Raw genomic sequence first — 72,089 nt, 5'->3', positions numbered from 1 at the left:
CTCTAATTTTAGCACGACAAGATAAAAAGAGAAGATGCATGTAAAATGGATGTTAGATTAGCTTATAAAAAACACATGTAAACTGTCACATGATCAGCAGACTAGCACATAGTGTCATGTATTATTGATCTCGCTTATTGATCTCTCTCATGAGTGGATTCTGTCACAGGCACATTGACAGTTTTCACAAGTGATGTATGCAAAAATAGCCTGTAACACCATAAGCTTGCTTTCCAACATCAAATATACAATCTGTATATATCTGTAGTGTGAGAGGATTTGAAAAACAAAACAAGACAAAAAGCAATAACACTCTCGTCTCCTCAGAGAATCATGAATTATTTACACCCCCCTTGTCAACTAACTGTGGAAAAATACAATAACAGCCAAGGAATATTACTCAGTTGAGTGATACGAGGTAGAGATCATGTACTTTAACTTAGAATATTAAAAACATTTTAAAACACAAGACAATTCAACGCAATAGTGCAATACTTCTTTAATGATACATTGTGCTACTGTTTTTTTTTTGTTTGTTTTTTTGTTTTGTTTTTTACAGAGAATCAAAATTCACTTTATCTTTCTGATGAATTATTAAAATTCTTATATATATACATATATATATATATATATATATATAACACAGATATATTTGTAGCAATAGCCAAAAATACATATTCATTCTTGCTGAATAAAAGTATTGATTTATATAAAATGTATAATAATTATATAATATTTTGTCTAAATTATTGATTTTTCTTTTACGCCAAAAATTATTAGGATATTAAGTAAAGATCATGTTCCATGAAGATATTCGGTAAATTTCCAACCGTAATTATATCAAAACTTAATTTTTGATTAGTAATATGCGTTGCTAAGAACTTCATCTGGACAACTTTAAAGGCAATTTTCTCAATATTTTGAAATTTTTGCACCCTCAGATTCCAGATTCTCAAATATTTGTATTTCGACCAAATATTGTCCTAACCTAACAAAACCATACATCAATATAAAGCTTATTTATTATAAAACTAAATAAAAAAAAATTGATCTTTAGGACCGGTTTTGTTGTCCAGGATCATATATATATACACTGACCAAAATTACAAATGCAGTATTTTTGTTTTTGCCCCCATTTTTCATGAGCTGAACTCAAAGATCTAAGACTTTTTCTATGTACACAAAAGGCCTATTTCTCTCACTTCTCCTTTGCCGAGATAATCCATCCACTTCACAGGTGTGGCATATCAAGATGCTGATTAGACATGATTATTGCACAGGTGTGTCTTAGGCTGGCCAAGTTTTGAGGGAGCATGCAGTTGGTATGCTGACTGCAGGAATGTCCAACCAGAGCTGTTGCCCATGAATTGAATGTTCATTTCTCTACCATAAGTTATCTCCAAAGGCGTTTCAGAGAATTTGGCAGTACATCCAACCGGCCTCACAACCGCAGACAACATGTAACCACACCAGCCCAGGACCACCACATCCAGCATCTTCACCTCCAAGATCGTCTGAGACCAGCCACCTGGACAGCTGCTGCAACAATCGGTTTGCATAACCAAAGAATTTCTTCACAGACTGTCAGAAATCGTCTCAGGAAAGCTCATCTGCATGCTCATCGTCCTCATTGGGGTCTCGAACTGACTGCAGTTCGTCGTAACCGACTTGAGTGGGCAAATGCTCACATTCAGTGGCGTCTGGCACTTTGGAGAGGTGTTCTCTTCACGGATGAATCCCGGTTTTCTCTGTAAAGGGCAGATGGCAGACAGTGTGTATGGCTTCGTGTGGGTGAGTGGTTTGCTGATGTCAACGTTATGGATCGAGTGGCCCATGGTGGCGGTGGGGTTATGGTATGGGCAGGAGTATGTTATGGACAACGAACACAGATGCATTTTATTGATGGCATTTTAAATGCACAGAGATACCGTGATGAGATCCTGAGGCCCATTGTTGTGCCTTTCATCCACAACCATCACCTCATGCTGCAGCATGATAATGCATGGCCCCATGTTGCAAGGATCTGTACACAATTCCTGGAAGCTGAAAACATCCCAGTTCTTGCATGGCCAGCATACTCACCGGACATGTCACCCATTGAGCATGTTTGGGATGCTCTGGATCAGCGTATATGACAGCGTGTTCCAGTACCTGCCAATATCCAGAAGCTTTGCACAGCCATTGAAGAGGAGTGGACCAACATTCCACAGCCCACAATCAACAACCTGATCAACTCAATCAAGAAGATCAAGAAGTGCTCACTAACACAGATTTAGACAGATCTGTGAACAATATTTGAGAGAAATAGGCCTTTTGTGTACATAGAAAAAGTCTTAAATCTTTGAGTTCAGCTCAATAAAAATGGGGGCAAAAACAAAAGTGTTGCGTTTATAATTTTGGTCAGTGTACAATGCTTTTGAAAGAAGTATCTTATTTTAACCAAGGCTACGTTTATTTTATTAAAATATATATGTTTTAAAATTATTTAAAATAAATGCATTTTCTATTTTAATACATTTTAAAATATAATATATTCCTGTGAGGTCAAAGCTGAATTTTCATTAGCTGTTAAACTTGTCTTCAGTGTCCCACGATCGTTCATAAAGCATTTTAATATACTGATTTGTTGGTCAAGAAACATTTATATTATTAATGTTAAAAACAGTTGTGTTGCTTAATATTATTTGTGGAAACCATGATACATTTTTACATTCAGGATTTATTAATAAATAGAAAATTCAGTAAAATGGCATTTATTTGATTTTTTTATGTTAAAGTCTATGCACCCTAGCTGAATAAAAGCATTAATTTATATAAAAATGTACACAATAATGTATAATAACGATATAATATTTTGTCTAAATAAATAACACTAAAATTTAAATTCTTCTTAAATGCTATTTAGGTATCAACATTAGAATGCATGACAAATGTGTTTTTTTTTTATGTAAATTAGCTATAAAAAAATCTATATTGTGCAATTATGTAAGTATCCAATATCAAAAAATGCAATAAGATGATATATGCAATAATAAGATGTGTAGCTAAAGGTCTGGCAAATGGCACAGAGATTTTTTTTTAGAAAAAACAAACAAACAAACAAAGATAATACAGACAGAAAAATTTGACAAGATTCAAGGACTAACAAGATTTTGTATCAGCCTTTCAAACAAGATGTATCAAAGGTGCAGGGGCTGAATCCTTGAGATAAGGACCTCAGGAAAAAAAAATAAAATAAGGAAGGCTTTGAAACTTCAAACATCAAACACAGCAAAACCTATACAACACATCTAAAGAGGTGGTATACATGCACTGTAAAGGTATGAAGTGCCACCCAAAAAAAAGCCACAATAGCACAGAATTACTTATAATGCACACTTCTGAATTGGATATGCCTGAATAACTAGAAGAATGAATGGTGGAAGCCATTTACTCTTCACCGTTTGCATCTTTAGCGAAGAGGCTGGAGCACAGAGGCCGTAGCTCTTGGTCAGATGCACACAGATGTGTCAGAGAGGCAGTGAGAAAAGCAGAAGAGAAAATGCATCTAATATCGCAAGGATGACAGCAGGAGAGAGGAGAGAACGGTCGAAATTGCATCTCCAAATGATCAAGGCACTCTCGATTTGCACTTTAAAATGAGTAGCTGTAAATGACACGGACTTAAAGATGGATGAAAGCAAATGAAGAAAGCAAAAACAGGCTTGAGTGGCTCTTTTCCTTCTGTTCCTCCTGATTCACTTTGATTTTGATAAACAAGCCCTACCAATGTGTATAGCTGGAACAGTACAGCGTGTGCACTTTTGCTGTAGGGCTCTCTATTTTAGCTCTAGTTTGATCATATCTGCAGGAGAGCAGAACACCATCAGGTCTTTAGGTGGAATTCTGAAAGGGTCTGACAGCATCGCGCCACCGTGTAACCCTGAATCTTATTACAACACGGTTCAGCCTTGCAAGGACATGAAGGTGTCAGTGTACAGAAAGAACTTGACAGTATCATAGTGTGTTTGTGTTGTTGAACTCCACTGTAAACAGGCTTGAGAGACACTTCACCCAATAATATTTCCATTCAATAGTGAATTGATGACATAAGGTGAAGCGAAAAGATTCATTAGAGTTAATTAGAATATAACACGATATCCTTTTGTTTGATCACACTGAGTGGAAGCATTTATATGCAGCTGTTTTGTTGGTTCCACAGTCATTTTGTCTGCCTTCATTAAAATGGGAAACTGTGAGCCATGAAATTACTGAATGAATTATTGTCATTTGTGTTAATATTTGTGTAATATCAATATGCAAAACAGGATGCAGGAGATAAGTTATTATGATTGTGGTGCCGCTGTTTTCAATTTTAATTGATTTTTCTTTGCGTGAGTGGACGTCATTAGTGCCAGCTTTTATTCTTAGATCTTTCTCCCACACACTGAGGACAGTGTTTGTGAGACATGGAGCACAGACTCTGAGATTAATTAAATTTAGACTAATTGCACAAATATTAGGCTTGTCAAATAGTTAAGTCGGAATCAAAATATATTTCAGTTTGTATTGTAGCCCTACGTGTCACACTAAGAGTGAGAAATTACCATGTTGTCAGTGTAACTTAGTTTGATCATGTTTTCATTCAAGCACATTGCTCTATAATATAAGCAAACACTGCCCTCTTGTGGGCAATAGGGTAATGTTAATGCTATCTATCTGTCTGTCTGTGACAGCAAAAATTCAAAAATCCCCCCCCCCAAAAAAAAAAAAAACACTATAGTCTCTAAAATACCTGAGGGAAGCTGTGTTTAAGTTCCCATTCATTTCAACTGCAGTTGTTCGGTTGGCGCAGGACTTCCTGGATGGACGTGAGATCAAGGCTGCCATCTTTGCTTAATAGATAAAGTTTTGGGAAGACTAGTCAGGAAACACTGCTTAATAAGACTACTTATATTGTACCGATATCACTCACTCGTTCACTTATTTGCTATTTCTTACAGAGTAAACAGCATTTATATTTATATGTGTGTGTGTGTGTGTGTGTGTGTGTGTGTGCTACATAGTGGGGACCAAATGTCCCCACAAGGATAGTAAAACCTGGGGCCTGCGGTCCCCACAATGTTAAAAAATTGTGAAAAATAGTAAATTATGTTGATCTGAAAGTGTAACGATACAAACATGTTTTCTGTGAGGGCTAGGTTTAGGGTTAGGGTTGGGTTAGGGGATAGACAATATCGTTTGGTCAGTATAAAATCTATAGAAGTCTATGGAAAGTCCCCACAATTCACAAAAACAAACATGTGTGTGTGTGTGTATATATATATATATATATATATAATGTATATGTTTTTTCAGCATTGAGGTTTTATGGACAGTATGTTGATACAATAAACACTTGTTCTGTTTTGTTGTTTCATGTGTAATATCTTTTTTCAGAATATTAAAATATATCAAAACTACTTCAGTCAACACATATGAACATGTATGTATTTATTTATTTTCTTACAGAGCTGGGTAGAACTGATTACACATAATTATGTAATCAGATTTCAAAAATGAAGTACTTGTAATTAGATTAAATTACATTTTAAATGACTCGTAATCAGACTACGGTGATTTTTTTATGGATACCATGACTACATATTATTTACACAACAGAAATAAATTATAATTTATTGATTCTCCCTAATTCCTCCTTTTCATCTTTTAAGTGTTTGTTTCTAAAATAGCCTACTGCTCATATACAGTCAGAAAGTCTTCCAGTTTTGTGGACATTCACACAAAAGTAACTCTTCAGGTGGTGACACAGCGTTTGACCACTGGATTTACAGAAATCATTTCAGGTCAATATTGCATCAACTAGTCATGAACACGTTGATTTTTATTTGAATTATCACTCTGTTGGTTAACCATGTATTTCTATGTTTATATGTCAATATGAGATTATCCTATTTAAATCAATATGATAAACGAAATAAACGTCATAAGTAATCTAAAAGTAATCTAAAAGTAGTCTGATTATATTACCTAAAATGTGCAATGTAATGGATTACCTTACTAACTACAATTTTTGTCATGTAATTTGGAATCAGTAACAGGTTACAATGTGTAAGTAATTCCCAGCTCTGCTTACTTACTTCCAAGCTGTGCCGTTCTTCTTATGGGGCACGTAACATTTGACCATAGAGCAGTTGTTACTTTATTAATAACACTGAACTGATTATTAAATTTACTCATTTAGCAGATGCTTTTATCCAAAGCAACTTATAAATGATGACAGAAGAAGCAATTAAAACCAACAAAAGCGCAATCATATGTAAGTGCAGTGACAAGTCTCGGTTATCCTAAAGCCCAAAGTATATTTCACTTTTTACGCATACGCGGGGGACAGTATACAGTGCGTGTGACGTGAATTTCATCCTCAGAATAGTACGTGCACCACCCAATTTTTGTAAAGCCCAAAGTATAATTCACAAGAGCTTGTCAATGTGAGCGTTTGTTGTTTTAATCACCACTATTTTGTTGTTGTTCTGTCTCTTTAGTTTAGTTTTTTACTGTAAAACAATGCCTCAGGGCAGTGTTGCCACCTTGTGGAACAAGTGATTACTGCAAAATAACTTAAACGCGCATATGCGACCTGCACATACAAAATACGAACAGTTACAAAAATGCTGCCCCTACAGTATGCTCATACTATTCTGATGACGAAATTCGCATTGTGCTGTTCCTCGTGTACGCGTAAAAGTAAAGGATACTTTTGGCTTAACCACGCAAACTTTGTACACATGCACATTGAGGTTATTTTACAGTAATCAGTTGTTCCATAAGGTGGCAACTTGTCCCGGGGCGTTGTTTCACAGTAAAAAATGAAACTAAAGAGACGGAAGAGCAAAATAGCGGAGACTGCAACAACAACAGATGCTCACACTGAGAAGTGCTTGTGAGCGAGAGGATATTAGACAGCTCAGCTTCGGTTTAAAAGCGTTTAAAAATATTTGTCTTCAGTCTTAACAGGAAAAAGCAGACACTGGGCATGGATGAAGCTTTCTAGAGCGCGTGTTTCGACTACCTGCATTTGCACACAACATCAAATGGAGTATATGTTGAAAGGCTACATGTACACATACAAAAAACTAAGTATACTCGTGCTAAGTATAGCACGTTTTTTTTATAATAATAAGTAAAAAGAAACAAGTAATTAGAACAGAAAAAGTATAGAAAATGTCAGTGTTAGAGGGTCAATTCTACTGTTAAGAGGTTATTTTTTATAATAAATAAAAAGAAAAATAGAATAGAAAAGGAATAGAGAATGCTAGTGTTAGAAAGTCAATTTTTAATATTATTTACATCTAATAATATTAGCCTTTCAGTGGCCCACCAAAAATATTCAGTATGAACTGTAGGATACCGAAATACAATGATTTTATGGTGTAGTTACAGACTCTACCAGCAGGGTAAAAAGGGGTGCTCAAGAGCAATAAATTGACTTACAGTAACTTAAAAAACAAAAAGACGCACCAAAATGGATGCTCAAATCGTGCAGGCTCATTAACGTCACTAAAGGTAAGCAGTATTGACTATTCTTGTATTATAAGCGAAAATATTAAAATTGTCTTAATATTTTACCTCACACTTAGTTAAAATGTCCACGGGTAAGTTGCATTATTGTTTAGGTGAGTCAATTGATGTGAGGATAGTATCTCATTAACCTGGTTAGATCAATATAAATGAGCTCTCCATAAAATACATATGCCATGAAAAACTGCTATAGTTAACATAAATATTAAGTAAATTCCCTCACTTTCCCTAACAGACTTAGCAAGAATCTAGTACTACTGTTATTAAATACAACAAATGCCTGTCAGTTTGCATGTATACGTTTGGGTGTGTACATACAACTGCAAGAGCAACCCTGCGCCTTTGTAACTGTGTGTACTGTATGTTTGAAAGAGTGGATGTGTATGAATATGAAAGTTCAAGCCTTAAATGTTCAAAGGAGGGGCTTCTATGAAGGGCTTTTTGGAAGGTCAGCATCACTGTGAAGCACCAGTCACTCTTTTTGGCCTACAGCGTACTTTCTTTGCTTTTTCTTAAAAAAAAATTCCAGCGAGCTGGAGGCAGAAATTTTAATATGTTTATCTCAAAGGACCCCATCACGCACTTATGAGCTTGGCATATTCCTGCACTATCCTGTCTGCCTATACTGCTTGAAAATAAGCATATGTGAGAGCCTACGGCACAGCTGCTTTGACCTCTATTAAATGGCATTTCCCTGCAAGCAAACATGCTGGAATTTAAATATGTTAATTTCAATAGATCTTTCACCAGCTGCAGCATGGGATTTCAATCCACACTGGTAGCATATTTTGGCTTAAATTGCAAAAAAAAAAAAAAAAGAAGAATAATAATAATAAATTGTAATTTGTGACCCTGGACCACAAAACCAGTCATAAGTAGCACGGGAATATTTGTAGCAATAGCCCAAAATACATTGTATGGGTCAAAATGATCTATTTTCCTTTTATACCCAAAATCATTAGAATAGTAAGGAAAGATCATGTTCCATGAAGATATTTTGCAAATTTACTACCTTAAATAGTTGTATCTCGGCCAACTATTGTCCTATCCTCGACCATACCTTGATGAAAAGCTTATTTATTCAACTTTCAGATGATGTATAAATCTCAGTTTTCAAAAATGGACCCTTATGACTGGTTTTGTGGTCCAGGGTCACATTTATTATAAACCACAGTGAAGTAAAATAATAAAAAAGCATAGTCTTTTTTATATTAAGTGGCAGTGGCATAACAAAAATGGAAATAAAATAAAATAAAAACTAAATAGTACCTGTACAAAATGTCAATAATCATTTTTAAATCAGCAAAATTAAGGCTGTGAAATATCCACACTACATATTTTCCAATATCCAAGACGTTGTGAAGACAGCTACATAGTGTAAGGCTTATTTTCGTATAAAGCTGTTATCAAAATAAGAAAATAAGGCTGGTAAAGAGTATGAATCCATGCTTTACACCACTAGATGGCAGTCTTTAACTTTACATTGGATCTTTCTGCTGTTTTTACACAAGATTGCAACAGAATAGCATTTTACTTCAGTTGAGCATTATAAGCTACTTAAAGAGATTTTTTATTTTATTATGTTTTTGTGCAGTGGCAAGTGAATTTTAAGTCAAAGTTCATTTCTGATCTTGCAGTGGAAGATTCCAACACAGATTCATCTATTTGTTTGTTATTGTTGAACAATTTCAACTCTATAAAGACAAATAATCTATGAAACAGGCAACATAATTAGACTGCTGTAAGTTTGAAAGCTGTTGGTGTCTTTTCACCCACCTGTTTTGGTGACTGTTGATTCTGTCTGTAGCAATTTCAGTCAATCCGTTTGAGAAAGAGTAAATAAACCCCACAAATGAGACCATTTTAGTTGTGACGTACTGAAAGCAGCAATACTTAAATTTGTTTGTGTGTGTGTGTGTGTGTGTGTGTGTGTGTTATATCTAACGTTTTATTTACTACAAAAAAAGCTTAAAGTAACATCCGTTCACTTTTCTGTAGAATTTTCTTTTCTGATATATCCTTGCTTTAGATTGAGTCTAACTCACTTTCTTGTGATATTTAAACTAGAAAAGTGATGAACGCAATGCCTTTTGTGTAAAGCACGCATTGACAGCACAGATACAAAGTCAGCGTTTTTTGATGGAGGTAGGAACACAGTGTTTGCTTCCCCTCCTGCAAAGCAGAATTCTCTTTGTGGACACATTATGGGGGTTTGGACCTCTGCATCTGTGGTTTTGGGAAGTTTGTGGTTCAACAGTCACACGTGTTCATGTTCTGTGAGCATTAGGTTGATTTGCACTCCTGTGGTTTTAAAAAAATATATATGTTATTACTGACATTTATTCTGTTCTTATAAATGTAAATTTTTCTCATTTGGGTCTTTTGGGGCTGGTTTACAGTTTTGAATAGAAATATGAATTTGCGCATGTAGGGATCAGGCCTTTTGAGTGGAGATTTCTCAGTGGAATGTATAATTAGACAGAGGCCTGTGAAGGGAGAGAGGTAGGCATCTCTCCAGCCCTTAGGCTACCAGCTTCAAAACATTCAGAACTCCATCCAATACGTGGTAGCTGGTACATTCCACATTTATTTGGGTATCTGAGTTCGATTTTTTGGAAGATAAGCATATTAAAGGAATAGTTCACCCAAAAATAAAAAGTTGCTGAAAATGTACTCGTCCCCAGAACATTCAAGATGAGTTTGTTTCTTCATTGGAACAGATTTCGAGAAATTTAGCCAACCTGATCTCATGACAAAAATGTACCTGTGGAAACTTTTTCGCAAGATGCTAAATACATACCGTCTTGTACGTTTTGTGACATGTTTGATGTGAAATGTCCACTGAATGGCGCTAAAAGAGTGTTCAGGTTTTTTTCCCGGAACAGGTAAATGTACATACGGTACGTTTTATGTGACGTTTTGTACACAATGCTGTTTTAATGTGAGTCATGTTTTTCACAGGATTCGTACCCAAGAATTCCACATCCTAAGTCCAGTTCCATGCCGGCTAAGCTGCCGAGCAAGCTTGTTACGTCTGTAAAGTGAAACATATGGAGCTGTAATCATAACTGTGTATGAAAACGATTACAAGTGCTCATTGTTTTACCACCTGTAGTGTTCATTTCTGTTGGAAACTGCAGTGATATGTACTTATTGGTACGTATTCCGTGTCTTGAGAAAAAGATGTTTTCGTCTTGAGATCATATAGAATTTAGCATTTTATCACTTGCGTACCAATGGATCCATTGCAGTGAATGGGTGCCGTCAGAATTCAAACACTTCGTAAAAACATAACAATAATCCATACGATTCCAGTCTATCAGTTTACATCTTGTGAAGCAAAAAGCTGTTTTAACTTTAAATTAGGGCCCTGTGAAATCCATTTAATTTTTTTCCAAATTCATTTTTTTCCATTTTTTCCATTTAAACTTTGAATTGAAATGAAGAAACTTACACAATTTAACAGCAATTTTTGAAAAGTTCAACAAAAAATTAAATTTTAAATATATTTTTTGGTACTTTTTTCTAAAATTCAGTTTTCTTTTTACATAGTTCTGTGATTTCCATTAATTTTCTAGATTCCATTGTAATGGTTTTATTACATTTTTAATAATCAAAAGCATCTCTAAATAATTACGTTTATAAAAAAAAAATTATTTAAATATTTACTTATATTTGCTTACGCAAATATTCTTGTATCAGTAGTAGTACTATCATTACATAAATACGTCTGGAATACGTCTGCTACGTCTGGAAAGCGAAACATATGAAGCTCTAATCATAAATGTGTATGAAAACGATTACAAGTGCTCATTGTTTTACCACCTCTTGTGTTCATTTCTGTTGGAAACTGCAGTGATATGTACTTATTGGTACATATTTCGCATCTTGAGAAAAAGATGTTTTCGTCTTGAGATCAGATAGAATTTAGCATTTTATCACTTGCTTACCAATGGATCCATTGCAGTGAATGGGTGCCGTCAGAATTCGAACAGATGGTAAAAACATAACATTAATCCACAAGTAATCCACACGATTCCAGTCTATCAGTTTACATCTTGTGAATCTAAAAGCTGCTTTAACTTTAAATTAGGGCCCTGTGAAATCCGTTTTGTTTTTTCCATTTAAATTTAGAATTGAAATTAAGAAACTTACACAATTTCACAGCAAAATTCAACAATAATTTAAATGTTAAATATGTTTTTTTGTACTTTTTTCTAAAATTCAGTTCTGTGATTTCCATTAAATTTCTGGATTCTATTGTAATGGTTTTATTACATTTTTAATAATCAAAAGCATCTCTAATTAATTACGTTTATAAAAAATATATATTTAAATATTTACTTATATTTACTTACGTAAATAGTCTTGTATCAGTAGTAGTACTATCATTACATTAAGTAATATATTTCTGTCACAGTTTCTTCAAGTTAAACAGAACTTTTATTTTGACAGGCTGCTGTGAAGACGTGAAGAGTACGTTTCTGTTTGTATATGGCGATAAAATGCTTTCGAAATGAGTCTCTACTTTAAACCGCAAACCATAATAACACTTCCTTCAGTGAAAAACATTCATCCCTGTTGTCCTCTCACATCAAAACCAGCACCAACGTATTTGTTTAGAAATGTTTTGGACTGTTTATGCTTACAAATGGTGCTTGATCTTTGCAAATTTCTCTTCTGATTCGGACAAGATGTTTTTTTTTTTAATGTCTTAATGATGGATTTGTTTATGAAAAACATGCAGATTTCACTTCACAAGACATTAACTGATAGACTGGAGTTGTGTGGATTACTTGTGGATTATTGTGATGTTTTTCTCAACTATTTGGACTCTCATTCTGATGGCACCCATTCACTGAAGAGGATCTACTGGTGAGCAAGTGATGCAGTGCTAAATTTTTCTAAATCTAATCCATACTGAATTGCCTGAGGTTGAATATATATATATATTTTGATCAACTACTCCATTAGTAAAACATAGTAGTTAGCAACAATATCAAAGTTACAGCAATTTGAGAGTAGCTTAATGGCACCATATATTTGATTAGATGCATAATTTAAGATATAACTATGACCTGTCTATGCTCTCTGATGCTTTGCAGAGTACAAAGAGCCGTAAGTGTGTTTTAGATTGCTTAATATCTCTGTAAAAAGCACGACTTCAAAGAATGTTTGACTTGGCTGGCTCACACCCTTCCGTATAAACTTAAATCTCACAGTTCGTGCCTGATGCAAATCTGACGCATACAGCTGGAGCAGATGAATAAAACGTACTAATGAATTGACATTTGAGACTCATGATATGATAATACACACTGGAGACCTGTGGCTGTTGCTAAGCCAGTCTGCCAAATCTGAACCAAAAGAAGCGCCGCTTCGGTTTAATCTGCCTCATTCATTTTCAGTGGACGTCTCAATAAAGCACTAATGCTCAAAGTGTGGCTTGTGGAGAAACCTCTTACGGGAAAAAAGGAGCTATTCTTTTGCGTTGCCCTTGACAAGCGAACAATAGAAGCGGTATTGTGGAGAGAAGGTCAGGTTGTGTAGCAGGTAGTGTCTGTGGCAGGTAACTTGGGCGAAGCATGGGGCTTTTGTCTGCGTCTGGCTCTCTGTCTGGACTCCCACGGCACTCGGTATACCCCCCTACCCCTCTACAGCAGTGACCGGATTCAGCCTATTAGAATGCAGCTCTCATTCGCTGCCTCAGCTCACGGGTGGAGAGAGGCAGCTATGGAAGAGAGTTGAATGATTTTAGCTGGGAGAGTGCCATGCAGAACCCAGTTTTTCCAGTGTTTCTGTCTTTTTCCATGATCTGAAGTTGGTAAAGCAGATGGGGTGATATTCTATTGGTCAAAGAATATGTGTTTTACAATGAATAAAGTAATGAAAAATATTGCTTTTATATATTGATTTATATTTAATTTATAATGGTTTATCGTATGTGTGTTAAAATATTTATTAATTAAATGTTATTTTACATTTTGCACAATGTTTACAAAATAATAGAAAAAAAAACGTAAACGAAAAAAAGTAAAAAAAAAATTAGTAATCCAAAATATAGGCCAATCAGGACAGGCTGATGCTGATATCTAAAGATCAGGCCAATATAATGAATAACAACATACAACAACATTTTATTTAAAAATATTTATTTATTATTAAATAAGTGTCTATATATATATATTTTTTTTTTTAACAATTTTCAAAAATCATGTTTTTTCAATTAATTTCAATCAAACTGCAGTTTACTTTAAGTAAAAACTAAAAAAAATGCACCTACCTAACACAATAAAACAATAAAAACATAATAAACATGATTTTTTGAAAATTAAAAGAAAAACAGTTTTTGCAAATAAACTTTTCATGTACATATATTTATATGCATGTATATTTGAATATATAAATAAATAATATTACTAAGATATTTATTGTTTTTTAGTCAGAATATAATTTGACTATTTTACACAAAATACTTTATAAGGTTTTATAATATGAAGATTAAATAATTTCAATTAATAAAATAATAATAATAAAATAATATATCTAATATATTTTACACATTATTTACCAAATTCAGTGAAATTTTTTTTTTTATTAAATTAAATAATTACATTATTTCTGTCAGCCAATCAGGCACAAGGCAATGCAGTTAAATGCTTAAAACAGCCAAATGTCAGCTGATAAACCAGTCTGAGCAAAATATATAGCATATTTTATACCCATCATATCCTTCTCCTGAAACAGCAAGGACAAGTTTGACCTGTTAAAATCTCCTGTAGTATCACTTACGGAAAATTAACCATGGTTTTATTATAGTAAAAATGTAATAACCATGTTTTTTTGGCAGATTGATTACCATTTGTATAACTACAGTTTTACTACAAATACCGTGGTTAAACTGGTTAGTGTAGCAAAACCGTGGTTCATTTAACTATGGTAGCCATGGCTTTTTGGTTTTATTTGTAGTATAACCATAGCTAATTTTCACAAGAGATGTCCTATATAGAAAACTCTCACTATGTTTCTTTGAAAAAAAAAAAAAAACAAGCAGGAGAACAAAGTTATTCACCTTTTATTCCTTTATTGAACAAAGTCTAGTCAAAAGCATTTTGAAAGTACTAAAAGAGTGCATTTCTTTTGTATTCTGTGTGTGTGAGAGCGAAGCAGAGCGAGAGAAAGAGACAGAGAGAGTTTCAACAGTTTTATAATGCATCTAATAGAGTGTGTCTGGTTGTACTTGGCAGTCGCTGTGGCAGCCCAGGAACTCATTGACCTCTCAGCTCATCTGCGTGGAGATGTGCTAAGTCTGAGGAGCTTCGCTTAAACACCGCCGGCTGCCTGCAAATGAAACACACGGCACAGTTTCAGCAACAATCGCTCATATACATCATTTAAAATGACTCTGCGGTATTTCAATTCGAGCCGAAACCACACATTTACCATCTTATTAGAGGGTTTTAGAGATTGGCGCTCGACTCATCTGTGGTAAACCTACATATCGGCCATAAATAACGGCTACATTTCCATATGAGGCACAATATGCACAGTTTTTGCGAACAGAGAAAACGACGGTAAACATTCCATGAAAATACCCCTACAATTATAGTGAAGTTAAAGCTCGGTATATGAGGTTTTCCTGCATCGGAGGATTATTTAGTCTGTTTCAAGAAAACATGTCAGCAAAATGTGACCTGGTGGCTGAGAAAGTGCAGACAAACTTAATCATAGGATATCATGTATTCAAATCAAATAGTGTCCGCGCACGTCGTGTGTCTGCTCAGTAGCTCACGGCGGGCTGGCCGACGTGAGGGTTGCCAGACTGCTGAGAGAACGTGACCTTGGTGGTGCCGATACAAATAACGCCACAGTGCACCTCGTTGTCGCTTGCGGACTGAAATATGGGTGCACGGGGATTGGGTTGTCATGGCAACACAGACAAAGCAATGCAGTAGAGGGCGCCAGGGAGACCCGAACAGGGTTGAAGAGGGACAATGGGAGATTTGGAGCCAGAATATCATTTGCATCAGTTACAGACTGGATCCAAATGACGACACTAAAGTGAATCTCACAGGCGCTAATGGCTGTCTGGCAGCGCGTGGTTAAAATTAGGCAAAAAAGATCATAAAATATTGATTTGCCCTGCAACAGCACATTTTCAAGAGGTTATTACTGTTGTGCAAGAAATTGAAGTGAGAAAATGAAATGAAAATGTTGTCATCTATATGCAGCGTATTGAAATGGAGGGTGAAAGCGATGGCGGCGCCGCTCGCAGAGATGGAGTGAGTTTTCAGGTGACTGTCTGGACGCCTGCCGCAGTGTCTGAAAAACCCAGACATCAGCCAACTCTGATCACCCCCCAAGTGTGTGCTTGCAAATACGTGTGTGTGTGATAGAAAAGATGGATAGAAAGAGCTGCCACCAAAGCAACTGTCGTGTCCTCACTTGACTCTCATTTAGCAAATGGAGACAATAGCTTCGACCTCAAGCATCTTTCTTGCAATATCTGTCAAGATGTTCAGTCACTTTGAGGCCTTCCTTGACCTCCATGGGAGTACATATTTAATGCATCACTTAAATTGGGTAGAAATCGTGCCAGCGCTGCACTATAGAAATTACCGCAATTCATGACTCATGCTGTTACTGCTCTTGGTGGTAAATCACTGTAAAAGTCCACAATCAAAGATTTTATTCAATTTGTAATTCCAAATAAATCAGATTGTGATTTTCCAAGAAAAAAGCCCATCATGCCTCATGATTTACTGCCAATTTCTGCCACAATTTAATTTGTGATTTTCACAGTACATAGAAAAGAGCCTACTATACAGTTTCATAAATCACTCACCATCGTATTACCAATATCCAGCAAGCTGTAAACCATCAAGTTAGATGTTTTCCATTTTGAAACCCTCACTATCCCTCTGAATAGAAACCCAGAAGTACACAACTCCAAAGTTAAAAGAATAGTTCACCCAAAAATGAAAATTCTTTAAATAGTTACTCACCCTCATTTCGTTCCAAACCTGTAAGACCTTTGTTCGTCTTCAGAGCACAAAATAAGATATTTCTGATGAAATTTGAGCTTAGACAGCATCACAACTGACACGTTCAAGGCCCAGAAAAGTAGCAAGTGTCCATGAGACATCAGTGGCTCAACCGTAATGGAAAGAAAACAAAAAGAACAACTTTATTTAACGATTTCTTCTCTTCCGGGTCAGTCTCTGCCGAGTTCTATGACGCAAAGTCGTTATTTTGGTTTTCTTTGCACACAAGTAGTCTTCTCGTAGCTTCGTTACATTACGGTTGAACCACTGACGTCACATCGACTATTTTATCAATGTCCTTACTACCTTTCTGGGCCTTGAATGTATCAGTTTTGTTGCTGTCTATACAGAGTCAGAAAGCTCTCGGATTTCATTAAATACATCTTAATTTGTGTCCCGAAGATGAATGAAGGTTGTACAGGTTTGGAACAACATTTTTGGGTGAACTAACTCTTTAAGTCATCTTTCCAATGTCTTATTTGACTGACGCACAGCGAATGGTTTTTAGTGGGCATGCGCATGTGGCTGAGACTAGTGGCTTCGGGCTTACTGTGCCATGCCTGACTGTTTAGTATTCATGGTGGATGACTATCTCGCTACTGTTGCTGAGGGCTCTGTGGAGCAAGCACCTATTAGCTGGAAAACTGCCACGGCTTGGAGAGAAGTTTAATAAATATATAAAAGCCATACAGTGCGTAATTGGATGGTTAGCGTCAGAGGACAATCAATTTTGTTGAGGTTGCATTTTTTAGGCGGTCCTCTTTTCTTCTCAAACCGCGGATTTAAAAATAATGACAAAGATGGAGCAAGAGTCAATCTGAGTGATGTAATCGAATATAATGCTTAGTGTGTATATATTTCTTTTTCTTATTAATAGTAAAATCTTTCTCAGCCAGTGGCTTTATAATTACACATCCGCCATAAATGTAGGCTAATGCAAATGGAAAAGCAGGTACTGGGATAGAGAATTATTAATATGAATTCAATATGAAGCAGGCAGGCAAGCATACCGAACTGTCTGCAGAATTATGCTATTAATCCATAAATGGTTTGAAGACTCGCTTACAGCTGTCATAAACCCAGCAATGACATCTCGAAGCAAAGCAATTATCCTCAGACCTGGAGTCTGATTGGAAACTCTATCGACGAGTAAAATATTTGAGTGACGGTAATAAATCCCGCCTGCTTCTTAGATAAAAAAATACATTCCTAATCCTCCTTCATTGTTCACAGACATTACATGGACAGTAATGGAATATACTGACCTTTTCCACCTTTTATTTCCATTGTACATCTTGCCTCAGTGATAATTCCATAATAAAGGAGCCAATCTGCTTTTAATTAATCTGCCAGAGAACTTCTTCGAAAAATTATTGAAAGCAGAATTTGCCCTCCCTACACTCTCGACAATCTCTGTCTCTGCCAATATACTGTAATAGTAACCATATGCCCAGCAGGAAGCAAACCAAATGCATTACCTACATATTAAATTCCCAGTAAATTCTCCTTTTGATACGCCTTTTAATGCATTAGCTGTGCTTGTGAAACAGCCACAAGATACATCTCGGTTTACCGAAACTACATGTAAGGAACATGTACATTAGGCTGTATTTAATTAGACTTTTACTATAGTATTGTAATACATTTATGCCCCTGTCTGAGAACTTGTTAGATGGAAAACCACCTAATCAGACACCTTAGCTGCCAGATGTGTGGTATTTTCTCAGTTTACAAACCGGTTGTGCCTCAAGGTGATTGAAGTGTGTGAAATGTTACATTAAGTTATATCACGTCAAGTTTAGAGCTTAAAATACAGAAATAGCCTGTGGGATATTCACACTTGTATACACACACTTAAACCCTGGGTTAATGTAATCCCACATTAACTTGTTTTACGTTTCACACTGTGCTTACTTTACTCTTGACCAGTTGTTTATTTTTCAGTTGTTGTTTGCAAAATCATAAAATAAACAACAATAATTTGTGACAAGGGCAGCACGTGAACCTGTGGAACTTGTGTTCGTCTGTGGAAATGCCACATAAACTGCTAGAAAATGTTGTTAAAATATATAAAATACAAGAATATACATATTTTCTCCTCAGAAGCTAAAAGTCAACACAGTGTGTTAAAGTTTCTGCAACTGTTTAAAGTTCATGAATATTTAATGAGGTAAGCAGTGAAGCAATTTATGATAGTTTGTGTGACAATAAATAAACAATTAGAGGGTTAGCATCACAAAATCCCAGTTAACCCTGATATAACCCGGGGTTAACAGCCGTGCCAACTCTCTTTCACACACAGAAGTGTGAAACACTTCACCCAGGGTTAAAAGTGGTGTTACCTGGGATTTAAAGGCTTGCCCAGGGATAAGTGCATTGTGAAAAGCCCATATATATAACACAATATGATTAGTATGTGCTAAGTAGACAAACAGACTGTTGCGCAAGCTTGTTTGACTTTGTGAGAGAACATTTTTTTGCAGAGGTGCTAAAGCCCTCCACCTGTCTCCCAAGCTCCTGACCCGTGATTTTAAAAAGCAGAACTCACGAGTTAGGGTCTCAGGGAACAGGAGGAGGGCAGCCATAACCAGCTAAGCCTATCTATTTCTTTCATCACAGCTGAACTCAGCAGCTCCTACACTGCCAAAAGTTTGTGTCTGGCAGCATCACTGCGAAAAAAAAAAAACATTAGGAGGGAAAATTTCCCCTGCCATTATTAATCGCACAAGCAAGTAAAATACAAAGACGTTTGCGCTAATACGCTCGAGATCGAGGACAAAATAACAATAGGATGACGGGGCGGAAAAGAAGAATGTAACGGCAAAGAGCTGTATGACAACTTGTGAGACTTGTTTCCTCTTTTTCGAATTGGACTTTCGATAGACAAATGCCCTCTGCTCTGCAGTCTTTGTGTGTGGAGAGGAAACACATCCCCTCCCCACCTCCATCTCAGAGCCAGACGGTCAGTCCTTCCTCTTTGTTGTCTTCCATAAGTCATGACAGACTTGCAATCCCGCAGACACCCAGCAGAGACTCAAGGTGCCTCGTCCACATCACAGGTAGGACAAAGCGACCTTGCGTCGCAGTTACATACATCAGACAACAGAAAAATCCCCAGCGAAAGTCCACGACGCTTTCAAATAGGACACTCAAACCCGATTGCGATTACGGGCACGCACCAAACCGCCTCAAGACAAAGCTGTCAGTCGGTTATATGGAGGTGCGACTAGTTGGCAACTACATACAGATGTGGCAAACATCCGAACGGCGAACCCCACCCCCTCTTTTACCTCTGCCGCCACTATTCGGTACGCTTAATGAAATCTCTCCCATCTGTGGTGGCAATTCAGTCGCTCGCCCCAGCCAAAACATGAGTGATGTTATTCCCCTCACCTCTCCCGGCTCCTCCCCCATTATCCTCCCGCCCCCCACACCTCTGGCCCCTGTCCTCCCCCTGGGGGGAATGGACTGAGGTGATGCTCCCGGGAATGAGTAGATTATTATCGACGTTCACAATTTACCTCTGGCTTTCGGAGCAAACGAGACGCCATGGCTGCCAGCATCCTTCTCTGAAGAAGAGAAAAAATCAGATTTGGAGGTGAAGAAGAGAGAAGCCGGGTGCTGAATCAGACGCAGACTGGTCTTAGGAGGGGGCGGGGGGCGGACTGGAAGGCGCAGGTTATTCCCGCCCCGGCGTTCGCTGCCATTGGCTTGTGGGAGGCATCCATCACCCTGTCCCGCAGTGGCAGGAGGCTGCGGCGCATGAGTGAGGCGACCGCTTCTCTTCAGGCACAAGGCAAATGGCCGGTGGCAGAAAAGTGAAGCTGAAGATCCAAAGACCTCACGAACTCGATATCTTCCCGACAGCCGACCGCGTCCCAGCTCCGGGGACGCTAACCTTAATTGACCGAGGCGAGCAATAAACCTATTCTGCGGTCATATTCTTTGAGAAATTAACTATTAAGCAATCATTTACACCACTGCTGATAGTCTATTCCTAATGACTGATTCATCATTAAGTATGTCTAACATTATAGCGCAAACATTGAAAATGGCAGTTAGGGTGCATGTAATGATATAATGACTTGCAGAGCAGCCTATCCTGTGGTTCAGTTCATTCCCCGATTCATTAACACTCCTGCCCTATGCAGGCATCCTCAGAGGAGCGCAGTGCTCTGAATGTCAGAATATAATCTCCACTGCACCACAAGGAGTGCAGCCATTTCTACAGCAACACATAATTCAAGTCCAAGTCCACTTGGACTCCAGACTGCAGACGCTGGAGACTCTACAGGGCCAAGGGACTTTTAAAGCAAATGAAATCAATGCGGGCCCTAAACTAGTGCCTGTAATCAATCAACTCTATTACAGCCTTTGCCTCGGTGTCTGGACACTGCTGACCCCCACTTTCACCTTTGGACATTAAGGATGCAGTGAATACATTTCCAGCCCCACAAAGCTTGTTAGTCCTTTGCGGCTCTGCAGTGGCCCTTCATTATAGGGACATACAAAACCATTAAATTAATGTACTCTTTAAACACTGTGCAATATCAGGATTAGTTCACTTCCAGAATTTTCTAAAAATTTTACTCACCCCAGTGTCATTCAAAATGGTGAAGTCTTTCTTTCTTCAGTCGAAAAGAAATTAAACAGAAAAATTCCAGGATCTTTCTCCATTTAGTGGATTTTAATGGGAGCCCAAATTGCAGGTCCAAACTGCAGTTTCAATGCAGCTTCAAAAGGCTCCACACGATATTCTTCCAGTCGAAGAATAAGGGTCTTATCTAGCAAAAGATTGGTCATTTTCTAAAATAATTATGTACTTCTTAACCACAAATGGTTGTTGGTGATGTGCATGCATGACTTAATGTATAACGTAGTCATGTTGAAAAGGTTAAGCGAGGTTAGTTCTTCCTCTGTGTACTCCCGTTCGAAAAGGTAGTGTAGGGCAAAAAATCTAATTTTCTTCTCTAACTTCAAAATCATCCAACACTGTTGTTTTTTGTACAGAACATTTGACTTTCTTTGCACGTTCACTTTGTAAACACTGGGTTGGTACTTCCCTCTATATCACGCGTGACCTTTCCAACGTGACTACGTAATGTATAAGGTCGAGATAAGCATTTATGGATAAAACATATACATTTTTATTTTTTTTAGAAAATGGCCAATGGTTTCGCTAGATAAAATCCTTATCGTGTAGAGCCCTTTGAAGCTGCACTGAAACTGGAATTTGGACCTTCAACCCATTGGCTCCCATTGAAGCCCACTATATGAAGCAAAATACTGAAATGTTTTCCTCAAAAAGACATGAACATCTTGGATGATACAGGAGTGAGTAAAAATTGCTTCCTAGTTAAAAATGAGTCATTTAATTTCCTTTAATTCAAATTGTAATTGAAATTCTGTACCCTGTTTGCTACCGATTTAAATGTAAATTTAAAAGGCATTCTCAATTCAAATCAAAATGGACTCTACTAAGATTTCTTCTCTGCTTTGCTGCAAAAGTTGAGGTTGACTGTAATGGCCAACAGTGTAGAGTGTGCAAACATTAATAACTATCATGTCTTGTCACACCAAATGACAGCCTACTCTATCGATGCTGCCCATGCCCCTTGCGCTCAATGCCATTGATTTCTCTTAGGGGTCAAAGGGCAAGCCAGCATTGATCCACGAGACTCTCTGACAGCACCAAAAGGCCCAGCTCCAGACAAATCGATGACACCTCAGCGCACCACGTATACATTATGGTTATTTACTGGACATGAAGCAAAAGCAAGCTTTATCACTTGTCTGTCAGGTACGGCAGAGCTAAGCAAAATTCATATTGGAGCTTCAAAGAAAACCCGTCGGGCTCATGGGTGAACATATGAGTAACAAAATTCCCCTCATGGAAACTTGTTTGGTTGCCATTGAAATTACGAGCGAAGGTCAAGTGCTTTCTTGCGGTTTTAACAAGACAAATGGACTGAGATGTCGACAAATACAGAATCAATTCTGTTCACCCTGTAGTCGAAATATGAGTCTCGTTCTAGTGCAGCATTCACCAAAGATAGATGCATGAAATGAACTGTAAAAACAGAGACATACAGGAAACTAACAATAAGCCTTGGTTTTGAAAGTATTTGTGAGAGATAAAAGATTCCATTTCGGAATATTTTATCGATTTCAGCTGTGATTGAAGCGATTGACTGCAGCTTTGCTTCTGACAGACATAATCCTCGATGACTGGCAAGGTTATGCATGAATCTTTAATTCCATTCAATACTAGTGAAAGGATATATAGAAGTCCATCTCTCAGACACACACTCAAATGCTCATTCCAAATGAAAATGCATTACATCACAGTCCTTCATTTGCCTTGCTATTCTTTTAGTTTAGTTTTGGTGTGCTGATCGGTGGCTTGTGAGCTCCAAGGAAAGCTAGAAGGTTGTACAGTTAACTCCCAGGGCAAAATTCTAAACCATACAACCTACTACCTCAACCTGGATGCACACAGTCTCAGTTGCTGTAGAAGTTGTTTACATAAACGTCAATCGATAATAAATTACAATAGACAAGTCTGAGCAACTTCGATGCCTGGCAAGCAAGGAAAAGAGGGCAATAGGTACAGAAAGTGCAAAAGCAGGTTGGCCTACATGTTGGACGATTTTCTACCACAGAGACAGAGACCCATAGAAACGAGCTTGTGCCTTCAAACTTATCACAAGATCGGATCTACGGGTTAATGACAAGTGGCTGCTCATTTGATCAAGGGTTTGGAAAAACACTGCAGTGATTGTTCTACAACCCTACTACTTAGAGACATAAAGTTTTATGATAATATCTGGCACATTAATGTATGACCTCCACATAGCTCTGCATTGCAAACAAATTTTTCCTTTAATTTGGGCCTGCAATGTAAACATGCAACATAATGCAGAGAAATATCGGTTATGATAAATATCGTTATGGTACATATCGTGCATTCCTAACTTGTACAAACTGATGAAAATAAACTCAACCTTCAATCCTGTAACTGCAAAGCAGTTATGATGGTTGAGGTTGGGGAGTTTGTTTGATGCAAAAGCTCAACTTTGTTCACAGAAATGGCTTCAGTGGGAAAAAAAGAAGTAGGTAGCTCAAGAGATCATGTTCCCCTCTAAAATCTTTGACAAGTTCGGTGATTGATAACACAGAACTCTTGCCTAGTCCAAAACCTCAACAGCCTTTCCCACTCATGAGTCACTGAGGTAATCTTGCTTTTCAAAAATGATTCCAGAAATTCAAATACCGGCACGCCCTGGGCTGTCAAATTCAGTTCTGTGAGAAAAAGAGTTGATCTCTCTTGCAAAGCTGAGAACTGCATCTTAGCATTACTTTCAGTACCCTAACTAAACCACAGTTAGCTACTAGCCCTAAACATCAAACAGCATTGTAATGACAGTCTAAAGACTGACTAAGTACAGTATCAGTTTCATTACCTCTTGACCTCTCGCTTGACTGACAGCTTTTGTAGAGCCATCATTGTATGGGCTCACAGTGGTAGACAATGTTGGGCTTGGAGTGAGAAATTTACAACCACCATCTGAGCTCTTTACTGTTTTCCATAACAAAACATGATGAACCGAAAACATCTTCCACTGAAACGGCCATGTAAGGTCAAACATGGCTCTTTGATTTTGTGGTCAGCTTCCAAGTTTAACCATGCCCATAAGCTGGTTCACATTACCAGTAAATTTAAATGGAGCACGGTGAATAGGAACCAAGCTATGAAGCTTGCAAATAAAGAATGTGGGCACATCAGAATATACCGGTCATAAAATAACATTTCATGCTCCCCATGCCAAAGAAAAACTCAGGTATTATTAATAGTCAACACGTATATATCTATAAGAGGGTACAAGAAGATCTTGTCCCCTTTAAAAATGAGGATGCTTTGATAATTCTTCGGTGAGAGTAGCATTTTACAGTTTTGAGAGTTAAAAACACAGTTCACACCATGTTAGTTTCTTTCTTCTTGAGAACACAATTACAGTTAAAGTGAGTGGAGACCAGGGGCTGTCAAGATCCAAAAAAGACAGCATGTTTGATAAAAGTACCATTATTTTTAGTTCTGTGTGAGGAACACCAGCATTTGTGTCAAACATTAGAGCAGGGGAAGCGTGATAAAATGAATGCCTTGAAAGCAATGAAAGTTGTGTAGAAAAAAAGGCAATTTAAGTCATTATGAATGAATGAATGAATATGATTAAAGGATTAATATGATTAAAGGATTAGTTCAGTTCCAGAATACAAATTTCCTGATAATTTACTCACCCATATGTCATCAAAGATGTCAAAAAGAAATTAAGGTTTTTGAATAAAACATTCCAGGATGTTTCTCCATATAGTGGACTTCAGTGGGGATCAACAGGTTGAAGATCTAAAATGCAGTTTCACGGCAGCTTCAAAGGGCTCCACATGATCCCAGGCGAGAAATAAATGTCTTATCTAGCAAAACGATTGGTCATTTTCTAAAAGAAAATTAAATTCATATACTTTTTAACCACACGTTCTTCATCTATGTACTTGGGTTCAGAAAGGTAGGGTAGGACAAAAACTCCATCTCATTTTCTCCTCCAACTTCAAAATCGTCCAACATTGTTGATTTACCCTTTTTTGTAAAGGGTGTTTGACTTTCTTTGCATGTTTGCTTTGTAAACACTGGGCCGCATGACCTTTCAAGTTTGACTACGTAATGCGTGAAGACGAGCTAGTGCAGGATGAGCATTTGTGGTTAAAAAGTATATAAGTTACCGAATTTACCGATCTTTTCACTAGATGAGACCCTTTTTCCTCGGCTGGGATCGTGTAGAGCCCTTTGAAGCTGCATTGAAACTGCAATTTGGACCTTCAACCCACTATATGGAGAAAAGAGAAAAATCCTGGAATGTTTTCCTCAAAAACATTAATTTCATTTCGATCGAAGAAATAAAGACATGAACATCTTGGATGACATGGGGTAAGTACATTTTCAGGAAATTATTATTCTGGAACTGAACTAATTCTTTAATTTGTGGCATTTTCCTCACTCAAAGCTAGCGTATGGCTTCAGAAGACTTGGAACACTTGTCAAGCTCAAAAAATGGCTAAAAGCTCCATAAAATGGGCCAATTTTTGTCATTTTTAGAGCTGGAAAGCCTCTGGTCACCATTTATTTTTATTACATGGAAATGAACAACATGGATATTTTGCTAAACAACTTTCTTTTGTGTCACACATAATTACATTACACTTGGAATGACATGGAATAATGGCAGAATTTCATAGTTGGGTAAACTAATCTTTCGAACTGTACTGTGCATAAAAGTTTATTTCGCCTCGCCAGTTCCATTCCTTGTAAACATAAAGATTAGTCTAGAATATGACAAATCCTAGTTCATCTATGAAGAACATTTCCATGTATTATAAATTCCATCCCTTGGTGGATTGAATGGAAACCTAGACTGATCGATTAGTTTTCTGCTGAGCATTAATGAAAGTAATGAAAGCAAGGACAGATAGGGATTGCTGTGGCAGTTTATCTGAAAAAGCGAGGTATTTTTGGCTACAGGCTGACTGTTTGTGCACACGTGAAGTGAACTCAATGGTGCCATTAGTCTTAAACAAGCAAATGCGAGCAGCAGCTGAGTGGGGCCCCTCACGTGCCATTTGGCTACAAGGCAGTGTTACATGCGTCGAGGAGTCACTCGGTTCATAGCAATTACTCAAACATATGACAGGACTCATGACTCACACACTGCACCGCATTTTGCTGAGTGAAAACAAGACTCTGGTCTGAATCTTATTAAAGTCACAGAGAAAACTCTGACAGATCCACCACACTTCTCACTGCAACTCTCCAGACCTGACCTAAAAAGGTTTGCAAAGAGAGCCCTTGCCATAATGCGATTTAATTCTCCAGCTGTTTGGAGAAAATATTTTCTGAAAGCTGGAAAGCTGGAAAAAGCCTGTTCTTTCAATTATTTAATTAAAGCTCTTTAGCATTAATGGAGGTTACTTATGATCCATAGTGGTCAATATCTACTTAGTATTTCACCAGCAGTGTGCATTTGGCCTTCACCTGTCACATCAAAACTTGTTTTATTGAATATTCCTTTTCGCCAACTTGTAAATAATTCATCAAAAAAGTGAAGATCAACTAATTGAATCATTATAAAATAGATGAGGCCAAAAAATGATGACAAAAACAGGTTTGAAATTTAGCCAGCCACAATGAGCCAAACCACTCTAACTTAAGACAAATTGTGGAGTTTGGTTATGGGTAATGTTTCTCTATAATAATTCACAGGCAATTTTAACAGCGTCATGCACCTGTGTGTGGTTGTCCTGGAGGAACTTGTGGCCTGCGGCACACAAAGACCACTGACAAACGGTGCACTTTTCCAGATGTAGAGATGTCAAAGAGCAAATCCCTCTTTTGCTTGATAAATAGTCAAATCTAAACCCAGACTCGATGTACAGCAACAGGAGGTAGATATCCATGACAAGCTTATAGGGGTTGGAAACAATTACCGGAACTGAACTCAGTCCGCTTCTTTGTAAGGAATCAAAAACCAGAGTAGTTTGACTCCTGAACAATTGACTCTTATGAGCAGATTCTTTTTAATGCATCAAACACAATCAGCTCATAAGTAACTGTGAGACTTTAGGGGTGTTTCCACCAAGTAAGCAAGGGAGGCACTGCCTCCTCAAAAAAACTGTTACAAAATATATCATTAAAAAGTATTTAAATTACTCAGGTTTGAATTGGGAATGAATGGGGGAAAGTCACATGAGAGGAGCTATGTCTCCATAGCAATATGATTGGATATGACTGGTTATGTTCGGCTATGATTGGTTCATACGATAAACCCCGCCTCTTGTGTTTGTGCACATTCCATATTTGCAAAACAAACTGAATGAACTATATAATGGCGTTAATTGGAAGACTAATTTTAAATAGTAAGTAAACAACTCACACATTTACACTGTTAAAAACTATTTGTTGAGTCAACTTAAAATAATTTGTTACCTGGCTGCCTTTAAAATGTTTAAATTCAGTCAACTCAAAAAAGTTTGGTCAACTTGAAATGTTAAGCTGTATTAAGTGTTGATTCAACTTAAAGTTGAAACAAGCCCAGCTTTTAAGTTTAACAAACCAAATTTTTAGTTTAGTCAAGTGTTGATTCAACTTAAAGTTGAAACAAGCCCAGCTTTTAAATTTAACAAAGTTTTTAGTTTAGTCAACTCAAATATCTAAGTTGTAACTTATTTGAGTTGACTGAACTTAAAATTTTAAGGCAGCAGGGTAACAAATTATTTTAAGTTGACTCAACAAATTGTGTTTTTTTGTTTTGTTTTGTTTTTTACAGTGTAGATATAACCAGTCTGTAATCAGCTTGGTAAAATTTTAAAGTAAATCTCCACGTCTGTGACCAATATTTACAGAGCTTTGATGACCCGAAATATTCAAAAATAGTTAAAAGTTAACTATTAAAATGAATAGCTGAACATAAGTTCACAAATAAAATAAGCTGTTTAAATTGTTACTGCCTTGAGTTGTTATTTTGGAATATATGTAAAATTTTACAAAAAAAAAAAATAAATACTTTTTTGTAAAAAATTTTGTATTAGTAAAATTTAGTAGCAGTTTCTAAGTAAAATGGTTTCAAAGTTGTTTCACACACAATGAAAAAATGCCAAAATACTTTAAAATTCAGACCAATATACCTGTATTTCTTGTCTAACTACCCTTTACTCACCCATCCATCCATGTGTCAATTTTAAGCAATTATTGCTTTGATGGATGACTGGATGAGCAGAGGCTAGGAGCCTGAGGCGTGCAGGGAAAGGTCTTTTGTCAGCCCCTGTGGAAAGGGACCTGATAGTGCTAGTTCAAATCAAGTAGAGATTTGCTGGGAGAGGCGCCAAGAAAATGACTTTGTTTGACCCAGCTGCCAATCAATCTCCTCGCACAGTGCCAGACAAAACACGGTCAGTATTTTAGCGGGACTTGTTGGCGGCAGCTGCCGGATGATTGAGGGGAAAACGGGGGTCCTATTCGGGGGGACAGATACATGAAGCAGCAGCAAACACACGATCACCCCAGTGTCTGCGGATACGCGACTACAAAAAAGTAGGAAGCCTGCAGAAGTTACGTTTGGCCTGAGATTTATAAAAGCTGGTCAGAGAGATTTCCGTATTTATAATATAATTAGTTTGAGGTGTCATGGTCATGTTTGAAAACTTAAACGTTAATTGTTATACAAAGATAAACGTTTTTGTCATGTTCGTTTTGCTATTAGAACAACCTTGTATAAATATATACATATTCAGACAACTAAATCTAAACTGGTGATACACACAACACATACAGTCATCAGATTATCAGTAAGGCTGAGTTAATTTAATAAATAACAAATCCATTGTATTCCATCGATTGGTGAACATTTCACAGAAATTAGTACAAGTTTTCAAACCTGAGCTGGGCAGCTTAAAAATACATACCACAAAAGTGTTGAGGTCAATGTGATGGAAGTACATATTGATAATTTCTCACCATATAAAAGACTACTGCCAAGCACAACATCAGATGATTATGAAAAACATCAATACTTTATTAATGTCAAATGATCTAGGCTTGAAAATCACCATAAGCATCAATATGGCTAAATAAAGCTTTATTTTATGATCAATGCAAGCAAAAAGCTTGTGAAAGCATTCATTAGAATTCCCTTCAAAAAATCAAATGGCATTTCAGTTGAATTACTTTGTTAATTACTGTCCTTGTCTGCGGATAAACTATGCTTAGTGCTAATTGCTTACCATAGGCGTGTGTATGTTATCCATTAGAGGCAGAGTCCCAGTACAATGAGGATGGTGAAATGCAAATGAACAGATATGATACCAACTGCAGTCTGTACTGAAATTGTGGTCTTCTCCCGCTCCCTCTCCCTCTCGCACTCTCTCTCTTAGGTCTTTCGGTTCAAGCAGTATTGGTCTTCATCTTGAAATAATATAAATTTAATATAGAAAACTGACACTTTGTTTCTAAATATTTCAAGTTGTGTTGAAGTTGCAAAAGTCTGGAAATCTCATAAGTCTGAGTCAGACTGATGCTTACAACTCAATTTAAACAGCTGGCATGTAAAAATGAAAATTCCCTAATTTCATACAGTTACTATTTGCAATCCTTATTCCGGGAGCTGGAGATAGTCACATGATCCACTATCGATGTCTCATACACTGTAAAAAACAATTTGTTGAGTCAACTTAATATAATTTGTAACCTGGCTGCCTTAAAATTTTAAGTTCAGTCAACTCAAAAAAAGTTTATTCAACTTGAAATGTTAAATTATAGTATGTGACAACTTAGATATTTGAGTTGAATCAACTTAAAATTTAACTGCAGCTGGGTTACTTACCCATCTGTTAAGTTTAGCAAACACAAATATCTAAGTTGTTACTTAGTACAACTTAACATTTCAAGTTAACTAAAGTTATTTTAGTTGACTGAACTTAAAATTTTAAGGCAGTAGGGTAACAAATTATTTTAAGCTGACTCAACAAATTGTTTTTTATTTTTTACAGTGTATGAAACGATATCAAACACACTAGCCAAAACAAACTAAAACACAGCTGATCCAACAAGAATATTTGTAATATAAAAGCTTAAAACTGAAAACGTAAGTGATTCTTAGCTAGTTTTGATTGATGAATCATACTTTACAACAACACAAGATTTGTCTATCAAAAAGGTAACAAAAACTTTACAAAAGATCGGTAAAGTAACAAAAAATGTCATTAAAATGTATTCAGTGTTGGGTAAGTTACTTTGGAAATGTAATATGTTACAGATTACAAGTTACCCTATTTAATAAGTAGTGTAACTATTAAATTATTAGATTAATAAAGGAGAAGTCCACTTCCAAAACAAAGATTCACATATAATGTACTCACCCCCTTGTCATCCAAGGTGTTCATGTCTTTCTTTCTTCAGTCGTAAAGAAATTATGTTTTTTAAGGAAAACACTTCTGCGTTTTTCTCCATATAATGGACTGATATGGTGCCCCAATTTTGAACTTCCAAAATGCAGTTTAAATGCGGCTTCAAACAATCCCAAATGCGGTTGTAAACGATCCCAGCTGAGGAAGAAGGGTCTTATCTAGTGAAACGATCAGTTATTTTCATTTTAAAAATACAATTTAAATACTTTTTAATCTCAAACGCTCATCTTGCCTTTCTCTCCCTGAACTCTGTGTATTCTGACTCAAGACTCCAATCGTATTTTCTCCCTCAACTTCAAAAATCATTTCAAAATCATCCTACATCGCTCCAGAAGTTACGACCCCGTAGATCAAACACCCTTAACAAAAAAGGTAAAACAGCGATAAAGCAATAAATATATCGAAGTTGAAGGAGGAGAAAATGAGATGGGAGTTTTTCGACATACCTAACTGTCATGAATCGGAACAAAAACAGTCCAGGCAGAGTAAGACAAGACGAGCGTTTGGCATTAAAAAGTATATAAATTGTATTGTTATGCTAGATAAGACCCTTCTTTTTCATCTGGGATCGTTTACAACCGCATTTGGAAGTTCAAAATCAGGGCACCATATCAGTCCATTATAGAGAAAAATGCTGAAATGTTTTCCTCAAAAAACATAAATTCTTTATGACTGAAGAAAGAAAGACAAGAACATCTTGGATGACAAGAGGGTGAGTAAATTATTTATAAATTGTTGTTCTGGAAGTGGACTTCTCCTTTAAAGTAATGTTTGCATTTGATTAATTTTTTATTACTTTTCTAAATTTTACTAAACTGTTAATCATTTTCAAACATTTCAAGCAGGCAGGGTTAACCTTATAGTAGTACTAAACACTGATTACTGTCAGACTTTCAAAATCCTTCATCATTTGAATTAAGATTATAATAATTTGATTTTAAATCACAGCTACCCCAAAATCAGACTTTGGTACTTCTTTTTACTTTGAGATCATTCTGAGGGTAAATATTGATTTAAAATCATAATCATATAGTTTAATAGCTATGATGCTGTTTTTGAAATCCAATCTTTGCATAGGTTTTAACAGAATATACTGAAAAAAAAACAGTTAATTTAAAAATTACAGCACATACACAAGCTCAAATAGGAAATAAAACAGTTATCAAATAAACGTGTCCTATTCTGTGTCCTAAACTCAATCAATTCTGTATGTGTGTGAAAGTAATCATTTGTAACATTTTCATAAGTAACTGTAATTTAATTAACACTTCTTTTCTCAGTAACTGTAACTGATTACGGTTACATTTATTTTGTAATTAAATTATGCTTTGCGTTGCATGTAAATAGTTACTCCCCAACAATGAATGTATTATTATTAGCCTAAACTGCATAGGTCAAACAACATGCTAAATGACTAACATAAGCTGAATAGCAATATTCCGATCTGATTTGCATGAGACACCTCTAAAAACCAAAAACCATATAAGTCTAAACAGTGAAAAATAGTAGAGTGCACTGAACCTAAGGTCCTGCAGAACCACTTAAGAACCCAAGCTATGTGCTTACCAAGTTTCTAAAAAGTCGAATGACTCATGAACACCATTATCCCTTGGCCTCTAGATCCATTCAAGATCACAGCAGATGAAAATATCCATTCATTCAGATTCTGAGCAGCACAGGCTGTTATTGCCGCAGGCTGCTCTCACTTAAGAGCACCTTAGTGCGAGACTGCAATAAAGAATAACGACCACATTACCAAACGTGCTGGTGGCACCATCATAACAGCAGTGGTGAGCAAAAATGAGGACAGAAATAAAATGGTGAACCCCATTTTCGAAACCGCAGAAAACTCATTGAGCTTAGGACATTAGTGGAAACTGTAAATGCGTTCAGGAAACTCAGCCTCATATTTTGGACTCTGCCTGGACCACAAACACACACACTATATATTAAAGTATGCACCTTAATTCTCAGAACTCTGAAAGCGTTTACCACAGCACCGCAAGGGGTGAGACTAAAATGTCTTGCGGCATTAGTAAAGCATGGAACTTAAATGCCATTCAGAAGGTCACGAGAATGGGTTTTTAAAAATAAATGAAAAATAGGATCGGACCAGCCATGCATTGACTAGATCGACAACAACTGCTTTTGTGACCACGGTAGGGAAATAGCACAGAGTTAAATCCACCTCAGAAAATAAAAGAACAGTAACTAATCTTATTCTAATTCTAAATCTACTGTTCATATTCATTAAAGAATAGATTCTGAATATAACTTTCCTCTTTAAAATGTTTTGTTGATTTGTTCCTCTTTTCTATTTCATTGTTGCTTTTCTATTAAATTATTACCATTATACAGTATGCATAAAATTGACGTAATACTGTTTGATGCATTTTATGCAAAAAGAAACTTCCTATAACAGCTGATTATTTTTTACTATAATATCAGTTTGATTATTTTGATGGTACCCTGTAGTCACCTGTTGAGTAGTTACTCTGCAACTATGTCAACTAGCAACTAGCAGTCATAGGAGTATTAGTACTGTGTCTGCTAAATATGTGCTAACACTTTATTATAAGCAACTTTGCAAGTACATCAGAATTCTACCTACCCTAACCTTAACATAAGCCTACTAATACTCTGAAAGTTGCTTTTAGTCAACTACAGTCAACAAACTGAGGGGAGCATCAAAATAAAATGTAACCTAACATATAAACATTGCAATTTTTCGGTTGAAATTATTAACTAGCTCACATCAAAATTAATGTTAGCCTCACAGGGAACACTCAAATAACACTCCACACCTAACCGCTTAAAAGATGTAGTAAGATCTTAAATAAATCTTAAATAAACAATGTCAAGATATATAGCCCATTATAAATGTCAAATAAGATTTAATATGGTGTTCATTGTGTGTTATAAATAATCACAATCTTAAAAGTTATAACCACAAATGCGTAAGCATTATAATTGTATCATAATTGTTGTTATAATTATTTACAATATGATATAACATATTATAAGGTTTTTTATAATGCATTATGCATTTATTATAATGCCTTATAATGTATTATAAATATGGACTTCATAGAAAGTGTTACGAAAATATATATATATTTTGCATGATATATGTGACCCTGAACCACAAAACCAGTCATAAGGGTCATTTTTTTTAAAACTGAGATTTATACATCACCTGAAAACTGAATAAAGCTTTTCATTGATGTATGGTTTGTTAGGATATGACATTATTTGGCTTAGATAGAACTATTTGAAAATCTGGAATCTGAGGGTGCAAAAAAATCAAAATATTGAGAAAATCACCTTTAAATTTGTCCAAATGAAGTTCTTATGCATATTACTATTCAAAAATTAAGTTTTGATATATTTATGGTAGGAAATTTACAAAATATCTTCATGGAACATGATCTTTATTTAATAACCTAATGATTTTTGGCATAAAAGAAAAATCAATAATTTTGACCCATACCCATACAATATATTTTTGGCTATTGCTACAAATATACCCGTGCTACTTATGACTGGTTTTGTGGTCCAGGGTCACATATAATATTTACACTAGTTCTTATTCATGAGCAAAGTAAACGTTTCATGACTGTTAAAACTCACAGTTGCATTGCTTAGCATGTTAGAATCTGTGCACACCACAGTTTCTGTGGCAGGCAAAGACAGTGCAAAGTGAGATCCCTCAACACTACGACTAATGGAAACAGTAGAAATGCATCATAATGAAAGCTGGGGTCAAACGAGGGGAACGTTTCCTCAGGGGTGGAATCAAAACAAGGAGCCGCATGAAACGGAGACTCAGATTTCACTGCTGCACAGTTCGGTTGTGTGATACCACTCAGTGATACTATAATATTCATAATTACGGTAACACGTTGAGAAGGGAGTACGTTTTCCTCATATGATATGTGATCAATGCTTGTTACAAACAAACAAGATTCTGAAATTACAGTGCACTGAGATCATGAATTATATGGGAAAGGTGAATCTAAATATTTATCTTCTGCTTTCCGGTTCAAGTATTAGCTGAAATTGAGTGTGGAGTTTGATACATGCATTAAATTGCTTAAATTAAAAAATTGATATTTGCATTATAGTTTAAATGATTGTGTGTGGTTAAATGAGTTCCTAACAAACTAATTCCTAAAGCAACAAACCCTCAGAAATGAAATCAATCTCAGGTCAGGCTTAAGCTTTATTCTTTTCCTCCATTCCCTCCGGAGCAGACTCCAAAACTGAAATCACTCCAGGGAGACAGGGAATAAATGGTTATGATCCAGTTTTATGGAAAGCAAACCAAAGAAACTTGCAATCAAAATCAGAGCCGGCAGAACAAAGAGCAAGACTACAATAATAAATATTTGCCGAAACCTAATCAGAGTGCAGCAGAAAAGCAAACCTCGCCTAAATCATTTTCCAGGTCAAGTACACTACTCGAGGGCAGTGAATGCTCAACACCGGAGCTTTTTGTTTTGTACAACTAAACAAATCTGGGGTATTTTTGCATCGCTCACACAAGCAAACTTGCAGCTTCCACATATAAAAGAGCTCAAAATGTATGGAAAATATGCAAAAGCCAGAGTTAAATTAAGGCCAACTGTGGAGCATGTAGATTCCTGGTGTTTCCGACGTTCTACCCCTGCTGTGTTACATGGCCTCAACTCCTTTTGTGTAGGGTTAACCCGTTAAATCCCACCAAAGTGGCTATTCAGTGGAGTGCCATCCACCCCAGGGGTTATTGTGACTGGCCTTTGTTAAGAACAATAGACGTAAAGAGGATAAGACACCAGTAGCACTTCCTAACTTCCCCCAAAGTCTTCTCACTTTCTCTACACTGGTAGGGCAAGTGCCTGTAGCGATTGATCCCCCCTTTTCCTGTTTAATGTTAGGGAACTCGTTTGTTTGATCCCAAGTGCAGTGAAATTACATTAAATCGCCTGGCATTTTTCAAACAGTGTCTTTTAAATTTGTCTTTCTGTGGCTGATGTTTTAAGAAAAAATTTATCACAGCAGAAATGGATAAAAGCTGCCTGTCTAGAAGGAATTTATCATATTTAATAAACTCTGTACTTGCCTGGCCAGAGCCACAAATGAATGAAAACCATCAATGCAAGTCTAGAACCAAATCCAAAATAAAGAATCAAAATGCATTTCATGCTGGTAGCATCAAAATATTTTGAACCTTTTTAATTATCACAAAAAGGTTTTAATCGCTAATTTAAATCGGTGTGAAATGTATCACAAAAAATCACAGATTTAAAACAAGACAAGCCTTCGCTTTAATCATGGGTCACTGGTTAGAAAATATATTCTCGCTCTTGCCTCCCTCTAAGCAGGTGAACTGAGCTTGAGACTTTCCCACGATCCCTCAGTAAATCTCTCTTTGCTCTGCCCCTTTCCTCTGTCCCAGCCATCTGTCTATTTTTTAGAGTGCGTCTGGTAGAGCAAAGTGTCAGCTGCTGGGACGAGCCCAGCATTCCAAAACAGATTTCACCACAACATATCGGCAGAAATACAAATATTTTGATCCAAAAATTTAAAAAGTCAGAATACCTAAAAATCTCTCTTTCTTTTTGTCCGTCTCTCTTTTTAGAAAGAAGCCCGTGGCTTTGTGACAAGACCAAGAAAAGTGAATTCAGGAGGTAAGCGTGTTTTTCACAGTCTCTGTGCTTATTAAAAAAAAATTCAAAATCATCAAGGAAACAAATTTGACTAATTAAAATAGCATGTAACACATCCAACAAGAGGAACTTATCTTAAAAGTGAGGCAAAAGATTTAAGCTAACTGGTATAGCTGCATATTATATCAAATCTGCGACGAGCCCAAATACATTTGACATTCACGCTCATCTTAAAAGATTTTTGTTCGGCCCTTTTTTTACCTGTCCGAATAACGCCTCGTTTTAAAAAAAATTTAATAAATAATAACACAGCTATGTTACGCAGTCATGTGACATACAGTCGCCCTTCTATCCTCCATCATTTCTCCTTTCTCTGGTGCGCAGCCCGCGCACGTATCATTAAAAGAAGCGTGCGCCTGGTGCCGCGGCTCTCCTCCTGCGCTGCCATTCCCTCTAAACGTGTGACATTGGCTGGCTGAGAGCATGAGAACGGAGCCTTTTGAATAGCAGGATCCTCATACTTGGCTAGTAACCATGGAAGCAGATGCCTACTCTCTTTGCCCTCCTTACCTCCTTGCTCCCTCATTGAAAAGAGGGCACGCCTCGCTTTCTTCTTCCTGACCGAACTTGCCTGGCCCTCAAAGGGAGCGATTGAGCAGGTCACTGGTCTAGACTTGTTTGCATGGTCCACGGAACAGCCTTGAGGTAACCCTTGCTCCCCGTGCGTCGCACCGGCGCAGTCTGCAGGGGGGGACATCGGAGATGTGAATTTGAAAAGGAGCTCCGTCCGATTTTGCCTTTGTGCCTTTTCCCTCATCGATCGGCTGAATATCGAACCCTCTGTCTGTGCATGTGTGAAACGGATAGCTTAGTAAGCATTTTTTCTAATCAAGCTCGCGTTGTGGGCCAACTCTCTCTCTTGCTCTCGAACCCTCCCTCTCTCTCTCTTCATTTCACTGTTTTTCTTTCTTCATTTCTCTCTCTCTCTTTCTCTTTTCCACTTTCTCTGTCTCTTAAACACTTCTCTACGCTTCTCTGTTTTGATTATCTGGGACATTTGGATAAGCATGTTGTGATGCCTCTTATCAATGTCATTTTTTATCTGTTATTGATCCTGAAGTGATTTTAGCTTTGCGTTACTCGTGGATTTGCATGCTGCTATACAACTGTTTGCTTTTTTAAATCTCAACTAGGATGACCACCAACCACAGAGGGACTTTTTAGACTGTTTAAACACAGAAATTGGCAAATGCACTATTTTTGTTTCCATTCCTTCTTAAAACATGCATGGATGGCAAATGGAAGACTTTCTTTTTAAAAAGAAAGAAAAACAAATATTTAATGTGAAACACTGATGTCTCATACGGTGAGTATAATTATGTTGTCATATATTACACTTAGTGTAACTGAATTTTTAAATCAACTCCATGGGGAATGAAAAAACCTTTTTTTCTGCTGTTTAATGTATCTACCTGAAACATTTCTGTTGCGTATGCTGCCATTAAAACTGTGAGTCTGAACTTATCTGTGCCTCTCGGCACTTGGACGTGTTGCAATTATTGTGGAATTACTGGGATTTCAGTGTGTACATAATGTGATTAATTTTGAGTATTTTTGAGTGCTGAATTTTGTCAAACATCACTGATTTATTATTAGACTAATGAATACAATGTATTCTAATATGTTTCTGTTCAGAAACAGAAAAAGACAAGAGGTAAAACACTTAAAATTATTTTTGAGATGCTAAATGTCATTTTTTAATGACATAAAATAAATAAAATCACTCTTAATTTATCGTATTGAAATGATTTATATATAGAATTGCCCCTATATATGAAAATTACATAGAAAAATGTAATATAAACACATCAATATATCATATAAATGATAGAAATACCAAAAGCATACTAAATAGCATGATAAACTTTTTTTTTGGAGAATACATGCCAACACAAATGTTGTCATGTAAAAGAAAAAGAATACGGCAAACATTAAAATTCAAAATACTGTATATTATGGTGCAATATTATTTCAGGTATATTAGACAATATTATTAGATTGTATTTAAGTAATATTAAAACATTTTTTAACTGTACATTTCTGGTTATAATCTTTTTTTGTGCTCAGTATTGTCTAGTGCTTAAAATATTTTACAAAAATGATTATTAAATACTTACTTTAAAAATATCTTATACGCAAGACTCATTAAATGAGCTGGAAAAAAATGATTTACTAAAATATATTCTAATTCAAAATATTTGAATATAAGTGTTACTTAAAAGATTAATTAAAAAAAAAAAGAAGAAGAATCCCTTATATTTATTTACATAAATTACAACTTTATGTTCCATGCTGTTTCATAAAAAAGGAATCGTTTTGTATCTTATCAACCATTGTGAACATTTGTTCTTTGTCTGCTCAATTAAGTTTCGGTGAAGGATTGAGAATGCACCAAACTGGGTGTTTAAGGGTGCTGAAGAGGGGGATTTTTTTGGAGAAATTTGATTGGACGGAGCCCCACGCAGTGTACCACACGCGCCATGTCAGTAGCTGACGGTGAGGTCACAGAAAATGGAAGCTCAAGGTCTGAGTTCAGTCTGCAAATTACCCACTGTCTGATTCCATTTACTGCTTATTGTCATAAAAATGTAGGCTTTAAATAAACATCATTAAACAGTAATTGGAAAATTATTTCCAGTCTTTACATTTAGAACAGCTGCTCACAAGGCAAAGCATTTGTTCTAATTATGAAGCTTGGGAATTGATTTTCACTCAATCATTTAAAAAATGTTTTCATATATATATATATATATATATACATCATTATACAACTATAATGCAAAATTCAGCCTTAGAACAGAATGTTGTAATAAAGCCAAATCCATCAAAACGTGGTGATGTAAATTTGTAGACTCTGTATGAGAAAATAGCATTATTTCTTTAAATGTATATATGGAAAGAGAGAGAGACAATTACATATTTTGTCTTTCAAAATTGTTTTAAGAAAAGGTCTGAACAGCGTTTGATTTATCTAAAACAGTGATTCATAATCAAATCTCATACACACATTTAATTTAAAGAGAGAAATGTAACTTTAACAAAAAAATTGCCAATGCCAATGCAATAAACACACTTCAGACAATATCTCATCAGCTCATCTCCCAGCCAATGACTTTCACCGTAATGCAATTATATCACTTGCGGTATGCGTTAAACGGCCGTGTCCGAAAGTGTCATTTGTGATGTACATCTTAGTGTTTTGACTTTGAGACAGCCGTTCAATATGTTCTTTTGGCTCGCTCGAATGTGTGACTCACAATAGACAATGAAGCCAAGACCAGCTGTGATTTTCTGTTGAGCTCACTCTATGCATTATTTATAGTCACATCAGTAGATTAGGCAGAAAGCTTGACCCTACCGCATGACATTGTCTCCAGCCCATTCGCGTTCTGGACACAGCTAACAAACGCTAACCCCGTCTATCTGCCTGTAATCCGACTGCTTTTCCATCCTCATAATGCATTTTAATAGAGCCGAGTCTCAGTCGCACTTTCCACACACACATTTTTATAGAAACTGCCAAACAACTTGATCCTGATTTCGTTTTTTTGTGGATTGTGCCTCAATTACCCTGTCGCTCTTAAAACAAATAAGAAGTCCAGCAGATCCCCCCCCCCCCGGTACACAACATAAAAAGATCCCCTTTGCATTACACAAGCTGACAAAACACCATTATCTGTTTAATTGCCTGAGAACGGTTAAATACCCTCTATTTACATGACAAGATGCAGCTTGTTGTGAAGTGTGACACAAACGAGTCAATACACAAAAGATGACGGCGGTCACCACCGCCCCTGCACCCCCCCAAAGGCAGGAGTCCGACTCATGAATGACAGTGCTGCAACAAGGCACCCTGAGCAAACACAAACACACACAAAACCTAATTGCTTTTTAAACAGGTTAATGGTGCTTTAGCATTAAATCCCAGCATTCAAAGACAGAAGCACACTTCACTGTATAGATGTTAAAGAAACAACCACAGAAGTGTCATTGTGGCAGTTACTATGTGTGTGTATGTTAAAATGGTAACACTTTTTTTAAAGCCTTTATGTATAATGCATTAAAAAGGTAGTTTTAATGCAATAATTATGCCTTGTAATGCACCTTATTCATGAATAATTATAACCACAGTTAACAATTCATTGTTACACTATGCATTTTAAATTCAGTTATAATTATTTAAAACAAGACATGATGTATTACAATACACATTATGAATTATTATATACCAGTCAATAACCCTTTATTATACATTATACATAAAGTGTTTATGTTTTCACATATTTTATTTTTATTTATTCATTTTTTAATGAAACAATGTGGATACATATCTTAGATTTTGAAATATTTTTATGTTATATAGGCCCATACATTTTATATACATTTTGAACAATTTATGTAAATAGAAAAGGATGAATACAAAATTTTTAAATGTTAAATTTCTTATGTTTTCACATGTTTTATTTATTTAATATAAATAAATATATGACAATATAAACATTTTATTCATTTTTTATGACAAAATATGGATTCAAATTTTAAGATTTTGAAATATGTTTATATTATATATACATTTTGAATTTATGGAAATAGAAAAGAATGAATACAAATGCAAAACTTATAAAGTACTGATGTACAAATAAACAATATTTTTGTGTTTATATTGTAAAAACATGTATAAAATTTGTATATCTTACATGTCCACATTTTAATATCATATATACTATTTATATATGTTTTTTGTAATTAATAGAAATATAAAAAACAATACAAATACGAAATATATAAAGTGCAGATGCACAAATACATTCCAAATAATTCAACATATTCCATAATTAATTAAACATAAATCTTTTTAACATACTAGTGCATTATATAAAGGCTTTAAGGTTCTCAAAATTTTAAATATTAAATTTCTTTATGTTTTCACGTTTAAATAAATATATATAAAACAAACATTTTATGCATTTTTTATGACAAAATATGGATACAAATTTTAGATTTTCAAATATGTTTATATTATATATACATTTTGAATTTATGGAAATCGAAAAGAATGAATACAAATACAACATACATAAAGAACAGATGCACAAATAAACAATATTCTAGTGTTTATATCGTAAAAATATGTATAAAAGTATATAAATATAAAATCTGTAATTTTTATATAATATATGTAATTTAATTTGTAATTTATAGAAATATAAAAAAAAATAATACAAATACAAAATATATAAAGTGCAGATGCACAAATGAACTGTAAATTTCGGGTTATAATCAATATTTTACAAAAATGATTATTAAATAGTAAAAAACTATTTGTAAATAGTAACTTTAAAAATATCCTTTATGTAAGACTCATTAAATGAGCTGGAAAAATTATTTACTGAAATATATTCTATAACCCTTTATTTATATTGTAAAAATATGTATACAATTGTATATTTTATTATATATATATTATATTTCCACATTTTCCAATTTATAGAAATATAAAAAATCAACACAAATACAAAATATATAAAGTGCAGATGCACAAATAAATTGTAGATGTATCTAAACATATTCCAGAATGAATCAAACATAAAAGCTTTTTAGCATACTTCTATTTTTTGTACAAAAAATTCTACATTTAAATGTAAAAATCCAAATAAATTGGTTTGGTTATTTTGAGGGGTCAAAAATTCTGATATCACTAGAAAAAAAAATCTACTTTGTATTTTTAATTCATTACAATTAAATGTTTCATTACAAATAATTTCATACTGGGATATTTATATCAGGATATTGAGTAAAAAATAACTACAGCAACACAAATGTAAGAATTCATTCTTATTTGCCTTGGATTTGATGACAGCAAGTTAACAGCAAGTATGATTTGAATTTGCTTAGTTGATTAATGATTTTTACATTTTAAATATTGCTTTTTCATCCCACATCATGTTGTTTATTTTTTTAAATCCTGAAACTGTTAAAAAAAAAAAGAATTACAGATTTTCAATGTGGACATTTGAACCCTAATATATGATTATTGATCTTAGATGAGAATAAAACATTGGAGAGAGAGTTTGAGCAGAGGACGAATGACCCGAAGGCAGGGTGACTTGGAGAAAATGCTGGTATCACACTGCGCGAAAAAAAAGCGAGAGGGAGAGAGATGGGGTTCATTCTGTCTTTTCTCCCTCTCTCTCTCTCCCTTTCTCCTGCTGCCTTTGTGTGCCGTGCAGGAATGTGCTTGCTTTTCATTTCTTTCTTTGTGTCTGCCCCTCAGGCCCTAGCAGGCAGTGTCTTATGCCACAGCAGGGTCATGGCAAACACAGAGACACATTCATGGCCACATCAAGTTTATGTGAGAATCTGGTCCTTCCTTGCCCCTCATTTCCATATGAATTGTTAATAAAATAGCAGTCCTGTGAGGGGGAGATCCCTCCAGGAGGGGAAGTCAAGCAAAGCAACCTTGGTTTTTAAAACGGCCTCATCCAATCTGTTCCTTTGGTGCCAAAACGGCCCAGCTAAAGCCATCGAGAGCATATGTCATCATTATTGAACGTTCAACGTTTACTTTAGCCCAGCCACCTGTGAACTTCTTTCTTACAAAGCACCGGTGGAAACTGTGTATTTAGATTAATGTCTCAATGTAAATAATGTGCCTAAATAATCAATGGATTTGAGAAATAACCATATAGCATTTCATATATTGTTGTTATTCAACACTCTTTGTTTTAATATTTTAGTCTGCAATTAAACAAAATGTTTGGAGGGAAAAAAACAGATCTGCATTTTTAGTTTGGGAAAACAAGCTGTTTTCAAGCCAGTCACAGTTTGGGCCTTCTGGCCAGGGAGCAGGATACATCTTGAAGGGATGGCCAGTTGATTGACTATTCTTTGGGATCAGCACACGTGTCCAGTGACCCCGCCACACTTTCCCATGCCCTCCGATGCCCCGTCTATTCTAACAGACATCCCTAAATCCCCCCATCCTCCACAGACAGAGCAGCCTCGGCCATCACACTTGACAGCAGCCGTGTGCGTGACTTCCCTCTGTGATGTCGTAGAGGTCTGCTGTCCAATAATTAGAGGGCGAGGAAGGGTCAGGATGGGCAGACGGGTGGTGATTGAACCAAATCAACCTGCTTCGACTGTTTCTGTAATCGGGACATCTACATCAGTGATGTTTCACTAAATTTCTCATGAATGGAAACAAAAGCAACTAAAAAAAAATCTTTTATACATGAATGTTAACCTTAGTGATTGATGAAAAATTTTAATATTTATATAGTATGTGATACCAGGGTTATGTGTTACATATATTTATTGTATATATAATGTATATTGTATACATTTCTCCTAATTATTTAAATATATCTGTGTGTGTGTGTGTGTGTGTGTGTGTGTGTCTGTGTATTTAACACAATAAGAAATAAAAATAACAAACCAAACTATTGTTGTTATCAATTATTTTTATATTTATAATAAGTAAATGTATTATCAATAATATTTACCAATAATTATTTATAATATAATGTATACAGAATCATAAAAATATGATTACAGATTTAATATTATTTACTAGAAATTAATAACATAATTCATATAATTAGGATTAATCATTAAATGTAAAATGTCAAATTTCTTAATTTTTTTATTTTAATCTGAGAATACATGTTCATAAAATAGTGCCAACACCTATCTTTATATTAATTAATGCAAAGCAAAGATTATTGAAGTTTTAAGAATGTTTTACAAGAAAATACTACTTCTGCTTCAAAATGATGTTTAATTCAATGTGTTATTTGACATTTCTTTGTAATTATTTGTGAACAATCAATTTTTATGAGCAAATTAACCTCTATATATTTTCTTTCTTAATTCTTTTTATTATTCTTTTTTCAAAGACTGCAATATTTTATATATAGAAATATACCTATCTATCTATCTATGTCTGTCTGTCTCTGTCTATCTATCTATCTATACAGCAAAAACAGTAAAATTTTGATATATTTTTACTATTTAAAATAACTCTTTTCTCTTCTATTTGAATATATTTTAAAATGTAATTTATTCCTGTGATCTCAAAGCTGATTATTTAGCATCATTACTCTAGTCTTTAGTGTCACATGATCCTTCAGAAATCATTCTAATATTCTGATTTGCTGCTCACATTTATTATTATTATTATTATTATTATTATTATTATTATTATTATCTTGTAAACAGCTGAGCACAATTTGTCATGTTTATTTGATAAACAGAAAGTTCAGAAGAGCAGCATTTATCTGAAATAGAAATCTTTTGTAACATTATAATGTCTTTATCATCACTTTTAATCAATTTAAATAATTGATTAAATATATATTAAATAGGTGAGCAGAAGAGACTTCTTTAAAAACATTAAAAATCTTACTGTTCAAAAACTTTTGACTGATAGTGTGTGTGTGTGTGTGTGTGTGTGTATATATATATATATATATATATATATATATATTCATAGATTTAAAAAAACGACATGACATGGCTTGATTAAATCCTATGAGCTCCATTTCACAGGTTGTCAAATCTCCTAATCTCCCTCTTAATAACTCGTATTGTCATCTCTAGTGTGCATCTGAATGAAGGGCTCTTCCTCTGCTCGATCCTGCTTTGTGGTTCTGTACATCTGTTATTCATACAGCGCTCTTCCCGCGATTAAGTCGTCTCTTTGTGGACATGGATGTCCTCACTCTTCAGTGTTTTTGGACTTGCGGACAGATCGTGCTGTGAATCGAGGGCATGTCTGCCAGCTTGACACACACAGAAGGAGAGCATGACATCAGGGCTTTGTCATTTGGAAGATCTATTCAAGGATTACAGTGGAGAATGAGCCCCTGCCTGGAGGAGGCTTATTTCACTGAAACCCTAGCTCTTCTCACTACTCATATTTTTCTACGAGTACTTCTGGAAGTACGTAGCTTGGGAGAGTACTATAGAGTTGGCATGACGTATACCTTCTATTTCAAATCAGAGACTTTTAACCCTTGGGCGACATTTCAAAATACAAAAGAGCCTGTGTGGCTGCATACTAATATCACATGAGCTTTTCAAATATGATAAAAATGACAAACACTGATACTATAAACTGTTTCTGTGAATGGACCAGATGAGGGTCTGAAAGCTAAGATTCGACAATTTCAGGCGTAATTTTAGGTCCAGGAACTAAAATGATTTTTTGTAATATACTTCCATGCTGTTTTATAGTATACATTCTTTGCATTTTGCCACTTTTGTCAATTATTGATAAAATGCACAAGTTGTCAACTGAATGTATTGTACATAGAAAAAAAAAAGAGTTCCGAAATGTCATGAAAACCTCCACGGTTTTGTAGATGTCATGTATTTACAAGAATTTCTTTTTTACTGCAGTACTGCAGAAATAAATGGTTGTTTTGGCAGGCAGGACATCACATATCAAATCACGCTGTTTATTTTAAAAAAAAAAAAAAAAAAAAAAAAGAAAGAAAGAAAGAACAGAAAAATTGTTTTCTTTTTCTTCACCGCAAAAACACAAACTCTATTGGTGACAAGTCTGACATTACTTGCTGTTTGCTGAACCCGAGTACAAGCTCTCTGGCTGTCGCTGCGGCACAGCCGAAGACATTTCCTGTGGATATCAGTGAGCCATTCCACACACATACTGTTTCTTTTGTCTTGTCATTTCCCCAAACAAGTGTCCTGTGATTTTGGGAAGAAAAAAAAAAAACATTTTGGAAATTTTATGCTTCCTTTGTATTCATCACAGGTGTTTGTACAGCTTACTTTAAAGGAGATGATACATAAGCCAAAGCATGTTTGGACAATCCCAAGTAAAAAGTCATGTTTCACTTTGACTGGGATATCAGCCAGCAAGATGTATGAAAAATAAATGGACTTGCCAGGAATTGATTTTGATGTTGAAACATTTAAGCAGTAATTTCGAACAAATGTTTAAACCACCTTTTCTATGGCATGTAATGATTAAAACCTTCCTAGCAGGCTTTAGGATTTCCTTACATTGCAAATTATTCTACAAAGCAAATAACTGATCAATAATTTACAATTCTAATTCTAATTATATATATATGTGACCCTGGACCACAAAACCAGTCATACGTTGCACAGGTATATTTGTAGCAATAGCCAACAATACAGTGTATGGGTCAAAATTATTGATTTTTCTTGTATGCCAAAAATCATTTGGATATTAAGTAAAGATGTAAATTTCCTACCATACATATATCATATGCATTGCTAAGAACTTCATTTGGACAACTTTAAAGGTGATTTTCTCAAGATTTTGATTTTTTTATGCACTCTACATTTTCAAATAGTTGTATCACGGCCAAATATTTTCCTGTCATAAACCATACATCAATGAAAAGCTTATTTATTCAGCTTTCAGATGATGTATAAATCTAAACTTCAAAAAAATTAATCCTTATAACTAGTTTTGTGGTCCAGTGTCACTATTACTTGTATACTTTACTTTTCATTTACTTTAAAATAAATGAATGTAAACGAAATCTCAACAACAACTAAAGACATTATGTCTGACACTGTCAGATAAAAAATAAATAAACGTATAAATACAATAAAATACAAAACAAAAATACAAAAGCACCCTAAATGTAGTCCTTACAACTTATATGCATTATATTCAAATGTCTGCTGTAGCTCACAAATCTCAATCACAATCCAAAATGGCAAAATATGCCACCTTTTTGATCCAGGTTTGACGTCAGTGATGTCAAAGGCCAATTTCTTTCAACCAATTGCAAAACACCAAATTTGAATGTGTTTTTTGAATGAGATTCGAAAGCCAATTCAGAGAGGATGATATAAAGTGAATAACAATAATTGTAATATGGTTTTAGAAGACTTTGAATATAATGTTTTTCCGAAATTAAAATATTAGTATTAAAATATTGTATATTTTACAAAACATGCAGCTAAATATAATTTGTTGAGGCATTATGAGCTCAAACATATTGATACTGTATAATAATCTGGTAACACTACAATAAGGTTCATTAGTTAACTACATTAGTTAACATGAACTAAGAATGAACTATACTTCTACCACATTGATTAATCTTAATGTTAATTTCAGCATTTACTAATGCATTATTAAAATCAGAAGATGTGTTGGTTAACATTAGCTAGTTAATGCTCTGTGAACTAACATGAACAAACAATGAATGACAGTATTTTTATTAACTAACATTAACACAGATTGATAAATAGTGTAATACATATATTGTTTATTGTTCGTTCATCAACTAATGTTAACAAATGACACCTTATTGTAAAGTGTTATATATTATACTTTTATACTGTAATATAAATTACTGAATAGGATATATCTAATAAAAATTCTTTAAAAAATGTTTTGCATGTGATATTATTCAATTGTCAAGCTTTCTTTATGTGAAATCCTCCAATCTGAGATGTAAACGTCACAAGGGCGACATTTTGGTGGTGGAAGGTAAAAGTCACTACAGCAAAGTTACTAGACGACCTTCAAACAATGCTTTCTCACCTGCCAAGTACAGCTCTTCTCTTTGCCTGTTCAAAGTAAAAGTCCCTGAACACTAAGTCATTTCTGATAGGTCTATAACAAATCACACGTATTTCCTAAACATTTGTGCGATTAATTTTCCCTCGTTAATGGCTCCCAGAAGGCTGCTGGAATACGTAACAGCATAACGTGTGAGTATAATTCAAGAAATTCCACATTCACCAGAAATCTGAACGCGATGGATCTAATCTGTCCTAATCCTCTGTGAACTCCAATTACAGTTTTCTTGATCTACACTTGACCTGCTACTCCCATGCATGGCACCTCAGACTAAAAACCTTAACTTGGCTAATTGGGCCATCTTGCCGACTCGATGAATGTAGGTCTTCAAAAGTATTCCCGGCAGGGTTGTTTAGTGAACTCACCAAAAGCCTGAATAGGAAAACAGCTTTTCCGCACCCACAGGAATGTCAATCATCACCGGCGTAATGTAATATATCTGTTTAATGGTTAATAACTTCAAAACTGGTTTGACAGAAGCACTGGATGTACTGAACAGCACAAGATATGTAAATGATTTTACCTTTCAGGGTTTTTTTCCTTATTCACATAAAACTTGAAACTGGATGACTAAGCAGACAACACAAATAAACAGCTTACAGGATTCATGCAGCGATGAACAGGTAAATATTGGAAGCTATTCCCAGAAAGTCCTTGAAAGTGACGGAGCCTGCTGGTTAGTGTTTGCTCTCGCCAAAGAAAAACTGGACTAGACATGTGCCCCTAAAAGCATAATTCACTTATTAAACAGATATTATTTAACATAAGAAACCTACTAAAAAACAACACCAAGGTATTGTTTTATAATCATATATATATACACATTATGATTATATAAATATTAAATATTTCACATCATTTATTATCTATTTATTATCTATTTTATTATTTATTTTTGCCTGTATATATATACAGGCAAAAACACAATATAAAACCAGGAACTGCCGAAAGTAAATTCAGCCTCTTGTTTTCACTTGTTTCCAAGCAAAAGACTAAGAATCCAGACCAGGCCATGAACTTGTCTGGAATTCAAGCACAAAGCTTGGCTTTTTGCCTCGATTCTCAGTTTCAGCTGATAAGGCACACAGAGCTTGTTTGAAAAGTCAATACAAGAGCACAGAGAAAAAAAATCCCTATTATTAAGGTAAAAATTGGAAATATTCGAAAGTCCACGTCCATGTGCGCACATGTACATAATGGCACAAATACACTTTATTCTCTCTAAATGTGAAAACTGTCTAGGCAAAGATGGCAAAACACACTTACCATGCTTTTGGCCTCTGAGTATCATAAAGAAAGTAAAGCATCCTCCTTTCACAGTCTATTCCATTTAAGGTTTTGAAATAACTGCTGTCTAGACCACGCAGAAACTTGGAGCTAAAGAAGTGAAACGACCTTCCCCCTTCCTGCGAACGATCTATTACCCCCCTCCCCACCCGGCACCCCCTACCTCATCCATGAGTGGAATCGCTTTAAGTGCCTGTCAGGCAGAAAACCGGCTTCAGCATTGTGCAGCTGTAACGTTTCCCTGCTCCGTTCTCCAATGAGATTGGCCCATCCTTCACCACATGACTAGAAAAAAAAAGAAAAAAGCTAGAAAGTGAAGAGCCGAAAAAGATACAGCAAACGCGAGGAGAGCATAATCCTGTCTGCAGGGTCGGGGACCTGAGGAGCAGGTTTAAGTTTCTACTGTTTTTCCGACATAGTTTATGGAGCACCGGGAGAGAGCGAGTGGGAGGGGGAGGAAACTGTGCATAATCCCTTCCCTGCAGAAACTTCCTCCCTCTCACTCTCTCATAGGAGCTGCTGGCCCTTGTCTGGGCGCTGGAATGCAAAGGCCATGCTTCAAGAGGCCCAGTCAGACAAGCCCAAGTCAGTCACTCCTCTGTGACCTTAAGCTTAACACGTGTGCACGGATGTGCGTTTAACCAAATTAGAGCTATTATCTCTTTTACACTTTTGAAAATTAGTTCGAAGCAAAAACTGGTAATAGTCAGGGTTGGGGAGGACATAACTAAAAGTAAAGGGAGACAGGTGGAAGGTGCCTAAATGATATAATATGTTTGTTAATAATAATAATTTAACGTCACTATTTCATTGTGGTATTGCTCAGTGGTACATACACTTCCATTAAAAAGTTTGAGATCTGTAAGATTTTTTACGTTTCAGAAATACAGAACATTTTTGCAATGTACAATAACTGTTTTCTATTTCTATATATTCTAAAATATAATTTATTTCTGTGATGGAAAAGCAGCTATTACTCTAGTCTTCAGTGTCACATGATCCTTCAGAAATCATGCTAATATGCTGATTTGCTGCTCAAGAAACATTTCTTCATAGTAGTAGTGCTTAAAACTGTAATACATACTACGTAAAACATGTTTTTCAGCATACTTTTGTATCATTGCAAATGTCTTTACTATGGAAGCCCGTTTCCACCACTGAATAAAAAATAATAAAGGTAATTGTGACTTTTTATCTTGCAATTGTGCCTTTTTTCCCTCAGAACTGCAGGTTTACAGTAGTCAACATTTGAAGTGGATCAAAAAAGTTAATCAAAGTTTGTTCTAAGACAAGAACGGGTATTGTTTTGGTTTTAGGGCAAATTTGATGAAAGGTTTTGATCCACTTTAAATGTTGACCACTGTATAAATGCAATTGTGTGTTATTAAGTCAGAATTGTGTGATATAAACGTAGTCTTAGAACCTTAGAACTGGACTTTATAACCCGCAATACAAAGTTTCTGAGAAAAAAAGTAAGAATTGCAAGAAAGAAGTCAGAATTGCAACATACAAACTCACAATAGTGAGAAAAAAGTAAGAATTGCGAGATACAAACTTAAATTTGCAAAAAAAAAAAAAAAAAAAAAGTCAGAATTGTGAGATATAAAATACTGTAAATCTGACTTTTTTTTTTTTTTTGCAAATTCAAGTTTGTATGTCTTGCAATTATAACTCGTGAATTTATACCATACAGTTATAAGATAAAAGTCTGAATTATGAGTTTATATCTCAAAAATCTGATTTTAATTTGCAAGTTTGTATCTTGCGATTCTGACTTTAAAACTTGCAATTGTGAATTTATATCTCACAATTCTGACAAAAAAAGGCCAGAATTGCAAGATATAAACTCGCAATTGCAAAAAAAAGTCAGAATTGTGGGTTTAATTGTCACAATTCTGACTTTATAACTCGCAATTGCAAATTTATATCATACAATTATAAGAAAAAGTCAGAATTCTGAATTTAGATCTCACAATTCTGACTTCATTTCTTAGAATTGCAAGTTTATGTTTCGCAATTCTGACTTCATAATCCGCAATTGCGAGTTTATATCTCACAGTTCTAAGAAAAAAATGTTAGAATTGTGAGATGTAAACTCTCAAATGTAAAAAAGAAGTCAGAATTGCGAGAAAAACTATTTTTGCGAGAGGTACGAAAAAAAGTCAGAATTGTGAGACGTAAACCCGCTATTGCAAGAAAAAAAAGTCACAATTGCAAGAGGTAAACTCACAATTGTGAGAAAAAGTCCGAATTGTGAGATAAAAAGTCGCAATTTTTGTTTTTATTTTGTTTTATTTTTTATTCAGTGGCGGAAAGGGGCTTCCATATTTTACTGTCTCTTTACTGCGACATACATGAAAATATACATTTCTTTAAAAAAAAAAATAGCTTGATACCCTAAACTTTTAAACAGTATTAGTTTTAAACATTTATTTTAAAAAGAAGAAGAAGAAGAAGAAGCAGGATGTGCATTACAACAGTAGAGTTTCATATACACTGAAAGTGGCAAAATTGTGTTTCTGAGGAAATTTACATTTTATTTCCTCCCTTTTTAACCACACACAATCAAATGACCCCTGGACGGCACTGTAGTAATAAAATTCGTCATTTTGTCAAGTTATTTTTGCCCACAAGAAGCTTTTGGCTCTCAAAAAACACACATTTCTCTACTTTTGTAAACTCACAAAAACATTCTAGCATCTTTTTCCAGGATAGGACTTATATCACATGGCTCTATTCCATTTATTTTTATTCAAGTGTATGTTTTGGATGTCAAACGAGACAAGGATCATTTTCCATGTCCAGCTGCAGCAGTGAAAATAAGTTACCGTGCCTCGAGGTAGGTTGTGAACCCGGGCAGACTTTTCCGTCTGGTTTCACAGGCACTCAGTGAACAGAACATCAGTGTTTCACCATAAACACAAACTTCATGCTCCTATGATCAGGATACGTTTCCTCTGGCCTTTGCCTTTCTCACACTGTCTTAAGGCAATCACAAGACACAAATATCCCTCTGAGCCAGTCTCTCACGAAAGGAATACTATTTCTAGCGAGGCCGCTTGAACTAACACTTTCACTTAGAGTCAAAGCTCGAGATATGCAGAACTCAAGTGGGCTTTAGAGCACTATCAACTCCTCATGCCTGTTCCAGACCACACACTTGCTCCTCCGCTGCTTAGAACCTAAATTAGAAGCAACCTTGTCTTCGCCGTGCCCTTTTCGAGAATTATTCTTGAGACTAATCAGACCCTGGGGATCTAGACCACAGTGCTGAGGGCCTAGAATAGGGTCTATTAGACGTCCATTTGGACTCAAGCCAACACAGCACACATGACAAGTGGAGTAAGTGTTTGCTCCACCCATAAGGCCCTTATGAAAAAAGTGCCCGTCAGCATGACATAGAACCGCCTAACCTCATGTCTGACACTTTTTAAAAGATTTTTTATAAATATTGTAAATAAATAAGAAGTCAAAGAGCTAATAGACAAGTAAACAGTAAATAAACACCTTACTAGCAGCTGGATTTGTTCAGCTGTGCACCAAGTGACCCTTTGTTAAACTCCGCCCCCCTCGGTTATTGTCACTCGCTAAGACAAGCTTTACAGAAGGTCCCGCAGGAAAGAATCGGATGTTTTATCCACTGCCTTTCTTTAAAGTAAGTATCTGAATGTGTCTAAAAATAACCTTTTTTTTTTCCTTTCTATTTTTAATGTTCTTTCATAGGGCTGGGTTTTGGCACAAATTTAACGATTTGATTCGATTTTGATTCAATTCTATATTGATTATTTGAAATATATATATCAGTTATAGTACATGCCAAATTTTCTTAAGAAAAAAAATCATCCAACTAATGCTGCAAAATAGTCAGTACTACATTACTATAATATTGAAAGTTAAAATTTACTAATTTGAATACAAAAGCTTAACTTACACATTTTTTTTAAATAATAAACTTACAATAACAATTATATTTCTACTCCAACTCGTTTTTTGGAATATAAACTTAAATGGTGGCTGTCATAAAAACCTGACGCTTTTTTTTTTTTTTTTTCAAATATAAACATTGAAGAACAGTAAAAAAATATTATGAATATGGTGCATATATTTAGCAAAAATATATTTTTTTAGCTGACTAACGAGTTTATGTTTACTTAATATGTTTTTCCTGAGGTCAGTATTTTTTCTTTTAACTTACCTTTGGCTGTTAATTCACGTTTATTTCATCCTGAAACTGGTATTAAAACGAAGGAGACGATCAGTTCACGTGATTCTTCTATTGAAATGAGGCGGTATTTATTGTTTGAATAGGCTGTAATGGACTGAATCTGAAACCTGAGGCTTTGTTTCATATCAAAAGTAAGAAAGCACAAAAGCTTATTGCGATTTTTAGATGGGAGGTGCTCTGCAATGTTCCATTTAATAACTCAAAACAGACTAGACTAATCAATTCTAAGGATTTAAGAATCGATATCGTTTCATAAAAAAGTTTACTCACCACTATTAATCTGTATAACTATTTCTGACTCATTTATCATATTTAATTTCTAATATTCTTATGTTAATTCTTAAAGATGCAGTGAGTCCTATAAAGCATTTCACTGAATGTTGTATTGCTTAATGGTCTTGTGTGTGAGCAGTAAAAATAAAAATAAAGGTAAAAACTTCTAGAGTGCATACTATTTTTGATTATTTCTGTAAACATTAATTTAAAATTCTACCCAAAAACACCCGACTTCCTTAGTCTCAGACTTAAAAGAGTAAAAACTGAACAGAATCCACAGGGAATTGTCATTTTCTTAGCCTGTGTATCCTCAGTCTTGAGATGTTTATATAAGGAGGTGCTGAAATATAAATCTTTGAGTGCTCTACCCTCAAACTGACACAGTAACGCTTGCATGTAACTCTAGAGGATGATGAATTTGGTTCCCACCCACCAGGTGCACATGGAAAGTCAATATCATGAAATACAGAATTTTTGATAGAGTAATTTTAATACCACATTGACTCATGGGATCTGTACTGTACACAATTTGCAATCAGCTGGCCTTGGCTTTTTTGTCTGTTTTTCTGATGGTCTTTCCATTTGCATACGCTCTGTGGCAGTGGGGTAATATTTCATCAGGTGCAGTTCACATCATAATATCTGTGAAATAAATCAAAGGCATAGGTAAAATGTATGCAAAATTTAGATGACGGTTCACCCATCCTTCACTCTTGTAGTTACCCTAAATTCAAATTAAAACTATGGAAAATTATTCACTTGGTCTTTGTGACACCTGACAAGTTAAAAACACTTCTCAATAACGCTTTTTAAAAAAGGAACATTGTCTGTGCTAGCCTATGTCAAAAAATGCATATAAATTTCTCTGACTCGTCTGTCGTCTGACATTTGACAAGCATTACAACCTATTGAGAGTCTATAATAAAACTGTCGTGTTCATCAATTGCTCACATTATACTAGCATACAAAGACTATAAAATTAAACAAAGGTAGCTAGGGCACAACACATTTATGAGCATCTCAACAATAACATCTCATTGGCTGGCAGACCTACCATATTGTGAAGGCGGTGAATGTGATTGGATGTATTTGTGACGGTAAACAGCCTGTCTGTGCGAGAGAATGAATTGTGGGTTAATTGGGAAGTGCAGTTTTGCGATAAAGCTCCCTCACCTCTGGTGTGACCCTTGTGATAATGAGTAGTACGACAGAGGTCAGGTCTTCCTTCCTTCCTTTAATAACAAAAATCTACTTATGCCCTGCCTTAAAGGAGAAGTCCACTTCCAAAACAAAGATTCACATATAACGTACTCACCCCCTTGTCATCCAAGATGTTCATGGCTCTTTTTTTTTCAGTTGTAAAGAAATTGTTTTTTGATTTTGAACTTCCAAAATGCAGTTTAAATGCAGCTTCAAACGATCCCAGATGCATTTGTAAACTATCCCAGCCGAGGAAGAAGGGTCTTATCTAGCGTAACGATCGGTAATTTCATAAAAATAATACAATTTATATACTTTTTAATGTCAAATTCTCGTCTTGTTTTACTCTGTCTGGACTGTTTTTTCCCAGTTCATGACAGTTAGGGTTTGTCGAAAAACTCCCATCTCATGTTCTCCCTCAACTTCAAAATCGTCCTATATCGCTGTTTTACCTTTTTCATTAAGGGTGTTTGAACTTCTTTGCATGTTTATTTTGCATAGACTGGGTCGGTACTTCTGCAGCGATGTAGGATGATATTGAAATGATTTTTGAAGTTGAGGGAGAAAATACGATTGGAGTTTTTCAAAATACCCTAACTGTCTTGAGTCAGAATACACAGAGTTCAAGAAGAGCAAGGCAAGACGAGCGTTTGAGAATAAAAAAGTACATAAACTGTATTATTTTTATGAAAATAACCAAATTGTTTCGCTAGATAAGACCTTTCTTCCTCAGCTGGGATTGTTTACAACCACATTTGGGATCGTTTGAAGCCGCATTTAAACTGCATTTTGGAAGTTCAAAATCGGGGCACCATAGCAGTCCATTATATGGAGAGAAAAATGCTGAAATGTTTTCCTCAAAAAACATTTTTTTTTACGACTAAAGAAAAAAAGACACGAACATCTTGGATGACAAGGGGGTGAGTAAATTATATGTGAATCTTTGTTTTGGAAGTGGACTTTTTTAAAAATGGTTTATCATTGCTGGATTGTCATCTTATTTCTTTTTCTTTACTAACAGAGGAAAAAACGAACAACTAGTATCTAGAGCCTGCGTAAATTGGATATTAAATTATCTAGTAATCACGGAACGTCTAGACAGTGAAAAAATAAAAGGTTATTTGGTGATTTAAGCACTGTTATGGTTGTATTTGGAAGCGGTTGTGTTTAACCAAGACATTCTGTCTGCAGGGTCCTTGACCATTAAACTAAATTCACAAAGGGAACAGGAAAACCCCTGTTATTCCACTCTCCAACTTGTTTTACAAACTTGGGATTTCCCTTATTAACCGACGCTCGCGTCGATACGAAATGGAATATGCAGAGCTCCAAATTCAGATGTACAATCGAGCCAGTGACCAAACGGCGAGCGATCAAATGGGAATAATGAAATCCTTCAAACCAAACACTATTGTTGTTTCTCCTCCGTTTCTCCTTCATCTGTTTTTTTTTTTGCTTGAGAGATCAAAGGCGAGGGTTTTAGCATTCCTCTGAATAAGCTTTTAGCTTAACAACACAGGGCAATTTAGATCTCTCGCCGGCCAAGACAAAAGCTTCCATGGATCTGTTAGCTGATATTCTAGTGCCTATTGTTGCCCTTGAACCTGATAAATTTGACAGGGCCCAAGAGAATGGACATTGTGATTCCACAAAGCTCTCCCTCAATAACCGCGGGGCTAATCTCCTCGCCTGATACCGTATTAATAACCTTTTAATTAAAACAGAAAGCGACATTGAACAAGGACTAAGCTGCCCCATGCTAGGAAGTATAACGAGAATCAATACGTAGACTCGCAGACTTTACGAAAGGACGTTTGAGGGGAAAAAAGAGGCCTGTGTGAAGTGAACAATGTCACAAAAGGCAGATAGTGAGGAACAAAAATATTTGCTTATCAAAGGATCCAAAAAGATCAAAGCTAAATCAATGCATCAAAGCGTTTACTTGTATGAAACCTTTGTAATGATAGTTGCACAGACTTATCAAGGCAGACAGTGAGTTTATAACATTGTCATCACAAACTTAAGTCGTGTTTTTCATTTTCTTTAACCAATCAAAATAATTTAATCTATTGCAACTTTTTTAAGTTCTAATTCAGCTAGACAGAATTTTAAGCAGGATCAGTAAGATTTGTAATGCTTTTTTTAAAGAAGTACCTTCTGCACATCAAGGCTGCATTTATTTGATCAAAAATACAGAAAAAAACAGTAATATTGTAAAATATTATTGGAATTTAAAATACTGGTTTTCTATTTTAATATAATTTAAAATGTGATTTATTCCTGTGATGCAAAGCTGAATTTTCAGCATCATTACTCCAGTCTTCAGTGTCATGATCCTTCAGAAATCATTCTAATATGCTGATTTAATATCAGTGTTGGAAAAAGTTGTAATGCTTTTCTATTTTTATTTATTCTTTTTTTTTTTTGGAACCTGTGAAACTTTTTTCAGGATTCTTTAATAAATAATAATAAAAAAAAAGTTTAAAAAGGACAGCATTTATTGAAAATCTAAATCTTTTGTAACAATATACACTACTATTCACAACTTTGGGGCAATCATTTTTTTTCTTTTCTTTCATTCAGCAAAGATGTGTTAAATTGATACAAATGGATAGTAAAGACTTATATTGTTAGAAAAGATTTCTATTTTGAATAAATGGTGTTCTTTTTAACTTTTTACTCATCAAAATCGGTTCCAAAAAATATGAAGCATTACAGCTGTTTCCAACATTGATAATAAATCGGCATATTAAAATAATTTATGAAGGATCATGTGACACTGAAGACTAAAGTAACGATGCAGAAAATTGAGCATTGCATCACAGGAATTAATATTTTAAAGTACATTAAAATAGAAAACCAGTATTTTAAATTGCAATAATATTTCACAATATTACTGTTTGTTGTTGTTGTTGTTGTTGCTTTTGACCAAAGAAATGCAGCTTTGATGAGCATAAGAGACTTCTGTAAAAACCTTAAAAATCTCATTGATTCTAAGCTTTTGAACGGCAGTGTGTAATTTTTTAGGGTGTACAAATAAAACATTAACATATATATATATATTTTTTTTACAAACCTTTACAGACAAACCGCAAAATTCCATCATTTAAATTCCAAAATTCTGTGGAATGGATTTAGAAATTCTAATTAAAATAAGAGCACAAAATTCAAAAATTAAAATTAAAATACAATAAATTTCATAAATAAAACTCCTGTTAGATTCCCTTCAACATTTGCGTTATGTTTGGGTGACATTTCACATGTTTTATTTATTAAAAGGAAAACTACATTAGTTTACATGAACTATAATGAAAAACACTTCCAAGGCACTTATTCATCTTAATTAATGTTAATTTCACCATAGTATTTTTTTTAATTGATTTTCATTATTTGGAACTAACTAACAATGAACAATTGTATTTTTAAAAATCTAAAATTAGCAAAGATTAATATATACTAGGGCTGGCAAACAATTAATCAAACAATTAACAATTAAAAAATAAAAGTTTGAGTTTGCCTAATATATGTGTGTGTACTGTGTGTAATTATTATATATATAAATACACACAAATTAATGTATGTATTTAAGAGAAATATGTTATTTATGTGCACAATATTTTTATTTATATATAATATAAATTCTATAAAAATTATTATAAATACATATACATATTTCTTAAATTACATGAATTTGCTTGTATTTATACATACATAATAATTACACACAATACACACACATATATTAGGCAAACTCAAACTGTTATTTTGTATGTGATTAATCACGATTAATTGTTTGCCGGTCCTAATATATACTTTAACAAACATATTGTTCTTTGTTGGTTAGTATGTTAGTTAATTCATTGTGGAGATTATTGAAAAGTGTATCTTGTTTCATACATCAGACTCTTCAAGTTAAATGGGTTGCAAATATGGTTTCATGTTGACGTCAAGACTGAGATTTCATTTGCCACACAATAGAACTTAAAACAAAAGGAAGAACAGGTGAATGTAAAAGCAAACCGCATGATTTATAGCCAGGAAAGGTGAAATGCTCTGATAAAGATGTGGTTGCTTCAGTTCGAGCCTGCAAAACCTGCTTAGAAAAGCTGCTTGTCTGTCCTCAGCCGTGCCTGGCACGCAGGGGTCACGACCTGGTCATGAATCGCTTCAATCAGCTCCTGGCTGGGACAGGAGGGGAGGGGAGCCGCAAGCGCTTTTGATCTCGGTTGGCTAGTCAAGCAGCATGGGTAAGATATCCCTCAGCCTCTCCTGCAGGTCAGGCTCTGTGGGAGCGGGGCTGAGGGCAGGTCAAGAGCACTGTTCTATTTTTCCTCTTCACTCCCATTCTGACCCGGTTGAGCTCCCATAGCTTCCAGTATTGCCTCAGACGTGTCGGGTTAGAAGAATGCTCTGATATGAGGTGGAACATTTGGAAGGTGTCCAATTATGGATCTAGACCAGGGGTGTCAAACTCAACTCCTGGAGGTACTGTTCTGCAGAGTTCAACTCCAGCACACCTGCCTGGAAGTTTCTAGCACTTCTAAATACTTTGATTAGCTAGATCAGGTCTGTTTGAACAGTAATGTATTTAGGACTAGTATGGCACGGACTAGCATCCATAAACCTCAAATTTTGAAATCTGTAAAGGAAGTTGGTCATTGAAAAAATAGTTCACCCAAAAAGTCTGTCATTAATTACTCACCCTCATGTCGTTCCAAATCCGTAAGACCTTTGTACAAGATCCAGAATGGTACCAAGAACATCAGTGGTTCAACCACAAAAAAAGCCAAAATAACTTTATTCAACAATTCCAAATGCCTTTCTGGACCTTGAATGTGGAAGGACTCTTGCTGTCTATGAGGGTCAGAAAGCTCTCAGATTTCATCAAAAATATCTTAATTTGTGTTCTGAAGAAGAACAAAGGTCTTACAAGTTTAAACAACATGAGGGTGGGTAAGTAATAAGAGATTTTCCATTTTTGCTTGAATTAACCCTTTAAAGGAGAAGTTCACTTTCAGAACGAAAGTTTACAGATAATCTACTCACCTCTTTGTCATAAAGAAATTATGTTTCTTGAGGAAAACATTCCAGAATTTCTCTCCATATAGTGGACTTCAGTGGTGCCCCCAAGTTTGAACTTTCAAAATGCAGTTTAAATGCAGCTTCAAATGGCTCTAAACGATCCCAGCCGAGGAAGAAGAGTCTTATCTAGCGAAATGATAGGTCATTTTCTAAACAAATTGAAAATTTATATTCTTTTTAATGTCAAATGCTCTCTGCGATGCGCATGCGTAGTCTGTGTAATCCGGGACAATACAGTTCGGGTATGTAGAGAAACTCCAATGCGTCTTCTCCTTCAACTTCAAAAATGTCCTACTTTGCTGTTTTATCAGTTTTTGTGTGTTTGATCTTCTTTGCATGTTCACTTTATAAACACTGGCTCGGTATTTTTGCAGCAATGTAGGACGATTTTGAAGATGGGAGTTTTTCGACATACCCTAACTGTATTGACACGGAAAAAAACAGTTCACGCAGACATAGACAAGACAAGCATTGGAGGTTAAAAAGTATAGAAACTGTCAATTTGTTTTGAAAATGACCGATCATTTTGCTAGATAAGACCCTTCTTCCTCGGAAGTTCAAACTCGCGGGCACCGCTGAAGTCTGCTATATGGGGAACATTACTGAAATTTTTTCCTCAAGAAACATACTTTCTTATCATCTGAAGAAAGAAAGACATGAACATCTTGGATGACAAGGAGGTGAATAAATTATCTGTAAATTTTTGTTTTGGTAGTGAACTTCTCCTTTAATGCAAGACTCATTTTTGAAAACATAACTGGCACAGTTCCTATTTATCAGTCCTCTAGTACAACACGCCGCCTTACGTCATTGATACATGATATGTGAACAAGCTCAGAAGATGAGCATCATACTGGAATCAGTGTGTGGTCTTATACACCGAAGCTTACTCTTCCATTCACAGTGTCTCTTGACAGTAGAGGCTTTTTAGCTCTGGATATCGTCAAGCATTAAGTGGCTGAGAGTAATGGGATACATTCTGGGCACGCGGTAGAAGACCAGCACTTTAGGAGAGGTGAAACCAGGACAATGAGAGCCGTTCCTCAGCGCTGTGTTTACATTTACACCACACCTGCTTCCTCCGCACAACTCAGAATATCACAGCACTCCCTCTCAGAGCCCGGAGGAGAAGTCCGGGAGTGCAATTTTTGATAGGATAGTCCAATATAAGCATTTTCCAGAGATAAACGCCAGAGAAACCAAACGAAATAAACCCTCGCACACTCAATTTGTCACATGCGATGTTTAATACAACGCAGCCCGGTTTATAATGCACTGATCAGATTTATCCAAAGGAAGAATTTGCATCATTATGAACATTTTTCTTTCTTCTCTAGGGTTTTATTATCAAATTAAGTCTCCGAGTAAATTACTATAAATGAGATTCAGAAAATGCTCATTGATTGCTTGGGATGAATTGTCATGCAGGTAATTTGCCTGTTCATATTACTGAATTATGACTGTTTTATGCCGTTATCATTGTCTAATCATATTGGTTCTGCACTGCAAGCTGCAAAACCATAAAAATGCAATAACATACCGAGCACAGACTACAGAGCTAAAGTGGGAACACGTTGCGGATTTTGGCGCCACCTTCAGTCCAATGACATACCTAAAGCAGGACTTTTTCCAACCAAATGAAAGGACAGAACAATACAGAGATTACACACATACTTAAGTCCCATCTTATTCGTGTATTTAAAGTGCTGTGATAAGCTTACATGTATGAGGAAAAAAGTATGATGAAATTCCTATTACTGGCAAAGCCTTACTCAAGAGACTTCAGGGAAAGTAACTGATCTGTCTACATCCTGCTATTAAAAATATCACGATTATATTGAATAAGGGAAGTTAATGCTATCCCTTCTGATAATATGCGTCAAAGTCATTTTGCTTATAAATGTAATTTGTGTTTCTTCAACTATGACCACTTTGGATACTAAACATAAATTTACCTAAAAACACAGTTTATACACTTTGAACTACTAACATTGTCCAACAGTAAATATCTACCCATCACAAGAACATATTTTGTCATTTGTAAGGTTTTCTAAAATGTAATTTCTACCACAATTCAAATTGTGTATTTTGAATAAAATGATGGTGGAAATTACATTTGAAACACTTTTTAATAAAACAACCATCTATGTATGCTGAGGCTAATATTAAAGGTAGTATTTTATTCACGCTAAATACACAGAATTAGATATTTTCACTTTTTTAGACAAAATTAGAGTTTGAAATTATGCATAATAAAAGTATTCTCTTACATAGATTTAGTTTCACATACAGTATCATGTCTCATACAGTATGTCATCTCAACAGTGTTGGTATGCATTGGTAAACAAGTGGAATTAAATTACACCAGAACAATGATTATTCCAACAGTAAAGCCATAAAAAGAATAAAGGTACAACTACATTTATATAGCATTATGTGTGGAATTTACAAAATGAGCTTGGTACTAAATGACCTGAAAAAAGAACTGCAACAATAATTTGCACTGCTGAGAAATTAAATTAACAGAGTAATGAGAGACTGTGTATCGATATCAATATCAGCACTGCCTTATTTCATGCAGAATGGAAAACAAGTGCCAATACTTTGAGTTGGTTTACTGTCTTACAGGGACAAAGAAATAGAGGCCAGACAAAAAGAAGTACAAACTACAGCACAAAAAAAAAGAAGAAGAGAAAAAGAGAACTATATGTTGGAAGTTTTAAAATCAAAATACAAATGCATGGACAACAATCTTGGTTAGATTACTCATGAATAAAAAGTGGATAACTCTGTCATTAATATTTTAATTCATTTTACTGTTGTTCATTGTTGAGGCTTCTGCCATTTTTAAAAGTCATTTTACAATTCACCGGACAAACAGCTTCCTCAAATCAAAAGAAAAATTATGAAATGAGCACTAAAGACACCATATACTCTCACTTCCCAAGTGATCTAGACGTCACATGATCCACCAGACTCTCCAAATTTACCTTAGTGTCCGGTCTTTGAGCACTGTTTGACTGAGGCGCCCAGTTTATCCGCGAGAAGGAAGGGGCTAAGGTGGCAATACTGGAAAAAATAAAAAACAATGATTAAGGCTACGTTTTAGGGCTGTCACTAATGATTATTTCGGTAATCGAGTAATCTGTCGATTATTCTAATGATTAATCGAGTAATCTGATAATTATTATTATTATTTTTTTTTTAAATAGATAATTAAACAAAAGCCTTTAAAATGACTTAAAATACATATATAATAGCAATGAGGCAATAATTAGTTCAAATAAAATATTATTTTATAATAATATTTTTTAAGAAAAGTAACCGTTAAAATGCAAAGTAAAAAAAAGAAATTACAGTATTTTTACACCCCAAGGAATAACAGTCAATTTTATTACAGTCACTTCTTTTAAATAAGACATCCTTGATGACGTATGCATCCTGAATGGTCATGTGACATGCGTTTTTGGCTTAATTTGATATTTGTGTAGTGTGGATGGAATGCAATTTCTGAAACGCTGTGAAATGCCAATGTGGACAAGGATCATTTTCATTTAAAAACGTTTTAAAACGAAAACGCACTAGTGTAAACAGGGCCTAAGACTAATTCCTTTCTGAGTGTTCTTTCTGTCTCTAACTTCTAGAGAAAAAAAACATAATTCGTAAAGTAAACCTTATATACCAAAAGAAAGATATGTCCACAATACATCACAGTTACCTGTGGAGGACTGCTCTGGTTTGGATCTGGAGTGTCTAACATTGTAATATCGAAGTCTGTAGAGAAACGGGTGTTCTGGAGGATGGCGGCCATCTCTGCATCTACCTCCACTGGGACATTTGTCTGGAATAGAATTAATAGGACTGACTAATTAATAAGTAATAATAACATATTTTTTAAAAATTATTAAATAAATAAAAAATAAGTTTACCTTAAAGGAATGAGAGGCATCAATTTCAAAACAATCAGCGCAGTCAAGCACGGTGCCTTTATATGTGACCAGCGCTCTGGTCTTGATGGAGTTTTGAGGCAGTTTAAAGATCCGGTAAGTTCCAGATGCATATTTAACATCACCTATAGTGACATATTGTAGGTCAAAGCACCACTATGCATATTAAACTTTAATGCATTTGCTTGCCTCCAAGTCATAGAAAACCACATGCAAACAAATGTGGCTCAGCTATAATGCTGTTACCATACAAAAATCTGAGGGTAAAAACATACATACATACACATATATGAATTAATAAGTAGGTTACCAGTCTTTTTTTGAAGTTCTGGGTTGTGAACCACAATGTGACTGCCTGCAACCAGGTGGGGAGTGCTGAAGCCTATGTCCTTCATCAGAGTGATCAGATCCTGCCAGTAGAGGGCGCCAGCCATTCCCTCACCTGTTCAGAACAAGAACTCACCTAAACCCACCAAATCAAATTCAATTTTGCATTGATGAGACACATTTTATATGTTAATGAGGTGTTTTTTTTCTGCAAACCAGGGTTATTATAATGAACTGAAAACATTAAAACCATCTGAAATAAAATAAAGACTAACTAAACTAAACTAAACTAAACCAAAATAAAATAAATTATTTCAGCTAGGAAACATTACTCATTTTCATTTAGACTACAATAACTAAAACTAAAAAAAAAAAAAAAAATGAAAACTATATAGACATATTTTTTTAAAAACCAACAAGAAAATTACTAAAATAAAGAAATAAAAACTAAAATAGAAATGGAAAATATTAAATAAACATTATTATTAATAATTTTATTAATAATACTAATACAAGTACTATATTTCTAATAATATGGAATAAAAATTAATAAAATGTATAAGGTTTCTTAATTATACTAAGATAGGACTGGTGTAAACCCAGTGAGAACCAATTTTGACATATCTTTGTCTTTTTTTCCTTAAGTCTTAACTTTAATCAGCCCCATAAATGAATGCAGCCTGGTCTAAATTTCTAAAATGTATTAAATGAAAAAATGTTGGAAAAGGAAATCAAGTTTACCCCACAGAACTGGATCTTCCTTGAAAGAGTCTGGAACTACTTTGCTTGCATACATGTCACTATAGTACAACTCTCCACCTTCCTATGAGATCATTTACATTAAAAGAGCATTTACATATGGATACATATTTACATATGAAACAGCAACAAGTGCATAAATACAATAATGAGGGAACATTTTCAGTAGGTACGTAATGGAAATCTCTCACCTTCAGAACTTTGTAAGCTTCACTTATCACAGTCTTCTTATCTGGGCACAGGCATATAACACAGTTTGACCTAGAGAAAATAATTGGCCTTTTTACCACTTTTGCTCAGGCAGATTAATATTATGTTTTATGAAAAATATTATAAATAACCGAAGGATGTGCATACACAACTACATCCAAAGAGTTGTTCTGTATTCCTGCATCACTGAGCTTCTCCATGTATCCTTTCACAAACACAGTGTTTGGTTTTGAGTATCCAAACTTCTCCTGATGGTACTGGACATATTTTTGCGAGGAAACTATCTAATTTTGGAGCAAACATAAAAGTTAAAGATTGCAGTTACTTTCATATTTATATACACTTTTCCATATTCCACTTATACAGTGGGTAAACACTCTTTACTTGGTTATTTAAGACTTAACTTTCATAAAATAGGTTCAAATCAATCAATAAAGTACCATCTCATCCGTCATATCCAGTCCTATGACTTGACCTCTCTCCCCAACTAGTTTGCTGAGGACATAGCAGTCTCTTCCCGATCCACTGCCCAGATCAAGAACCGCACATCCTTCCAACTTCTCTGGAATCACCAGCCCACAGCCAAAATATCTGCAGATTTGTATAAAAATTACTTATTGTATCATTTTGTTCATTGCTGACAAAATTAAGGCACAATCTCAGTGATGTTGCACCTCTTGCAAACATCTGGGTGGACTTGTTTCAAGGCTTCACATGCACTTTTGGGCAGAGGTCTGGAGGGCATGACACACGCAGCATTGGTCTGCAAGTCATCTGAAGTCTCCAGCCGAGAGCCATAATAATTCTGTAAGTAATAAAGAAAGAGCTTTGCAAAGCAATGTTGTGGTGGCCTAAAAGAAATGCTAAAGCCCATTAGGTTTTTGCTAGATGACACATTTGTGACCCTGGACCACAAAACCAGTCTTAAGTCGCTGGGGTATATTTGTAGCAATAGCAAAAAATACATTGTATGGGTCAAAATTAATATTATAGGATATTAAGTAAAGATCATGTTCCATGAAGATATTTTGTAAAAATTCTACTGTAAATATATCAAACCTTAATTTTTGATTAGTAATATGCAATGTTAACAACTTTATCTGGACAACTTTAAAGGTGATTTTCTCAACATTTTTATTTTTTTGCACCCTCAGATTCCAAATATTCAAATAGTTGTATCTCAGCCAAATATTGTTCTATCCAAACAAACTATACATCAAAGGAAAGCTTATTTATTCAGCTTTCATGATGTATAAATCTCAATTTAGAAAAATTGACCCTTATGACTGGTTTTGTGGTCCAGGGTCACATTGAAATGCTTGCAAATGTTTATTAATAATATATGAAATAATGAATAATATTGATAAATATGCAAATATTTTTTATTCCTCTAATCCAGGGGGAAACTAGAGTCAAATATTGCTCAAATTGTCATCAAGAATGAAACAGTAATAACTTCATGTCAAGTGCTTCAATGAAGGTTGCTTGACCTCTTTTGAAAGCGTTTCTCTTTTCATAAATAAATATTCAAATATCACATGCGTTTAACAGTAGTATTTGAGGATCATTATTAAGACATCTTGAAGGACAAAGTGGTTTCAAACATTTCTGGTCATGTGACTGCCATGTAAAAACGTTCACATGAACTCAACTTTCAATTAAAGTGCATAAATCTGCACAAACTATATCAAGAACTCTTATTAGACCCCTCAAAAGCAAAAGTACTTTTTAATCACAGGTGTAAACGATGGGATTAAAGTGAATACGTCGTCGTCGTTGTCGTCGTTGGTCGCGTCGCTATCAGTGAACGTAAACATGATATGAAAGTGCGTTGTCACCGCTTACCTTCACGTTTTCATGAACAGCAGAAGACATGCTTAGAGTTTGTACTGTACGCCGAACAGCCAGAGTACGTAGAAAAGTGGTAGCGTAGTTCATAAATACAAACCAAACGGTATATAGATGTATTTTTGTGAACGCCTTCGAGTTTGTGCTGTTGAGGAAATAAATGACCTAATATCTAACCTATTAATGTATATTGCACTGCGTAATATCGGCTAAATTTTATTTTTACCCAGCTTCTGGGGTAAAGTCCTTGCTACAAACTGTTCGTGCAAAAATGAACGATCAAAGTACATCACTACTAACCACTTGAGGGCGCAACGCGTCCATATTTGCGTGGCACACCTTTCTACACTGACAAATCACTCTACCAATAACAACTAGTTAAGTTAATAACAGTTGGCAGACGTCTGTGCAACATTCTGTCTATTCCCTTATTCCTTAAAGTATCTTCCAGACCAGTTGTGGAATAATTTACTTTTAGAGTAAGACTGGGAATTTTAAACCTAGGATAAATCATTGATTTGTCAAATATGATGTGCATATCTTTGGTAGTGTATATATTTGGTAAAGCATGGATGATGGTGCTGGTAGCTATGATGTCTTGGCACAGTTAAGAGACAGTAGTGTGAAGAGAGGCCTGACATGCTGTGATGAATACAGACATTGTTGCTCTCCCGTGTGTGTGCATGGAACTGGAAAACTCTTCCCACAGTGTCCTGCTTGACATTAAGCAGAATCAGTCAGCTGTGACCTTACTCTGCCCTCAGAGTCCTGAGTCTTTTACCAAACAACAGCCAGTACTTTGATTAAAGGGTGGTCCAAGTATGTCTGGTTTCACCCTGTTGTAAGCAAATATCTGTGGGACGAGTCTGAAAGGCCTTTGTTGTCAAAGACAAGACATTTTCTGTCAGAGAGATGAGTCTCAAATTCATTTCAGTGTTTGCTAGTTTGAGCTTTTACAGTATTTTGATCTTTACAAAAGCGATAAAATAAACAACACACTCTGTTACTGATGCATACGAAATATCTACAGTAAATGAAGGGCGTTTAAAAAAATACACTTCTAAATAAATGCATGAAATATTTGATTTTGATATTAATTATTTTTAAAATATTTACTTACTCTTTTTGTTCATAAATGATTAGTAAGTAATACAAATATATATATTTTTAAAAATCAGTTTAAATAAATTTCCTCTTATTTCTGTTCTCAAACAGTTGCTCTCTCCTATTACGCTAATGTAAAGCACTATCGATTTCCATTTCGTACGAAATGTTCTTTGAACTTGCCTATTTCAGGCCTAAAGGAATTGTACGCTATTAGCATTCATTCACATGCATTGTATCCGATTTGATTAATAAGTTAACCTGACTGTTTATCAAAGCTCTGTTTTTTAATCCGTGACCCTTTGTACTGTATTCTAAGTCCATGACCACTGTACCGCAGACTGAGACATCAAAGCCAGTGTTCTCTGTGCGGCATTTCCACCCCCCTCTGTGTCCTCTGACAAACGAATAGTTGTCAAGCTCCAAAACTTGACCTCGGTCTTGGTCCCAGACTTATTTGTTTAATTTCTGTTCCTTTTTTTGTAGTCAAGGCAAGCAAGAGGTTATTGTCAGTTCAAGCCTGACAAACATCTACGCTGGGAAGGGTTCACTGCCAGACTAAAGGTTATGAGAAGTTGAAGGAAAGGGTAATCTTTGGAAGATCAAATAAAGTGGAAGTCAGAGGAGGGGAATGTGTACAGTGTCACACAGTCGGCCTTCTCCTCAGCAAACAAAACCCCACTGTTCCCCTTTCTGTCCTACGCACATGCACACGTACAATCTCTGAGGTCTATTTTAACCTCTGCTGCCCTTTTGAACCCCTCAGACGGTCTAGTTAAAGCGAGCTATTGCAACACATTCAAGGTTAGTTATTTCCCTTTCACCGCAAGAACAATGTATACCAGGATAGCATCAAGATCCTGCTGTGTTGACTCACTGTGGGCATTCAGATGGATTATACAATGTCGTGTCCGGGAAATGAACAAAAAAACCTTTAGCCCTTTAGATCAGACAGAGAAATCAAGATGGATAGATATATTCATCCCTGTACTCTTTCTTCTCATAGTAATCTGGCATATCTAATGTGAAATTTATTTATTTTCTGAGGAGGCAGGGGAGTGTCTTCTCAAAATACTAGACGACAAAATAATTTCTAATACAAAAATAAAACAACGCCAATATTACAAAATATAACATTAAAAAGTGTATAACTCACCTGTAATAATGAAACACTGTCCAATAGTGACACCAGCAGGTAAAGTTACAGCATAAATCCACATCTCTCTCAGCCTCTCCTGAGCCCATTAAGTTTTAACAAGCCACCTAAAGCAGGGTTGCCAGGTTTTCACAACAAAACCCGCCCAACTGCTACCAGTGTTGGGAAGGTTACTTTGGAAATGTAATAGGTTACAGATTACAAGTTACTTGATTTAAAATGTAATAAGTAGTGTAACTTTTCAATTACTTTATTAAAGTAATGTAACTTAATACTTTTAATTACTTTTCTAAATTTCTAATATTTTCAACTGTTAATCATTTTGAAACATTTAAACCAGGCAGAGTTAACCTTACAGTAGCACTCAACACTGATTACTGTCAGACTTTCAAAATCCTTTATCACTTGAATTAAGATTATAATAAGTAAGGGATAACATACATCTTTATTTTGTGATAACAACTGGCTGGATGTACATTATCCCACATATTACACAGCTGCTTGATAGATTATTTAGATGTTTCATGTCAAAATAATTAGACACGAAAACACTGATCTGAGTTGAAATATTTGAATGCAAAGCTTCCATGAAGAAATCAGTAGCTAGCAAACGGCAAGTTCAAACTAGACATTTTAGGGATACAGTGCAGTCATACCACTTTTCTTACACAACATTTCACTACATAAATAATTAAGTAGTAGTACTAGTTTGTTAGTTATCTTATAATCCATTACAGTGTACAAAAAATAAAAAATAAAAATAGAGCGAGTCCACGATGCCAGGATGACAGAATTAAGAAATTGTCTACATAATATTGAATTGAGCTTTAATATTTTATTAGCTAACCAAACACAAAGCTTCCGCCAAGAAAAACTATCAAGCATATAGCACTGATTAAGTTGCCCTAAATGAGTCTGAGTTAGGGAATAACATACCTTGGAATGTCATGACTGACCAATCAGAATCAAGCATTCCACAGAGCCATGTAATAATTTAATTTAAAGCACAGCCACCACAAATTCAGACTTTGAGCAGGATTAGCAAAGGGCCTCAAGACGGGAATCAAACTCAGGTCATCGTGAGCGCAGTTGCGCTATATGTCGGCACACTAACCACGAGGCTACTGGCTACTTATTTAACTCATTGCGAGGTTAAATACAGATTTGAAATCATAACAAGAAATAGTTTAATCGATATGAAACTGGGTTTGAAATCAAATGTTTGCATAGTTATCACAGAAAACACTAGCATCTAACAATGCCTTGGAAAAAATCTTAAAAAATAAAGTTTATGCATAAACCCAAATAGGAAATAAAACAGTTATCAAATAAGCATGTGTCCTAAACTCCTGAAACATTTGTGTCTCATTTTAGAGCAGTCAATGCAATTTATGAAAGAAGTCAATTAAATCTGTAAGTGGAGGTGGGTGTGTGAAAAAATTCAGATGTAATCCCCTTTGTAGTCACTGGCTTTTTTCAAAAGTAACTGTAATTTAATTACACATTTTTTCTCAGTAACTGTAACTAAGTACAATTACATTTATTTTGTAATTAAATTACGTAATTCCGTTACATGTAACTAGTTACTCCCCAACACTGACTGATACTCAAAACTAGCCCAAAAGTAGCCCAGTCACATTTCGAGCGGGGATCCCATGGTTAAAATTGCATTGGGGGGGGTCACTTCATTATTGGGGTCACTTCAACTCGCGGGCATGAAAAACAACCTGCGGCAACAAATCGTCGCCTTGGAATTATAAGGTTTCCAAAAAAAAAAAGCCCAAAATGTACACAGCTTACAAAAGAAACATCACATAATGTAAATAAATTGTCACCGAATAAGAATATGTGAATAACTAAATTGTCAGATAGAACCTTATAATTCTAAGGCGCCAAAATGTAAGTCTATAACAGCTGGCTGAAGCCAGAGCCAATAGTGCAAGTCTTTGCTCGAGGAGACCCTGTCACATTTTGGAGGTTCTGCCCACTTTTGGAGTTCACGCCCCATCTCAGATCTCCGGTCTACAGTTATACCTATTTGCAATTCCGCGGGAAAACCGCGGACTTGGCAACACTGACCTAAAGCGTGCGGTGATTTGGGGAAAGTTATGTGAGAGAAGGGAATGCCTCTATCGCGATATGATTGGATATGACTGCTAATGCTCGGCTGTGATTAGTTCATTCGATAAATCCCGCCCTCTTTTGTTCGTGCGCGAACGCGAATCAGTCTGAATGAGCAATATAAAGGCGTAAATGGGAAGACTAATGTAAAAAAGTAAACAACTCACACACTTTGATGTAAGCACCTTGTTTCGTCTGGCCTGAAAACATGATCTGTGGGAATTTTTAGTGAGTAATCAGCTTTGTGAAATTTAAAGTAGGCTAAATGTCTGTGACCAGTATTTACACAGCTTTGATGACTGATGATCCGAAAATTCAGAAGTTAAAAGTTAATTATTAAAAACAATAGCTGAACATAAGTTGACAAATAAAATGTTGTTTAAATTGTTACTGCCTTGAGTAATTTTCGAATAAATGTTAAATGCCCAAAAACTCTAATTTGATTAGATTAATACTTGGCTTTAATGAATAGAATATTGATGATCTGATATGGTAAATGTAAATGTGACTGGGACAAAAAAAACAAAAAAAAACAACCCTCTCCTCATAGTAATCTAGCATATCTACTGTGAGATATAGTTATATATATGTATATATATTCATGTCATTTTCATAGACAAAACTGGGTCACA

General features: G+C 35.3%; 1 protein-coding gene and 1 long non-coding RNA gene across 4 annotated transcripts; one reads left to right on the top strand and one right to left on the bottom strand.

Annotated features, from left to right (window-relative positions):
- Nucleotides 1–14,633: 14,633 nt before the first annotated feature.
- Nucleotides 14,634–67,362, bottom strand: zgc:153372 (uncharacterized protein LOC767695 homolog). Of its 3 annotated transcripts, none has more exons than XM_051129188.1 (11): nucleotides 67,074–67,362; nucleotides 65,903–66,033; nucleotides 65,669–65,819; nucleotides 65,376–65,512; nucleotides 65,210–65,279; nucleotides 65,001–65,082; nucleotides 64,243–64,374; nucleotides 63,915–64,057; nucleotides 63,704–63,826; nucleotides 62,976–63,054; nucleotides 14,634–14,901 (listed from the first exon to the last, which is right to left on the bottom strand). In XM_051129188.1, the coding sequence occupies exons 1-10, from the start codon at nucleotides 67,164–67,166 to the stop codon at nucleotides 62,977–62,979; spliced, it is 1,140 nt and encodes a 379-aa protein (XP_050985145.1). In that variant the 5' UTR covers nucleotides 67,167–67,362; the 3' UTR covers nucleotides 14,634–14,901; nucleotide 62,976. The 3 variants fall into 3 exon arrangements, with proteins under 3 accessions (XP_050985145.1, XP_050985146.1, XP_050985144.1); XM_051129189.1 differs by lacking the exon at nucleotides 14,634–14,901 and adding an exon at nucleotides 54,255–54,345; XM_051129187.1 differs by lacking the exon at nucleotides 14,634–14,901 and having other exon boundaries at nucleotides 62,146–63,054.
- LOC127177131 (uncharacterized) lies at nucleotides 36,992–45,561 on the top strand. Its single transcript, XR_007829186.1, has 3 exons — nucleotides 36,992–37,628; nucleotides 38,690–38,818; nucleotides 44,924–45,561. It is a non-coding gene; the product is annotated as an uncharacterized LOC127177131 (long non-coding RNA).
- Nucleotides 67,363–72,089: the final 4,727 nt, after the last annotated feature.

Source organism: Labeo rohita, chromosome 15 (genome assembly GCF_022985175.1).
Source record: "Labeo rohita strain BAU-BD-2019 chromosome 15, IGBB_LRoh.1.0, whole genome shotgun sequence".
In the NCBI taxonomy this organism is placed as follows: Eukaryota; Metazoa; Chordata; class Actinopteri; order Cypriniformes; family Cyprinidae; genus Labeo; species Labeo rohita.
This window is presented reverse-complemented; position numbering and strand designations above follow the sequence as displayed.

Bases quoted from the DNA above. Each gene is read 5' to 3' on its own strand.
- zgc:153372 (XM_051129188.1), bottom strand. From the start codon at position 67,166: ATGAACTACGCTACCACTTTTCTACGTACTCTGGCTGTTCGGCGTACA. The intron at 65,513-65,668 runs GTACTTTATTGA...CTCCAAAATTAG, and splicing joins TGGATATGACGGATGAGATG to ATAGTTTCCTCGCAAAAATA. The intron at 65,280-65,375 runs GTATGCACATCC...TATTTTCTCTAG, and splicing joins AACTCTTTGGATGTAGTTGT to GTCAAACTGTGTTATATGCC.